This window comes from Juglans regia, chromosome 14 (assembly GCF_001411555.2).
Source record: "Juglans regia cultivar Chandler chromosome 14, Walnut 2.0, whole genome shotgun sequence".
In the NCBI taxonomy this organism is placed as follows: domain Eukaryota; kingdom Viridiplantae; phylum Streptophyta; class Magnoliopsida; order Fagales; family Juglandaceae; genus Juglans; species Juglans regia.
This window is the reverse complement of record NC_049914.1, coordinates 20,007,047-20,079,135: the sequence shown is the minus strand read 5'-3', so window position 1 is coordinate 20,079,135 and position 72,089 is coordinate 20,007,047. Positions and strand designations below refer to the sequence as shown.

Genomic DNA, 72,089 nt, shown 5'->3' with positions numbered 1-72,089 from the left:
TTAAATTTCATCCCAGGTATACGGTCAAGCTGCAAATCATTACATTCGATGTGTACGTATGTTTGAATTGGATTGAGTGGTCGATCGAAATAAATTCGGTCGAATGTATTAATACGGAAAACGTTCAAACATTAAATTTAGTGGTCGACCTGACAACTATTTTCGAACGCATTATATTGATTGTTCAATTGGATTATTATACGTTCGAACGTGCTACTAAGAGAAGACATTTGAACGTGAAATATAGTCTTTGAACGTAGATGTCATGTTTGATCTCCTCAGAAAGCATTCGAATGCTTATTACATTCGAAGAGGGAGTTCATTATGCCCGATTGTTATTCGAACGTCAATTACGGATTGCGTTCGAATGTTCTGTGTAACTTTTCGAATAGTTAGACGGACTATATGTTCTTTCGAACAATAGGAATTTGATTTTACCCAATAATAAAAAACCAAATACACATACAAAATATCTTAAAAAAATATATTACAATTTGTTCAATAAACATAAAAAGTAATCTCAAAAGTGTAAATTAAATAAAGAAAATAGTGCTCATCATACAAATACGGTTGTAAAATATTTATAAATTAAACTAGTTGCTTGAAGTCTTAAATTGTTGCATAAGCATCTGTATTTGAAGCTGCCTCTCTCCTGAACTCCTCTTGTTGATATATTAGAGATAGTATTGTTTCAATTATTTTTATAGGCTTATGTTAGTTTAGTTAGATATTTAAATATCTTTCTTTCCCTCTTGTTTTGTATTGTATATAAGTTGTATTTCTATTTCATGTAAACTTTAGTTAAGTAATACATTTTTGATGCTCTGCATCGTCTTGGCATCTTCTTGGTATCAGTCATAACATGTTATCAGTTTGAACAACACGTTCCCACGCAATGTCTTCTTCTTCTGTATCATCTTCCTCCTCTGATTCTTCTGATTCTTCCAATCCTTATTATCTTCATCATGGAGATAGTCCAGGATCTGTTCTTGTCACTCAAGTTCTCATTGGTGAAAATTACCACACTTGGCGTAGGTCCATGCGACCCTAATTGCCAAGAACAAAGTTGGTTTTGTTGATGGTTCTATTGCTAAACCACTCGACACTTCTCCTCTTTTTCATTCCTAGACCAGATGCAATAACATGATCCTGTCTTGGCTTCTCAATTCTATTTCTAAAAAGATTGCTGCCAATGTGATATATGTCGAATATGCCATGGAAATCTAGTCTGACCTTCAAGATCATTTTCCTCAAGGTAATGGCCCTTGGATTTTCCAATTGCAGAAGTCCATTGCTTCTCTTATACAAAATGACCTCTCTATCTGTGCATATTTCACTGAAATGAAGGGTTTATGGGATGAGTTGATGAACTATAGACCCTTACCTGTCTGCTCATGTGGAGGTCTACATACATTGATGGATATGCACTAGCAAGAATATGTAATGCGTTTCTTGACGGGGTTGAATGACTCATTTTCTCAAGTTCATGGTCAGATTCTTTTAGTTGATCCACTTCCTCCTATCAACAAGGTTTTCTCCCTTGTTCTTCAAAAAGAGCGTCAAAGAGACATTTGATCGGTTCTAGTTTCTCATATTCCATCTGCTACACTTTCATCTACAACAAAACCTGTTCGTCAGACTAAGCCTTCCACTCGCAAAGATAGACCTATTTGCTCCCATTGCTTTGGTCCTGGGCATACTATTGAAAAATGTTTCAAGTTACATGGATATCCTCCTGGATATCGCTCCAAAGAGAAACACTCCACTTCCCCATCCTCAGCTCATCAAGTTGTTGCTGATTCTCCCTCTTCATTTCCACTTACTGGATATCCTCCTGGGTTAACGTTTGAACGTATATGTTGATGGCTCGAACGGACTTTGTCTCTCATTCGAACGGTTCAAGATATAGTTTGAATGGTTTCTACTCAGTTTCTAGATGCAAGCATAGACAAAACTCATGCACAACATAAACATCTACGGGAATATCCACAACACAGACAAACACGGGAATATTCAACTACAATGCATAAACAAAGTTTGTAGATATTAGAATATTTACCTGTTATGCAACTCCAAACAACCCAATAAATTAACCAGAACACAGCTACACCACATTTAGTAAATACAATGAAGTTATTAAGAGAAAATTACAAAAATTAAGAACATAAACAATCCCAACGAAATTTAACAAAAACTATATCTTTATTCACTGTAGGCAGCCCTCTCTCTCTAGTTCTGGTTCTTTCTCTCTCTCTCTAAACAAATGGCTGAAGTGAAAAAAATGAGAAGAGGAAGAGAGGGACTCAGTTTATTTACCCGTGGGCGAGTGTTGGGTCTTTTTTAAGATTCTTTACTTATTAAGTCGACAATGGTCGTTGTAACAGAATATAAGACACAAAATGACATTGTTCAACTTAAAACAATTGTTATTATGACGGCAAATTTCTTCACTTGTGCGTCTAATTTCAGAATTGTGCGTTCGAACGGTTTTCAACTTTATTCGAACGCAAAAATTTTTTTCAGCGCGAACTTTTTCTTACTAACAATTTAACTATTTTATCATTCGAACGGGTGTAAATTACTCACTAATTGCTTGGTGGGAAACGTCACTAGTTTAGAAGGCACCATCACCAAAATTCTCGTTTGAATGGTAAATTATTTACCATTAGGTAAAAATACACAAAAACTGCTTTTAAAATTAGTTACTATGATTTTTTTAAATGTAGCATTATCTGCAGGAACTTTTCAACAAAAAGCTTCAATTCGGGTTTTTTTTTTTAAATGTAAATTTTTAGTTTTTTTAGGTGCTTAAATCACTTTTATAAATTTATTAAACGTACTATTTTTTTAAAAAGAGCTTTTAGATTATTAAAAGTACCTTTCAAGCCTCAGAACTCACTTAAAACCCAAATATGCACACATGTTTCCATCTGGTTAACATTTTAGCATTTTAAGAAAAATTTTGATTTTACATAGTCTAAAACAAAGATCTTGAGTTGAAATCATAACTCTACACTTCATTTAATTAATTCACTATTTTACATATTGGACCCACTTATTAAGGGAGTTCATCCATTTAATTAAGAATTTAACACATTGGATCTAGTTATTAAGAAGAGTCGGTCCACACGTGAAGGAAAATATTAAAATATAAATAATAAAGTCTACCTCTATATATATTACTTAAAGATAATAATGGGATTTTTTGAAATTTATAAAATAAATGAAAAAAGATCTACTTAATGACAAGAAAGAACAAAGTTCAAATGGTTAGATCTGTCTCCCAATCACTCTTGAAAAATATTCATTGGAAGCAAGCATGCGCATCACTTTGGAGGGTAGCACTTTAAGGTTACACAAAACACAAATGAGCAGCCACTGGGGAAATCAAATCAATACTTCTTCTGCAGTTGCATGTTTTTAGAAAATTTAGCTAAAAAAAAATTCTGAAAAAGGAAATAAATTAAGTTTTTTTGTCCACGAACTTTGTCTTTGATAGCAGCTCAATCAAACAGCCCTCTTTCTCTAATTGAAGACTTCACTGATTCTTATGCGCCTAGCTTGCATCATCATATTCTTGAACGAAAATCATGTGGCGGCTTGAATTTTGGTCCATATTTCCTTTCGAGAATTCCAAGATTAGTCTTAATTATCACCCAATGCATGGACTTGAAAAAAAAAATGTCATACCATTTGTCTTTAACATGATTAAAAATTAGGAAGTTCTGATAAGAAATTTAGGTCGAGAAAGACTTTAAAGAATATAATATTAATTATTGTAGATAAATGGTCTCTTCATATCCGTTAGTCTCTAGTTTAGATAGTGATTTAAGATGAAAATTAAAAATTAAATAAAATATTATTAAAATATTATTTTTTAATATTATTATTATTTTAAGATTTAAAAAAATTAAATTATCTATTATATTTTATATAAAATTTTAAAAAATTATAATAATAAAATAAAATAAAATATTTTTACTAATTCTCGTTATGCCTTTGCTCTTGAAACACCAAACAACCATAGCTAGGCAGTTTTTTTTGAGAAAAAGAACTGATCTCATTAAGAAGACTTATAACATCTCCAGAGTTACAATTGATTGAATGCATTCAAGGCATTCTTCAATATCATATACATCCATATAGCTAAAAAGTGCAAACTTTACTAGTTTATGAGCAGCCATGTTGGCCTCTCTAAAAGCATGAGACACTGTCCATTTGCTGCAAGAGCTCATTAGTTGCCGCGCATCTTCGATCACCAATCCCCCCATGCTCCAGTTTGAACCTTGTTTTTGTAGTAGATCTATAACTTGTTTTGAGCCACCTTCTAAAACTATCTGTTTGAGGCCAAGTTCTTTACAGAAAATTACTGTCATCAAGAGGCCACGAGCTTCAGAATCAAAAGAATTTTCTGTAATGCCTCTAGATGCCCTGAGAGCTCCTATCACTTTACCTAGATGATCTCTAATTATAACACCCACCCCCATTCTGCCCGTTTCTATCCTCAGAGCAGAGTCCCAGTTAGACTTGAAAAAACCTTCAGCATGCTTTGACCACTTGGCCACCCTTTGAATTGTTTGCAACTGCTTATCCTGAAGGGTCTTGTTAGCTTCATGGAATAATAATACATCCTCTTTGGCTCTTTGTGAGATTACAGAAGGGTGTTTAAAGCCTTTTCCATGAAGAGCCTCATTTCTCCTTGCCCAGATCCCCTTCATGGTAACTGCAACCTCCTCAATCTCCCTATCATCAAGTTGTTTAAACAGAACTGACCACACATTAATAAACAGGTCACTGTGGTGTGACATTTTCTGGACCTTGATACACCCTTGACTTCACACATCCTTGGCTGCAGAGCAGCCCCAGAGAGCATGGCTTGAAGTCTCGGGTTCCATCCCGCAGATTGGGCAACTGGAGTTTTAAACAATTTTCCTCATTTTTAGGTTAGCCAAAGTGGGGAGGACTTCACTGCATGCCCTCCAGATAAAAAGTCTAACAGCAAGTGTCACCCTCATCTTCCATAATCCCTTCCACATAATCTTGTCCCCAGCACTTCTGGAAGCTTCCCCATCCATATCTGACTCCATTTGTTTCTGATAATGGTAACCACTCTTAATAGAGTACTGACCATTGGTAGAGAACTGCCACACCAGCCTGTCTTCCCTTCCCCCCAAGCTAATAGGGATGGCTTTAATGGCTTCTATCTCTTGAGCTGTGAACATTTCCTGCATAATGTCTTCCTTCCAAAGCTTCAAATTTGGATCAATTAAATCGCTTACTGAATTGCACCATACATCAATGTCTCTAGCGGAAGAGATCTTAAATGCTGGAAGGGTTGGGATTCACCTATCCTCCCAAATATTAATGTTCTTTCCATTCCCCACCCTCCATAATAAGCCTGTTTTCAGCAATGACATCCCTGCATGAATGCTTCTCTATGCGTAAGATGGTCCATAACCCAGTTTTGCCTCCAAAAGACCCACTTGAGGGAAATATTTCTGTTTAAAAACTCTTGTGATCAGGGAGGTAGGATCTTGCAACATTCTCCAGCTTTGATTGGACATCATTGCCAAGTTGAAGCTTCGAAAATCCCTGAAACCCAGGCCCCTATCTCCTTTGCAGAACTGAGTTGTTCCCATGTAGTCCATTGAATCTTTGAAGTGCCTTCATTATACCCCCACCAAAATTTCTTGAGCAGTTGGTTAAGTTTTCTAGTAATGGAAAAAGGCAGTAAGAAAACTCCCATAGTATAAATTGGTATGGCTTAGAGAACTACCTTAAGAAGTATCTCTTTTCGTGCTGCTGAGAGATGCTTTGTCTTCCAATTGACTACTCTAGCCCATGTTCTATCTATGAGAGAGTGGAATGCTGCTATTTTTGCTCTCCCAACCATGGCAGGCATCCCCAGGTATTTTTCTAAAATCCTAGTAGAATTAATCCCAGCTAATTGTAGAACCTGGTTTTGCACCCCTTGTTGTGTGTTCTTGCTGAAAAAAATTGAAGATTTGCCTTTGTTAAGAACTTGTCCCGAAGCCTATTCATAGAGATCCAGAATCTTAAGCACTCGAGTTAGTTCCTCAGGTGTGGCTTGGCAGAAGAGGAGGTTGTCATCTGCAAAGAACAGATGGCTCACCTTTGTGGGGCCTCTCCCAATAGGGACACTAGTAAGATCACCATTATCCTCAGCTTTATTTAATGAAGCAGATAGAGATTCAGTACACAAAATAAAATATAGGGAGAGAGGGGATCTCCCTGTCGAAGACCCTAGTTGGATAGAAGGATCACTGAGGTTCACCATTAACTAGGATTGAGTAGGAAACTGAGCTTAGGCAATTTTGGACCAGGGTGATCCAATGTTGGGGAAATCCGATCTTTTTCATCACTTTTTCAACAAACATCCATTCAATCCTATCGTAGGCTTTGCTCATGTCTAACTTAAGTGCCATGAAGCCTTTTTTTCCTTTCATCCTTGAATTCATAGAATGTAGGACCTCATAAGCAACTAAGGTATTGTCTGAGATAAGTCTCCTAGGAACAAATGCGCTTTGGTTTACTGAGATAAGGTCAGGAAGAACACCTTTCAGTCTGTTTGCCAAAGTTTCAGACACTATCTTGTACAGGACGTTACAAAGGCTTATGGGCTTGAAATCAGATACCCTTTTAGGATTTTTGACCTTAGGAATCAGGGAGATAAAAGTATCATTCACCTCATTAAGAGGGCCCCCATGGTTCAGGACGTAGAGCACAAATTTACAAATCTCCCCCCCCCCCCCTCCCACCTCCTAGTATTTTTGATAAAATTGTGCAGGGAACCCATCAGATCCAGGTGAGCCCAGGGGGTTCATTTGAAAAACTATAGTTCTTACCTCCTCGGCAATAAATTCCTTCATAAGTCTCGTGGACATCTCAGTAGTTATTCTTGGATAGAGTGACTGTAAGCAATCCTCAATATTAGTAGGCAAAGAAGTAGTGAAAAGTCTAGAAAAAAAACCTATTAGCACAGCTCCAATTTCGTTCTACTCATGAGTTACTCTCCCATCAACATCCTCAATACACTCAATGGAGTTAGCTTTTCTCCTTTGGCTAGCCTGCATATGAAAATATTGTGTATTTTTGTCTCCATTTCTTAGTCAATGTTGTTTTGCACGCTATCTCCACTTCATATCAGTTTCAGCTAGTGACTCCTCCACTCTCCTTGGAAGTTTCTACAGTTGGGGCATGTGGGTTCCATCACCATAATCTTGCAAGTGGCTAATGGTCGCCAAATCTCATGATATGTCCCTTTGGTCTAGCTGAGCATGTTTTGTCTTCCATGATGTCAGGCCCTGTTGACAGTGTTCAAGTTTTGATCTTAATAAACCTGCCCTTGTGTCTCCCCCAACCACCTCGCTCCATGCATCCCTCACAATCCCACCATATTCCTCCTTCAAATCCCATACAGCTTCATATCTAAAGACCTTATTTCTCCTTCCTCTGCCATACTTTACATGTTGTAAGCACACATGTAGCGGAGAATGATTCGATTTAACAGCAGCCATTACATTACAGACAGCATCACTAAAAATGTCATTCCATGTTTTATTAGCCATTGCTTTATCAAGTTTCTCCTTTGTGAAGCCTTTACCCCACCTATTATTCAACCAGGAGAATTTCTGCCCTTGAGAATGTATGTCACAGAGTCCACAATGTTCAATAACTCCTTTAAAATTTTCAATCTATTTGTAAGGTTTGCTAGCAGCCCCCATCTTCTCCTTTTGGTGAAGAATTTCATTGAAATCTGCTGCACACAGCCAAGCTATAGGGGAATTGGGTTTAAGAAACTTGAGAAGCTCCCAGCTACTACTTCTTTTCACAGTGTCTGGATGGCCATAGAAGCCAGTAAATTGCCAAATAGGTCTGCCTCCACCTTCTTCAATTAGGGCATTGATGTGCCATCTAGAATAGCTCATGATACTGACCTTCCATCCTTCCTATCAAAGCATTGCAATTCCACTACTTGAACCCACATTATCTACCGCCAAACAATTATCAAATTTCAAAGATTTTCGCACCCCCTCTATATTGTTACTGTTGCACTTAGTTTCCACAAGGAAAATTAAGTTTGGGCCCTTATCCTTAGTCATTTTCCTAAGAAAAAAAAGAGGTAATACTAAATACAATCATGAAATTACGCGAGGCTTGTTTATTCATTTTTAAAAAATAGTAAAATTTGTTATTAAAAAAATTAATTTTGATATAAATTTAATATTTTTATATATATATTTTTTAAAATTATAAGATATTCCTATAAATATCATTTTTCTATATTTTATATCTGGCCGGCTGCCTCCCACTTTTGATTCACTGATGTAGCTAGGCATATTTTATATATATATATATGGTCGTACGTAGTTGTCGTTGGAAGCTGCTGACTAGTCTTGAATTTATAAGTCTGTATTTTTCAGCCGAGTGGGACCCTAAATTATAAATGTCAATCTCTCTGCTAATAGGATGTCATACTTTAAAGCAACTTTTATTATATATCTACCAACCTTTGAGTTCCTCTATATGCATACGACAATCTTGCCGACGCCGACGTTGCCATCGTCCAATATCGGGCTCCAATACCTATTCAAAATATCAAACACGCCACAATTTCGTCGATAATTAGTATGCAAAATGAATATCTTAATTTATTTATGAATATTCTTATTTTCAAGAGATCTATGTCCGGATAATAGTGTAATCAAAAGCTAAGAAAAATTAAAATTGGAAAACATTTTTTCTTGTAAATATATAAACTGCACTTAATTAGTTGATGATCCATTAATAATCTATATATTCATAAAAACTGAATAATTTTATCTGGGAAACAATATATTAAGAAATGATGAGTGGATCTCTCTAGAATTAACTATATATATTCTGAAAACATTATTAATTTATAGCCTTCACATTTATATATGCTTTACATTTCATTATTTTGATACAGCCTTTTTGTGTGGATCCTGGCCAGGATGATTCGAGTATATACGTAAAATTGAGAAAATGTACTGATCAGATGAATATATTTTATTGAAAAATTGTTGATTTTCTGATGTCTGGTTGGCATCTTGAAAATGATGATCAAGAAAAGAATTTCTAGTGCTTGGTTGCATTAAAAATCATGACTGTAATTATATATATTACTTATATTATATATATATATATTTATTTAAATTTAGAGAAATGTTTGATTTAGAAAGAGATTTTACAAATAAAATTTACAAATTGATGATGCTTGTTTTGACGTGCACGTTATATCTATTTTATACCAAAAAAAAATTTATAATTTCATGTATCACAATAAACCACCTTAATTTGTGAGTTTTTTTAATTTCTTTTTTTTGGTGAGATTTATCTTTGAACCTAACACTACTTGGAGGGGTATTCTTCTCCCAGCCCATGGGTTGGGCCCGTGCAAGGCATTGAGGCCCATCCCATTCTAGATCTCATATTCCTACGGCTCTAGGGTCGTTAAAGGAGCTCGGCCCACGAAGTGTGCCAGCAAAAGAAAGATGTTTCCTGCAAAAAACCAAATTGTGGGGAAGACAGACAGGACACACCAACCTTGACATCCCGACACCTAGCATTAAGGGATCCTTTTCAGCAAGCGAACGGGGAGTATGGACAGTCCTCCATTCTCTTACGATGTGCTTGGAAAGTGGCAACATGACCAATCATTCACCGTTGAGGTGCCCCTCTGGGAGCCACACTGCATTAATGGCGTCACCCCAAATCCCACACCGCATTAAAGGCCTTGACTGGGGTTATTGTGGAGGGATAACATGAGCCCCTTGACACGAGGTACGAAATGTCCCCCAAAAATCTCATATAAAAGCCACGTCCCAGGTATGAAGAATTGTCTCTGAACTTTGTTATTCTCTAGCCATTTCTCTATATATGAGAGATTGACTTAAGCATCAGAGGTTTCCCAAACCACCTTAAGCCCATCGTCGTCCTTGTGTTTGCAGGTGAAGATAGCAACCTGAGTTGCTAGAACCTTGTCCAAGCATACGAAACACGGTGTTAATAGTGACGCCATCCATGAGATATCCTATAGAAGTTACGTGTCCTTTGTATGCCAGCGATGACCCGTCCTCAGACAACTCTAGGGCCATAAGTTTTATCAAAAGACATGGAAGCACATTTTGCAAAAATAGAACAATTGTTGTACATGCTGGCCGCACAAGTGGAAACACTTCAAAAGGAGAACGAAGCCCTACGGGAAGACACTAAGCCCAGTCACAACAAACAGGGTGAATTGCGAGGCATATGAGGGATGGATGTCGATGACAAAGAAAAGAAGAAGATGTAGCATGAGTTGCGCGACCTCATGGGCAAGTACGAGGAGATGGCTAAAAAAGTGGAAGCCTCACTTGGTAGACTAGATGCTCAACAGCATGAATCTGCCTTACATTGCAGAAGTGATGGCCATGCCACTACTACCAAAATTCAGGGTTCCCCAGATAGACCTGTACGACGTATCCAAGGACCTCCTGGAACATCTAGACACTTTTAAGGCCCATATGACTCTACACGGATTTTCCAGAGAAATTGCTTGTAGGCCTTCCTTTTGATCTTGAAAGGTGCAATGCAGCATGGTGTGCGTCGCTGGCACCAAAATCAATATTCAGCTTCAAGGACCTGGCTCGCCTCTTCATCAAGCAGTTCATGGCCAGTAGGAAGAGAAGATGCTAGGCGGCTTACCTCTTAACCATCAAGCAGTAAGAGGATGAGAGGCTGAAAGCATACCTGGCCAGATTCAACAAAGAGTGTATCTCCACTGATGACCAAGACAAGAAGATTACCCTCTCCACCCTCTTGGGCGGCATATGGCTACGAAACCTATTTATGGTGGAGTTGGCCAAGAACACTCCCACCACACTGCGAGAATTTATGGACTAGGTGGACGGGTTCATAAATGGTGAAGACACGCTCTGAGCGTTGACATCACCAAGAAAGACAGAACTGGAACTGGCTGACCGTTTCAAAAACCCCAAACCTTAAACTCTCTTTTGCAGTTTGAATGCCAAATAAGCATTTCGGACACCATCGTCACTACCACTGTCCACCACCACTTCTACTCAACAGGTACACAACATACATGCTTTTAATGGATTGATTTGGAGTTGTTTGTGTCGATTATTTGTACAAAATAGAGATTATTTTTAGATTTATGTTTTTCACCAATGGACACCATAGGTGGCTGGAAAACACAAGGCCAATATGCCTTTGTGCTCATCCTAGCCTTATATGTCTGTTATTTGTGAAAGAATGAAATGAATCCACAAATTCCTTTAATGGCCATATCCAAAGATTGTTTGAATGCATTTTAAAGTGATTGAACCAAAGAAAGCCATGCATGTCACCATTTGAACATTTGCTCAAACAGTACGTTTGACCACATATGATTCATAATCAAATAACGACTAGTTGCCCTTTCAAATGTGTAGCGAATATTCGTTCAAATGGTTTATGATTCGATTGAATGGTGTACACATAAAAAAATTTGTTATTATTTTAATAAGGAAATTTTTTACAAGTTCCTTTATTATATTTTATAACAAATTTTCTTAGTATTATTTTTGAAAGTTTAGGCTCAAAATGGCTTATAGGGGAAGGAAGCTTGGTAGGTTAGGGCAACCCTTTAGCAAAGAAGTCTGAGATAGGACTATATTACTGGAGCGACAAGTGAAGCTCTCAAACTTTCAAAATCTTCGCTGGGAGGATCATATGCCCTGACAGCTGTCTTCATAAAGCGTGGTTGGGAACCAATCATTAGCCAAAAGGGCTAGGGGATGAAGATCATTGCATACATTGACATTGTATCTGAGTTCTATAGAGAGTTTGGGGGTGCCAGTCGAGATGATGAGGCATACATGATCTTGGTCTGGGGTGTAAAAGTTACATTTTCATTGGACGCAGTCGTCGATTTTCTTGGTATCTCTCAATTGCCCACTGCATATTCTAATGTGGGCCCAAGGAGTCTACACCTGTGGGTGATGGGGGAGACGGTTGAGGACGAGGGCACTAGTTTAGATGGACTCGATGACCTCACTTATTATGAGGTTTGACAGTTAGTTGTGAGTCCAGATGTTTGGTCCAGGGTGTATAAGTTACATTTTCAGTGGATGCAGTCGTCGATTTTCTTGGTATCTCTCAATTGCCCACTACATATTCTAATGTAGGTCCAAGGAGTCTACACCTGTGGGTGAACGGTTGAGGATGAGGGCACTAATTTAGATGGACTCGATGACCTCACTTATCATGAGGTTCGACAGTTAGTTGTGAATCCAGATGCTCCTCCCTATGATGGAACCAAAAGCATCAAACATGCTAATTTATCTAGCTTTTACAAGATCATGAACATAATTATCGCAAACAACATTGATCGTCGACAGCAAAAGACTGAGATTGGCATGGATTGCGCACAGTGTATGATACGCGTTGCTCGTGGGGAGCCTATCAACCTAGTGAGTTATATATTTGCTAGAATTCAATTAGTTGCTCCCTATATTATGACATATATATTTCAATTTGGGGTCCTGATCACAAAATTTCTATTAGCGAGGGGTTCAAGCATATCATGGTGAGCATGTTCGAGAGTTGATTGGGCTGATTAACTCCTCGTCCTAGTCAGGCAGCATGGGTCTCTCAAATTTTGGCCTCATGCTCCTACGACGAAGAAGGTCGAGATTCAGGGAGATGCACACTCAAGAGATCCTAGTGTATTGGGTGAGGCCCCTATACATGGGGCATCATGCATTGCTATTCATAACCAAATTGCAGATATAGTGCATGCAGATATCCGCACACAAGCAATAGAGGTGATTGATGCAGTAGGTATGGAGATCCGAAAGGCCATCTCTAACTTATGTACAGAGACAACTAGCATTGCCACGACTCCGTTAATGATTTGTACTAGCCTGCCATAGATGGAGACACGCCTAGCTGCAGTAGAGGAGGTGGTAAAAGAATTGGGACAATAGTGTATATCTTTGTAGTTTTTGAGTTTTTTGTATGGACACAATGTTTTGTAAAATTAATTTAATTATGAATCATCTTTTTATTTTTTAAACTAATTATTGATCTTTATTCTATATATTCCTTAACTGCTATTTTTAGTATAAATTAAATATTTATAGATAATTAATTAAGATATTTTTTTGGCATGAAAATAAATAAAAATTATGGTCATGTTCGAACGCACTGTAAAAGCCTTCGAACGGAACTTCCTCTACCGCCAAAGATCTTTTCATCGATTCCGCCATATTTGTAGTTTGAACTATAGATTTTTTTCGTTCAAACTGGTATTAGTACATATTGAACGAGTACAATTCATGTTCGAAAATTTATGTTATTTGGAACAACTTATTCTGTATCATAACCAATCTATAGTCTTAAAAAAAAAAACCAATCAATCGAATGAAATATAAATAGTTTGAACCAAAACTCCTTTTTCGTTCGAACACAAAAATAAAGTGTTTGAAGGCTTAGTCAATTTTCTGCTAAATTTATTAACTTATCTCGCTAGTTTTACGTTCGACCATAACTGATAGCCGAAATGGTTATTTCTTTTATGATCGAACCGCTTATTTCATGCCTAAATATCATATTCAAATGTAATATTGATTGTTCAAACGGTAAAGGATTGTTGTCAGTATTTAGGGACGAGTTTTAATTTTCTTCCCTAAAACTCATTTTTTGGAATGATTCTTTTTTCACCCAAAACAAAATCGTCCCAAAAAACCGATTTAGTTGCAGTGTATACTAATCAACCAAACATAACCTGCATAATACAAAAAATCACCATATCAATGGGGTAAAGCTTGATGCAAAAATTAGTGGGTGATTTAAAAGAGTCTACATGGGGCATCTTTTCCATCATTTTCCCATGGAGTAGTCTGAGAACAAAGAAACCCATACAGTGAGTTGAGCCTATGTGATGGATAAGGTTGAGTGGATAGAAAGGAGTAGGTCGAAACCAATCAAAACGCTAAGCACTAGAATTTACTCATATGCTTCCTATCGGTCAGAGAAAAATTATCTAACAAATGAAATCACAATTAGGCACCCAAAGTGTGCTCTGCCAACTGATTAAGAAAGAAATTGATTTGCCACGGTTTGAGGCCCATCCCAAATTCAAGGCCCAAGCTCTTTGAAAATGCCCAACCCATTTATACAAAATGATGCCATTTTGATACCCCCTTCACACAAAAGCCCTAATTCCCCTTCCCATTTTGATGCCATTTTAAGGTCTAACTGACAATTTTAGAAAAGTGAAGGGGAAATACTTTGCAATCTATATAACTCAAAGAAACAATTAATCCGATACATGAATTATATTTTTCTTCATATTTTTTCTTTTTAATATTTGGTACGTATATGGACTGATGTTCTAATGGACATTAGTTACGTGCACTACGAATAGTCGGATCAAGGGCAGACTCTTAGGCCTCGTTTGTTTTCAGAAAACATCTCATCTCATCTCATCTAATCATTACAACTATCCTAACTTTCAATACAAAATAGAATAAATAATTCAATTTTTTAACAATATTTTAATAATATTTTATTCAACTTTTTAATTTTAATTTCATCTCATCTCATTTCATATTTGAAAACAAACGAGCCCTTAATGTCTTTCTAAGCCCATTTAGGCATGTACATGCATAAGCTAAGGTTTATTAAACATCTACGAAGCCCAATATTAATAATTATGATAATAATAACAATAAAAAAAAAAGTACCATATATTCACCAGCTCTTCAATAAATGACATGGGCTAGATTTGTAGTGCACTTAACAGCCCATCAACATTTACTTCAAGGGCTACACGCCTAACCAAATAACTGCCATTATTTCCTCTTGATTTAAAAATCAAACGTAGCCCAAAGGCCGATCATCTACCGTCTATATTAAAAGAATTTCATTCTTAGCATATTTCAAATTAGGGTGATGCTGGGTTGCTATCCAAATGTACTCTCAAAAATGCCCCTGGTGCATTTTGATTTTTTTTTTTTTTTGCTTATTAATATTTAAAAAAAAATACACAAATTCATTAGAGATAACTTTTTTAAACGTTTAAAAAAATGTTCACCTACCATACTCTTCCAAAAAGATGATTGTCTTGCATGCTATATAGTTCCATCCAAAAATAATAATGAAAGTAAATGGTGACTTCAACAGTTCAATAAGTGAACAAAAAAGAAAATTTTCATTAATAGTTTATAATAAGCAATTATTGCTCAACTTCCAACATGACTTTTTATAAAATAAAAAACACCGAATTTTTCAAGAATAAGAAGTCATAGAGTAATGTTTATATTATTATATATATGTATATATGTCATAAGTTAAAATAATATTTAAGATGAAGATGATCTAGATTTTAAATTATTAAACTTAATTAATCTGTTGGGTATTACAACTCCTCTTTACCAAAATTCCGTCATTGGAAGTTAAAATAAGGAGGCTAAAATAGCATTATGAATTGGTTGTTTAAATAAGTGTGGCTAATTACTTTCTCGTATCTCGCTCTCTAACTCCCAGGATGCATCCTCTATGTGTGATTTCTCCACAAGACCTTGACTATTAGATTTTATTTCATTTATGAGTTGCTGCTACTTGAATTCTAGTTTTTTCACTGGAACTTCTCTATTGGTCAAGTTCTCTCAGATTTCTATTCAATGATATGTGTCGTGGACATACTTCCTCAACATGGATACATGGAATACATTATGAACAGACTCCGGTCAATTGGTCGTAAGGCCATTTGCTAGGCTACTTTCTCCACTTTTTCCAATATTTCGTATAGCCCTATGAACCTTGGGCTAAGCTTTCCCCTTATTCCAAACCGCATGAAGCCTTTCATTGGTGCTATTTTTACAAAGACTCTTTTCTCAGATGTCAAATTCTAGATCCCGATGTCTATTATTTGCATAGCGTTTTTGGTGGGTTTGGGCATCCTTCAACCATTCTTTGATCAGTTGAACCTTCTCCCTTTTTTGTTGGATGAATTCTAATCTAAGAATGCTTCGCTTGCCTACTTTGACCCAATAGATAGGTGTGTGGCACCTTTTCCCTTACAAAGCCTGGTATTGAGCCATGCCTATGGTTGAATGGAAACAATTATTGTAGGCAAACTCCACCAATGGTAGGTGATCCAATTCCCTTCTAGATCTAGGACGTAAGCTCTTAACATATCTTCCAATATTTGGATGGTTCATTCATATTGATCATCTATTTGTGGTGAAATGTTGTACTAAAATCTAGCCTAGTCCCCATGGCCTCCTGCAAGCTTTTCCAGAATTTTGAGGTGAAACGTGATCCCTGTCGGGTATAATGAATACTAGAACTCCATGTAGATGAACAATTTCATGGATATACAGCTCCACCAGATTTTCCATTAAACTTCCAACCTTAATTGGTAAGAAGTGGGCTGATTTGGTTAATCAATCTACTACTATCCGAATGACGTCTTGTTCTGTTTGTGCCCTAAGTAACCTTGTTACGAAATCCATGATAATTCATACCACTTCTATTTTGGGAATTTCAACGGTTGCAAGTGTCCTGTGGGTTTCTGGTGCTCTGCTTTAATTCGTTTGCAAGTCAAACACTTTGCTACAAATTGTTCATCTTTTCATATTATTTCACCAAAAGTGCAGTTTTAAGGCTTAGTACATTTTTGTACTTCCGGGATTTACCAAATAAATGGGTCGATGGGCTTTGTGCAGGATAGTCTTCTTGATCTCTTCATCATTATGGATGCAAAGCCTCCCATAGAGTTCCCTCTTTATTTGAACTAGCTGAGAGTCCCTCCCTTTGGCCTCCTTGATGAGATTAGCAAAGGTTGGTTGGACTGTTAGGCTTGCCACATTTGCATGTTCATTTGAGATAACCTTCAAGCTTAGTTGTAACACCCCCAAATAAAAATAAAAATAATAATAATAAAAAAAAACCCTTAGGTCTTGACCTTAGTAGTCATGATCCTAGTTAATTAGGAGTTAGGCTATTTGTGAATAAAATCATTTTGGGGACTTGAGTTGGCAAAAAGGGTCATATACTTTGGGTTTAGTAGAATTATTAGAAGATCTTTTTGGTGCTTTATTAATTTTGAGAATATATGCAAGAGGCCAATGGAAGAGTGACACATGGCATATTAGAAGTTTGCCACATTAATGGGCTAAGTAATTTGGGTTAATTACTAAATGGTTTTAGGAAGGCCCATGAGATTGGTTTATTACAGGCTCAAGCTTTTGAGCATAAAGGCCTAGAAGAAACACTAAGGCCTTAGGCCCAAATTGAGAAATATAAGGCTTTAGGCCCCACTTGATTGATACAAGACTATGGGCCTAACTTATTGGACATGAGAAATTAGGCCCAACATGGTAAGCATAAGGTCATTGAGCTCAAATTAGTAAGATTTAAGACTTTGGCCCAACTGAGAAAAGACCCAAAGATTAGAACCCAACCAAGTGCGCTATTGAGCCCAAGGTTAGGCCCAATTAATCTAGACATAAGATCCATGGATAAGCTCACTCCTAGGCCCACAACCAAGGCTTGTTCATATGGCCGATTAAAAGCCCAACCCATGAAGCCCAAACTTTGTATTTTATTTCATTCTTCCAAATGAGACCCACATCTACCTTACCATTGGTTTTTATTCTTCCACAACTCAACCACATGTCCCTAGGGTTCCCAATTTAACCTTGGTTAAGTTTTTACCTTGGGTTAAGGATCACTATTCATCTCACACATGAATGTAACCTAAGCATCATGAAGCATAGTTTTCTTGAAACCCTTTCTTCACATTTTTAAATCTGAAATTTTTATTTGATGCACTTGTTTTGCATCACTCTTAGACAACTCTTGAAAGTTAGGTTTAACCCAACCCATGTCATATGAACCAAATGCATGTCATGCAACCATTTTCCCACAAATCGACATGCATCACCATGCAACACTTCAACAAAACCAGCCCCAAACCCAAGCCTCTTCCATAATTTTCAAAGAGTTTTCTGCATCTCTCAACCATCATTACATCCTAAAAAATAAGACTTAAAAAGGAGTCAATAACCATCCCAAATATGTAGCCAAAAACCTAGCTATTCACCTAGGAAGTGAGTTAGCTTCAAACCCCGAGTACCCTTGATTCTTCAAGGAATTTATGCACCTCTTTACCTCACCTCCACACGCCACCACCCTTATAACTTTTTTCCTTGGAAGTGCTTCAAAGGACTCAAGTGCAAGCTTACCCAATTACCTCCCCATGGCAGCCAAACCGATTGGCAATTGAAGAGGCACATATTGAGTCACACGGCTAGACCACCACCCAAACCACCCTCTTGCATTTTCTACCTATGCATGATCACTTAGAAGCCACTCATGCCTCCTTTTCTCACCTGAAAAAGCCATCAAAATATGGTCATAATAACCTTAAACCAGACCAAGAGAAAGGGACAAGAGTTGATGCAAAAATCTGGATAGATTTGGGAAATCAAAACCATCGGCTATGGCCTTGCCCCTTTGTGTTTTGTTTTATTTTTCTGCACCAATGCATCCCACTACACCTATGGTATTCTTCTACCTCATTTCCAAGGTTTAATCAAATACCTTAGGATACTATTGAACTAAACCAAGTGATGACACCATTGGCATTTTTCACACAACACTTCACCGCCCATCTCCACTAATCAACTCCCCTTTCCTCAAGCCATTGTCATGCCCCTCACCCCTCTCACCCCGCTATTGAATCCTATAAATACCTCTCTCCACTCATCACTTCTTCACACAACTCTCTCTAGCTTTCCTTGGGTGTTCTTGAGAGCAAAGCATTCAAAGTGTGAGGAAGGTGAGAAACTGAGTGAGTTGAGAGTTTGATGTTAAAGTGAGTTGTTCTTGGAGCTCAAAGGCTACGATTTTTGTAAGTGTTCTTGCCTTAACTCTTGTTTGGTTTTAGATTAACATGTTAGGCTTTGTTTTATGGCATGAAAATATGGAATTGATTGAATTACATGAGGTTTAAACAGAAGTGATGAAATTCAGCCAAATTTGAAGCTTTGCATGAATATATTATTTTGTTATGAATGTTTAGTCATGACATGTATTGATATATTACGTTAAGAGTAGTTAACATCTTGGGGGATTGATTGAAAGTTTAAATTTCAGGAAAATAACATGACATGATAGGTTTAAGAAATCAATATCTTGTGTTGATCATCATGCATGTTTTCAAGTTTCACTTTATTAAAGTTTATTTTATGAAATCTTGGTTAGATTTTCCTAAGCTTGACTATTGAGAATTTTTTAAAAGCCTTGTGATTGGGATAAGAAAAAAAATGCATGATTCATTGAGGTTTTAAACCTCTCTTTGACAAGGAAAAGATAGAAACATCATGCATGTGCTTGGTTTGATGGTTTTGTGGTAATTTGGTTTTAATCAATGCATAAGTGTTGGGATGAATTCGTGAGAACTGAATCTAAGTTATAATCATATCCCTAAGTCCATATTCATGGTTGCCTCTAGATGTAATTTGAGTACATATGCATCCATAGAGGTTATAGACTTGAGATCACAAGTAGACCCACATTGATGCATGCCACGCGTTGGTTGATTTCGGCATAGTTGTGAACTAATTTTTTTTAATTCTAAGGTCATATATGGATTTAGAACACAAAAAATATTAGATTTGTAAGATTTGGTGAATTTTGGGGCCCAATTGCAAATAGTGAAAATTTAGGGCCTAACTAACAATCATGGAAAAGTGAAGGAAAAATTTTGTAAATACTGAATTTTTTGAACCCTTTGATTATGAACATGTTCCTAGTTATGCAATTCCTAACTTAGAATACTTCTATTTACAGCCGCATCAATTTCCTAACATCTGGAAAGTTCGTAAGTTAGCTTCTAACTCACTTTTAGATAAATTATTTATGATTTATATATAAATGCCACATTCATGATATAAATTTTATTTTGAGCATGAAGTATCATGTTAAATGATACATTGAGTATCTAATTACTTACTTACATGATATGTGAATTTCTTACCATTTTAGCATATTGCATATAATTGTCTTTTTTACATAAAGCATACTTCACAAGCACATGTCATGAAAAATATTTTCAAGCATGGCATGAAAACGAAATCTTGTCACAACCTGAAAGGCTAGAATGGAGAATTATCCTAGTAGAACTCTTTTGTGCACTCTTGAGTGAAATCCCTGGGTTGACAAAGAACCGTCAACGAACTTAGAATAAATTCTTTTCATAGAATATTAGAGCGAAGTCATTTATGGCACCTAACGCTGGTGAGTGCATACATTATGATATTATGTTATGATGAAATGTTATGTTACCAATGCATTGAGAACGAGTATGCAGAAAACGTAGTTTTAACACGATTTATACTACGGTCACCGGCAGGTACTCACAGTGCATAATGGGAATTGTATGATACCATACGTAACGTTATTGTTAATGATGAAAAATTATGATTTTGAAAAGATGGAGTGAAAAATATTCTCTGTAAGAAAATCTATATTAAAGTTTTTCTGAAAAATGTTTAGCAATCTCGTTGGGAGACAAATACGAAGATTTTGTTTGCATCGAATGAATCTCATGTTTATCACTAATCATGTATATTTTATCTGTGTAAGTTGGTTGTTTAACTTACTGAGATTTCAAGTAAATCTACCATTTGGACCCACTACCATTTCTCGAAATAGTAGAAGTTATGACAGGGCCAGCCTACGATGAGCAGGATGAACCGCTGGACTTGATTTTGATGGTCATGGCTTTGATTCTATATACCATAGAGTGGATGCAAGAACTCTGATTATGTAATTTCAATATTATGTGATTCTATCTCCCACGTTATGTTATGAGAACCTCTTAAGTGAGGAAGTACTTATTTATGGTTAATTAATATATCTAGGATGTTTAGTTTATTCTAACATCAATTATTTTTATTTTTATCATCCTTATTTCCACTGTGATGATTGCATACTGCTAGTTGCATGCTAGGATGCATTGCATATTAACTGCCATGAATGAGGATATGTAACCTTGTGTTGTGTGACGCCCCCAACCTCCGCTTGGGATGTAATGGAGACGTAGAGCGTCGAGACATGCAACACAAGATTATATACTCACATACATGATAGTTAGTATGCAATGCATCCTATAAATGTAGCCAGCAGTATACAATAATCATAGCAAAAATTAAGGGTGAAAATGAACTTATGCCAAAATAACTAAATCATCCCAATAATATTGATTAAACCATAAGTTTTAAATCATCTGGTAGCTTAATCTTAGTATAAAATATCAAGTTCCCAAAAAGAAATCTAAACCAAGTGATTCATGTGTCTTATGGCACGAAGGGTTAGGTCTAGAAATAACAAATAACAAAATAAGATCAAGTTTCATGTCGACGTCTGGTTCCTCCTCAATCCTCTTGATCCACTGGTCCATTGGGTCCATCTACATCTACAACTACAACTTCTATCATTTCAAGTGAAATGATAGTGAGTCCGCAAAAGATGAGGTTTACTTGAAATCTCAGTAAGTTAGACAACTAACGTGCACACAAATAGACTATGCATGAAGAATGATAAACATAAAATGCATGCAAATGCAGAAAAATTGTGGATGTGCTTATTACACAAAGAATAAGGTTCCATTGTCTCAAATGAGCTATGCTAGTGATATAGAGGCTGTAGGAGGCCATCACTGAAGCTGCCTAGGCATTGAGAGAACTAAGGACCAAATATATTTGCAGAGCCGTTGGGAATAATAAAGTAAATTCAAGAGGAAGAACATTAATCAGCGTGCAACTAAATCAATGATTTAATCATTGTTTGGGCCAATTAGATGGGAGGTGTAAACTCGCAGGAATAAAATATTTTCATAAATTCTTCTGTGATAGATTAAAGCATGGGCTCTCAAGATTTACATATGCACCTTATTTTTACATTCCAACTAACGTGCAGGCTTTCACTGTTTTATCAAATACTAATAGATTGAGCGGGTACCAAAAAGAGAGACATACAGACATAAAATATGATCTTTATCTTAAAATCTCGATGAAAAAAGATTGAATTTTATTCTATTATGTTTATGATCTAAACATAGAGATAAATCTTAAATGATTTGTTGGTAGGTTGAAAATGAATTCATATTAGGCAAAGAGGGTAAAGAAGCAACCTTTTGATGAGAAAACAAAACTATATGGCTTGGTTAAGATCTTGCACAGTTTTGTTTTGTAAATAACTTAAACTACCCAGAAAAAATATGATGTGAATTTTGGTGCCGTAGCTAACGGAGTAGCTGTTTGAAAAACAAAATCAGGATCAGAGTGAGTGTCTGATCAAATGTAAAGCTAATGAATCCATATGTAGAGAATATCTTTAGGACCTGGGAATGAGCCATGTAGGCCCGTCAATAGAGCTCTTGGAAATGCACCTTTAAACACCACAGATATTATAAAAAAAATGGTCAAGCCGTGTGAGAGCACGGCAATGCTTATAAGCCGGAAGATGTTGGGGTTCAGTGACTCCGGTCTCAGTTTTCTTTGCTTGAGAAAACTTCTGTAGAGCTCCGGTTCTGGCGGAAGTGAGGCTACAGGTGGACTTGGGTCTGAGGCAACATTTTTATTTTAAATATGGCTCATGATTAAAAAATGTGGTTGATGACTCTAATTGCATTTTATTCCTTGTGAGCGGTTCTGCTTGCAAAAATTCCAATCATTATTATTAGTTCTGTGCTCTTTTGAAGTTTGAGATGGCTTCTTGCATCTTTTAGTGGTCATAACCAAATTTATGTTCACGTGCAGATGAGAGCAGAGCCCAAAAGCTACCAAGAAAAGCATGTTGGGGGGCTTGAATATCCGAGGCGTGCAGATGTAAAACTGCCTCTGATTTTCTATGTAACTCTGAAATTTCGGCTTGTAATTGGTGCCGTAATGTTTGCAGCACCAACTTTGTTTCAAGGAAAGATCATGGTAGTAGTTTGTTTCAAGTTACATAAGTGTTGTGGGTAGTTAAACTTCCATCACATTGGAAATTATTAGTTACTTTGTTTGATAGTGCACCAGAACTCAACTTGCTGTGAAGTCAGAGAACATCCACCACCCTATTGGTTCTGGTTTATCTAATGCATTTACTAATGGAGGATCACTATTGCACCCAAGTATGCATGCTGCCGTTCAAATGTCTGCTCATTCTAGTAGGATTGATGTCCCACCAAATATGCTATCAGCACAGAGCTTAAATGTGGATATTCAGGTAGTTCCTCTTACATGTTTGATTCAGATGGAAATGCCCCAGAAGTGCGTCCAACAATTGGGGATGCATCTGTTGCTTCTTTCACCAGCGTAGAGTCCAACTCACAACCCCTGGCTGAATCAATTCTGGATGCAGACACCAGTTCTTTTGGACTTTTACTCCAGATTCCTTGAATTTTCAGTCTCTTGGACTAGACAGAGGACTTTTCTCAGAGTCTGGTCTTCTCTCTCTCTCTCTCTCTCTATATATATATATGCTCAAGATTGCTGTTCCAGTCAATGAGGCCGCTGGAACTCAGCTTGTTATTGTGGAGTAAATGGTTAATAAAATCATCTGAAAAGGAATCAACAATTAGCCAAAAACATAAAAATTAAAAAAACACACGATAGTCTGCTGGGTGTAAGTGCTGATTGGGTAATGAGTTCAGTCGATGATGTCAACTCATAGTTGGCCATTACTTGTGTGCATGATTTTTTTAAGTAGCTTTAATAAAGTTGCATGGGGGGTTCTTGTTTAGTATTAGAACATGTGTGCATGTGCCTCTGTAGTTCAATAGTATTGATGTTATAGATCTATAAATGTCAGATATTTCTGGAGAGTTACCCTCAGGCTATATTTGGGTACCAAAAATTCCTCAACACTTTTCAAGTATTCTCGTACTTTTGAAAATACTTCACATGCCAAACAACTTAAAACACTCTTAATGGGACCCACAAACCCACTTCAATCTCTACTCATAACTATTCACAAACATTCTATAATACTTATCACTATTACATATAAATAAAAAATAAAATCACTATAATATTTATCACTATTAAATATAAATAAAATAAAATCACTATAATATATAAATAAAAAATAAAATCACTATAATATATAAATAAAAAATATTTATCACTATTATATATAAATAAAAAATAAAATCGCTATAATATATAAATAAAAAATAAAATCACTATAATATATAAATAAAAAATAAAATCACTATAATATATAAATAAAAAATAAAATCACTATAATATATAAATAAAAAATAAAATCACTATAATATTTATAACTATTAAATATAAATAAAAAATAAAATCATTATAATATATGAATAAAAAATAAAATCACTATAATATATAAATAAAAAATAAAATCACTATAATATATAAATAAAAAATAAAATCACTATAATATATAAATAAAAAATAAAATAACTATAATATATAAATAAAAAATAAAATCACTATAATATATAAATAAAAAATATTTATCACTATTATATATAAATAAAAAATAAAATCGCTATAATATATAAATAAAAATATCACTATAATATATAAATAAAAAATAAAATCACTATAATATATAAATAAAAAATAAAATCACTATAATATATAATAAATAAAAAATAAAATTACTATAATATTTATCACTATTAAATATAAATAAAAAATAAAATCATTATAATATTTATCTCTATTATATATAAATAAAAAATAAAATCACTAAAATATATAAATAAAAAATAAAATCACTATTATATATAAATAAAAAATAAAATACTATAATATTTATCACTATTATATATAAATAAAAAATAACATTACTATAATATTTATCACTATATATATATATATATAAATAAAATCATTATAATATTTATCACTATTATATATAAATTAAAAATAAAATCATTATAATATTTATCATTATTATATATAAAAGTAAAATAAAATCACTACAATATTTATTAATATTAAAAAATCACTATAATAAAATCATTATAATATTTATTATTAAAAATCAAATCACTATAATATTTATGGAACCCACACATTTTTCAACTACCTACTTAATAGTCAACAACTCAACATACTTCACACATCCAAACAACTCAAAATACTCTCAATGGGACCCACAAATTCACTTCAATCTCTACTCATAACTATTCACAAACATTCTCAACACTTCTCAACACCCAAACGTATCCTTAGTCACCCTTCCTGGGAACAGATTCTGAAAACTTGCTTGATTCTCGCGAAAGAGGAGAACAAGGTTAGATTGTTGCCACATATTTCATGTTTGAGTCATTTTGAAAAGATGGAAACGAATAGAAGGTTGGACACTATATCAAAGGCTTGAGCTATGGAAGACTTTGGGAGTGAGTAGTTTTTTAGGAAAAAGAAAATATTTTTTAGGTACTTTTAACAGTTTTTCAAAGCATATTGGTATTTTCTCAAATGTTAAATGACTCGTCGACTCTCTATGACGATGCGGTTTGTTTCTTCAGGTCAAACAGCGATCTCAAGAAAAGAAGCGTTTGTACATGTCATTTTGTAAGTGGAGCAACCAGATTTTAAACTCCTCGAAAGCATTGATTAGTGTGTAGAACAGTAGAAGTTCATGCTTACTTTTTTACCGTGTATTGATAAGATTCGACACTGCGTGCTTTTTCGGTTTAGTTTGCTAGGAAAAGACCTCTCCCCCAAAAGGGGAAATTAATAGAAATAAACGTAAATGGGCTTTGGGTGACTGACAATTTGTTGAGGTGATCTTACGGCAGTCTTTGTCGAAGAAACGAATACTGGTACTTCCGCATGTGATGTCAATGTAGTACGTGCGGAGGAATTAAACAATGCTTTTCCATAGAATGAGGTTGTAAACGTTGACAAAGATATTTAGAGGCAACTGAAGATCAAAAACTCCTTCCAAAAAACTAAAGACTTTGTTTTATCAGATAAGATGAGATGGATTTAAATTAAAGTTAAAAGTATTATTAAAATATATTTTTTATTTTAGAATTTAAAAAAATTCAATTTTTTATTTTATTTTATATAAAAATTTTAAAAAATTATAATAATTAGATAAGATGAGTTAAGAGTTGTGAAAATAGTCGTGACCTAAAAAGAGATGCTTTGTAAGTTAAGGTTTTGTTTGGTTACACAGTTCAGATAAGATGAAATGAGATGTTTTATTGAAAAAAGAATAAAATATTGTTAGAATATAATTTTTTTAATATTATTTTTATTTTAAAACTTGAAAAAATTGAATTCATTATTTTATATTGTGGAGTTTGAAAAAATTGTAATGATAAAATGAAATAAGATGATTTTGTATATTCAAACTAGTCTAAATCGAGAAATCACGAGGGAACCAAAAAAATAAAAAAGAAAAGAAGAAAAGAACAAGAACGTGTACCTTGCCTGCTGCGTTGGTCAACAGGCTTGCACAAGCCTTGCAAGAAAGGATAGCCTGCTTTGGGCCACAAAAGAAAAATGAGATGCATTCCAATCAAGCATTCAAAATTGCAGAAACCAAATCCTACAAAGCTCCACAATTGGACCATTCCTACGCACTTTTTTAATAAGGGAACCATTCCTACGCACGTTTAGTCATATTATCTGTATGTAAATAATTTGAAGCTGTTTCAGGTTACTGCGGGCGCCTACTGAGGTCCAGTTCTAAGCGCGTGGTCTAAATCAGCAATTAAATCATTCACATCCTCGATCCCCACTGATATTCTGACCAGATCTTCTGTCAACCCTCTGGCCTCACGTACTGCAGCAGGAATGCTTGCGTGAGACATGAAGCAGGGCATGCTTATGAGGGACTTCACACTCCCTACCAATGTAAAACACAAACACTTACAAAACAAAACCATCTTCTAATAAACTGCACAGACATTAGTTTATGGGTAAAAAGTAAACCAAACAATGATTTCCACCCAAAAGTGTTCCTCTACAATATATTTTCTTGATGAGTTTACAACCAGATATCTTACAAAGTTATGAAGCAGTAATTGGATTTGGGATCATAGTCAGAGAGTTTATTCATACATACAGTGAAGAAACATGTTTTGCATGAGATATATCACAACCTATCAACATTATGTGTAACATTCATTCTGGTTGAGTGAGCCTTAGAGAGTGTTGAATGAGATTCTACATTGCCTTGAAATGAGCTCTTATGATTCCATCGAGCTCCACTTGCAACATTAACTAATACTCTGTCCATACGTGACTTGAGCTTTCATTGCATTGTTATAAATAGTATCAGAACCATTATAGCAAGTGTGGACTGAGCCGTGCTACACCTATAACAGAATGGCTTGACAAGGACGTCGGAGATTTAAAGGGGGAGTGTAATATCTCAGATTGACTGTGTATAGGGGGCTGGTGAATGGGACCCATATCGCTTGGGAGAGAAGTTCTTATGATTTATAATGATATCAAGGAGCTCCAATTATAATATTGACTGATACATTTGGAGCATGGGCTCAGATGTTGCTTGGTCTTTTTTAGACTGTTACATTATGTATCACTTGTTAACCCAGCTCAAGCTACTTCCAAGCCACAAATGATAAGAGCTATATTATACTATTTTCTATACATAAAGATTAATTAAAGAGCTCAAGGTGTGAAACTCAAGTATACTGGGGGAGTGTATAGGAGGAACACCTAGTTTAAGGGAAGAGGAATAAGAATCCAGAACGGCCATGGACTACTATAATGCAAAACGGAATCAGATTGCTATTTTAATTCAGTTCTAACCCTATGATTTAACTTCCAAATTAAAAGTTCAGGTAAATCCCACCTCCCACCCCCCCGGTGAAATACCTTCCCATTTGCAACCATCCTATGAATTTTAAATTTCAGCGATCAATCACCTCATTTGAAGAATTTGTTTCAATGTCCTCCATTAAAATCAAATGTTAATTTGAATTGAAAATTTCTAATTTCCCCATGAATTTCATCTGCAATTTTTGTTAACCATCTGATACCTTGGAGAAACCAATCACTTAAGATTTAAAATTTTCCTTTTTCATCATCTGTTATCTTTTTTATTTTTCCTTCTTTTAATGATCTTTAGTCAGGAAAGATGATTACCAAAACTGACAGTTATGCTGAAGTACTTGGTAGTCTCAACAATATGCTTTGAGAGTGCCAGTGAGCCCGTTAAAAAGCTAAGCACAGACCCTGCACCCTTTGCCTGCAATAGGTTAACATATAAATGTTTGCCAGAGTTATATTGTGTATGACAGCATCAATCTATAATTCCATCTGATGACAGTACCTGGGAATTATGTAAATCGTATCCAGGATGATTAGTAAGAGCAGCGTAGTAAACTTTCTTCACTCGATGATGGGATGAAAGAAATTCAGCAATCTTCTGTGCATTCTCCTGCCAAAGATGTGAAAACATCTCTTTAGAGTAAGAAAACACAGAGCAGAAGAAGATGAAAGGCAGCACTAAAAGAAACCATTTGCTCTTCAAGAACGATTAGCATAAAATTTAGCATTCGGAATTAATATTGCATTTTATAAATTCTATATTTTTTGCCACATATTCCCTCGGTCCCATAATGTTTGTCCATATTTGCAACTTTTGTTGCCTCATACTGTTTGTTCAGGTCTAAAAATTATAGCATAAAACTCTTTAAAAATTTTCCATTTCACATTACAAATCACCAACATGAACACAAATGAAATCTTGAAATGCAAATAGAAACCATTCCCCCATACATCCTTATTCTTTTAACAATTAATTTGGAAAATTGTATCGAGAATTTGAGATGATCAAGTATTCATCGAATTTTTTTTCTTAAGCGGGTAAATTTGGAAAATTCGACAAACAACATGGGACAGAGGTAATATATGACAAAATTAACTAATTCTAGGATCTATTCCAATGTGGCAACAAACAAATCAATAAGAAAAACAATTTACTCAAGGAATACTGAGTCCCTATTTGGGTCATATCCTGATTTTAAGTCAATAAAGATTATGTCCAAACCCCAATTAACACAAGAAAAATGAAACAAAATGTCAATATCATTGGATGTCTATTGAAAGAAAAATATGAAGGTAATTAAAGAAGGTTTGAAGAAGCACCTGTTGCTTCTCAACTCGTAAAGCCATTGTCTTAATTCCTCGTAAGCAGATCCAACAGTCAAATGGAGCTAGCCCAGAGCCTTCTGCATTTTGTAGGAAATACAAGTCTTTTGCCAAGCTGGAAAATATGAGAACAGTGGGTGAAATTATAGAATGAGATGCAATAAGAAATAGATTCATAACAAGAAAAATATGACAAATGTGGAAAAATCAGAAGATCCAACTGATTTATCAGGTTGAAAACAAGGTCACCGGTACTAGAGCATAGAGCATGTGTGACAACCGGAGCCAGAGCATGTGAGTGGCGAATTACAATTTAAACCTAGAGTACATCAAAACTCCAGAATGCACCAGTGCTAACATATGCAAAAAATAAATGTACAGTTCTTAATAATTTAAGAAGCAGGTACGTATAATGTACTACTAATAATTCTAAGTTTTTAATACTGTAATAAGCTATTTGGGGATGGAATATACCACTGACTCCCACTAAATTGTCAAACTTGCAAATTAAGAAGACAAATCACCCTCAATTCTCATATCGCATACAGTTTGCCCCTTGCGGTTTGGATTGCTAATCCTCAGTTAAAAAATTACACACGCGCACATGTGTGCACCTGTAACACAAGCTTAAATAGGACCACAGACAGTCACATACAAATTACGTAATCATATATAGGACTACAGACAGGAATCTAGAACTCTCCCTTATGTATGAAATACCAACCAAACAATATACAAGCAAACAAGTGTGTCCGATGTTAGACAATACTATTCATAGAGAAGTCAAACAACCATATGGAACTTGCATCAAACCAACATCATGAAGAGCTTCTACAAATTTTGACCTATAAGATTATCCTCTTAAGGTTTTCAGTCCAGTAAATACACCAAAGCATGCTATTTTAGTCAGCAACAAGGTCAACACTTGTTTCCAAATGGGTTCATAGTTTTCAAATACTGAATGAGAGATGGAACTTTGAAAGTACCAAAACAAAAGTAATCTTATATATTCCATATGAAAGAACGGAGCAAGAGACACAACCTTTCCCCTCTCACAGCAAGCACGCCGGCCATGAGATCACTATGTCCAGCAATAAATTTTGTAGCTGAGTGCATAACGATGTCTAGGAAGAGAAGGACCGAGATTATAACAAAGAAATACTGGAATTGGCAAACACCAAATTTACATCTATAACATATTGCTAACCTGCTCCGAGTGTCAAGGGTTGTGACAATATTGGGGACATCATACTATTATCCACCAACAGAAGAGCATCATATTTATGAGTCATCTCTGCTATTTTCTGAAAAGGGATGAATATAGCAAAGACAAAAAGAAAGTCACTTATTTTGATTATAGCTTTATTTTTATTTTTTTATCGGTAAACAAGATTTTATTGATCAAGAGAATAGACAAAAGCCCAAGTATACGAAACATATACAAGAGCAATAGCTAGGCGTGCTTAGTTTAGAGATACAAGGAATTCATGCAATGATAAGCCATGAAAATCAATTACAATCTACCAATGGAGTAAAGTATTGAAAAATAGACTTCTAAGCTCTTCTGTTTACCGCGCTTGTTCTTCAAAACCTCTTTGGTTCCTCTCCCTCCAAATACACCACCATAAACATATTGGAACCATTTTTCAAATAGATGCGATCTGAGAGTTACCCTAAATGGCTTTCCAAGAAGCTAGAAGAGAAGGTCCACTACCCGTCTCGGCATCACCCAAGCTAATCCCACCCAACAAAAACTTCATTCCAAAATGTCCTGCCAATCTCACAATGAAGTAGTAGATTGTCAACCAACTCTCCACTCTTTTTACACATACAACACCAATCCAGACTATGATTCGATGTTTCCTTAGATTGTCTAGAGTGAGGATCCTCCCCATGGAAGCCATCCATACAAAAAACTTTGCCTCTAGGGGCGCCTTGATTTTGTAATAGGTTTCAATGGCTTGAACAGCCATTATTTTCTTGTATCGCTGGACCTCATGCTTAGGTGTTGCTTTTGTATATGTCTCATGTACTTGGACAATGCCTATCTATATCATCAATAAAATCCTTGTTTACTGATAAAAAATAATTTTATGAACAGAAAGAATAATAGAGAATAATGGACCAACAGTAATCGTTATTTTGTTAGATGATAAACAAGCTATGTTTATTATCCAACAAAATAAAATGACACAGAGATGCATCCAGTGTCCACCATCAGCAACATTCCTTACCTTTCAAACCTTGATTCTGAATTCTTAGATTCTAGCCTGAAAATGTGGAAATATAATGACAGAACTATAAAACAGAATTGCACGACATGGAATAACTAATTCAGAGATACATTTTATGTTTCATCACCTCAAAATTTAGTCTGAATGTCTTTTTAAATATCCTTTTTTTTTTATGTCGGGGAACCTCTCCAAGGCAGGGCCCTTCGGAACCACCCTTACAGAGTAAACCCTAGTCCTGTACACCACACTCAAAAGTTTCCCTACACGGAACTGGTTAAATCGCTAGTTGTTCACTAGGGAATGTGGCCCCAAAGGATTGTTTGCACCCATGAGGTGTTGAACCTTGGACCTTGAAGGGAGTGATACCCCAAGAACAAGGTCTTCACTTGGGCCAACCCCTTGGGATTTACTTTTTAAATATCCCAAAATGATTAATCATGTCCTGCATGAATACTTCAGTTTACATCTTAAAATTTGAATTTTTGGGGTGAACTTACAACAAACATAATGCTTATATTTTGTTTTGTTTTTATTGGCACCGGGTGTCCAGGAACAACATCCCGACTAATCCTAGGGGTGCACAGGCCCTCGGCAAGGTGTTTTCCACAAATGCACCTCGGGAAAATCCCCCAGTCCGATGCCCCCAGAGATTGTTTGCACCCTAGGGGATTTAAACCTTAAACCTGGGAGGAGTATACCCCCAAGCCCAAGGCCCTTACCACTTGAGCCAACCCCTAGGGGTTAAATCCACAAACATGGAATCCCTCAAGAGCCTGGAGAAACTCAAGCCAGGAAGAATGAATGCATCGTGCATCCTTAGTCTTATCATAACAGGTCAATAGCGGTAACTCTGTAGCAAAGAATCCATCCATAGATGATTTCCACCATATAGTCCCTCAATATCTTGACCACCCTCTCAAGCAGTATTACCCGGAAGGCAATTAGTTTTCACATAACTTAGTCATTTCATAATGGGTCAATAGCAGTAACTGTGTAGCAAAGACTTCATCCAAAGATTATTTCCACCAAATAGTACCTCAGTGTCTAGACCACCCTCTCAAGCAGTAGTACCCAGAAGGCCACTTAGTTTCACATAACACAAGCTATTATGCATCATATCTCAGCAGATGAACAGCCAGATAGTAAATTTTTCTCCATTTCTTATGAGCATGCCGCAGCAACAATGAACCAAATATAGTATTCGATAACCTAATTTCACAATTTTAGAACAAGACGTCATACTCTAATATCAGATATTTGTTGCCGAGGGTTGGTTGGACTCTCCAGCCAGACAAGCTTTGTTCGCCGTCCGATGGCAGATGCAACCTCATCCAAATCACTTGTATTTACTCGCCTGTATATTGCAAGCAGTTCAGAGTTAAATATTACATGTAGTTGAGTCAATGTGAACAAAGGAGAAAGAGAAAGAAATACTAACTTCACTACTATTCCATTTTTTGGAATTACTTTTGACAGCAACCGATCAGAACCACCATACAGGTCATCTCCAGCAACAATTTCCTCACCTAAAATGACACTGTTAGCAATTTATAAAATGATAAATTTCAAATAGTTTAAACAATTGCACTCAGCAGCCAACAGAGGAGTGGCTATTTTTCTTTTTTCATCAAACCAGTGCATATGGGACTTTCATAAACAATATCTGCACGGTGTATGGCAACTATAACTCTAAAGGACACCAGTCCAACTAGTATGATAGCATTGAATAATCCTTTGAGAGTCCAATGCATGCATAAGGAATGTTGCTCATAATAACAGGGAGTGCTGCTTATATTAACTTCACGAAACATAATAAATTAATGATGTTGAGAAGCACCAGTTCCAACAAGATGAGAAACAGCAGCCAAAGCAGCCATTCCACTAGTGAAGCAAAATGCTCGATCTGCTTTATCAAGCTTTGCGAGGAGGCTAAGAATACAGCACATAAAGTTCATCAGGGAGAGAGACAGAGAAAAGAACAGTAGTTATTTTAAAGATTGACAAAGCTGATTCAACTATATTTGTACACCAAGCAAAAGTTTCACCTTTCTAAAGCGTCCCGTGTAGGATTTCCACTCCTGGTATAATCATAGGGGCCATTTTCGGTTGCTGATGGCTGCATAACAGAGTATTGAAGACACAATTCAAGTAACAAATATATTGAGTATGTTAGGCAATTAAGACACCACAAAACATTGATAAATGCATAGGGGTGATGCTCACTTAGCACGCTATGAGATAATGGAAGTTATTGATGAGTGTTAACTTTTTTTTTTATTGATAAACAAAATTTTATTGAGCATAAAATAGACAAAGGCCTGAGTATACGAGACATATACAAGAGCGTTGCCTATGCATGCTAGTTTAGAGATACAAGGAAGTTATGAAAAGAGAATACTGTTATAATACAACACCACTCATTGTTGAGTTCATCTGAAGAGAATACTGTAATGTTTACTGATTTAAACTTCTTCATCTCTAGTTAACAAAGGGGGGATGAGATCTTTAAAAAAAAAATTATCAAATGTTAAAGGGGGAGTACATTTAGCACATGTAGCGCTACTTCTTTTTTTTTTTTTTTTTGGATAAAGGGGGTAGGGGGTTCGAATGTGGTTCTCCCATTTGGAGACCAGTCCTTATGCCATCAGGTCTAGAGAGGGGATGAGATCTTTAAAATTTGGGAAAGGTCTGACAATAGTTGCATTAAGAATCAACAAAATTCTTAAGAACTATCAATGCGAACTTTGACAACATTATGGGTCTTGGATAGAGAGAAGTAGTAGGCTAGCAGCAAAAGGAGAGCTTAAAGGTATTGGCAATGGAGTGATGGGTAAAGTGACAAAGATTGAAAAGCGGAACAATTAAAAGTAACTTTTGAGAACATCGTGCACATCAACCTCTCCTCCCCCTCTTTAAAAATTGAAGCTTATTGAAAGACCAAATTAAATGACAAGGGAAAAGATTACCTCCTTCAAGATGAACTAAACTACAACTTCAAGGGCACACATTAGATACCAATAAAAAAAGTGCACAAGTAGAATTACTGAGGAGACAGCCCAAATTGGACAGGTCCATGGTCATCATGACCTTCCTCTATCTACTTCATGACATCGCCACTTATCCCTTTCCCTGAGTGAAACAGATTAAGTTCCTAGCTTTTGCTTCCTTCATGCGCTAACGGCAAAAAAATTACTCAAGAGGTTGAATACTTTCATTGTCCAAAATAATTCACAAGTCATATTTACCCAAGTTAATGCATAACAACTAAAGGATCCAGTCCAATAGTTTTTATTTTATAATAAAAAAAAATGACTTAAGTTGCACAATGTTTTTTCTATGAGAAGACTTAAGTTGCATAATTAGAGTCATATAATGCATGAAACTTCTTGATGAATAAAACTCATGCCCCTATCTCCTAAATACTATAAACAAACAAGTTCACGAAAGTTAGAGTGAATTTCTCCAGGTCACCTGCTTAAAAGTAGCAGTTTGGTAAATTGGTGTACTGATCGCTTCATAAGGATCAAACTTATTCTCAAAATTCAGCACCATGGTTGAAATACTTGGCTCCACCTGCGTTTCTGCAACAAAACAAAATAACTACAAATAAGGTGAAAACCATATACTTTGATTGAATCAACATTCCGTATATTTAGACAGCATCTATATGAAAATACCATTTAGGCACTCTGCTACACCATCAATCAAAGCCGATGTGCTAACATCCATTTCTCTGTCTATTGAACAAGTCAATTTGAACGACCTCCTAAACAACTGGCTTCCTTTCAAAGTTGGTCTATTGAGCGAAAAGTTCTTCAACAAGTTCCCTGAGATTAAGCTCTGAGAAAACACCAACCAGAATTTGAATCAAATCACCTAAAACCTTCAGTTGGATGATCCAGTTTTAAAAAAATAAATTAAACAGAAAATACTAATAAATTGCATTCTTCCCATGTTTCTAGTTTTTAACGAAAAGAAATCCGACTTTCAAATGATTTCGTATTCACACTTCTTCCACTTTCAAAATGAAAACAATAAAACCTGAGTTCAGCCAATATTTTGCTCCACATTTTCTCCTCAACCAAATAGAACGTTAACCCGGAGTATTTATTGATAAGATCGAGTAGGACTTAACCCTAAAATCCGACGCTTATCAAGGAAAGCGGATGGATCTATAAAATTAAAGAAGTTAAAATTGCCAGTCATGTGTTGCATAAGTTCCCAAAACATAAAAAATGAAGCTCAATCTTTATATAAAATGGACAGATCGCTTCAATTAAGTAAGAATGCTACAATGTACTGTCGTTTGTCAAAAATATTGATTTCTCTGCTTTCCCAATCTCATTGACCAACTGGAAAATAAGGGTAAACGATCGGAATCATAAGGCGCAAACGCTGTTGATCCCCCAACAAAACCAAATAAAATAAGAAAGCGGGGTGAGCAGAATAATATAGAACAAGTGTAAAGAGAAATGTTAGGAATCGTACGTGGTCGTTTAGATCAGTGGTGGCGGACGAAAAGAAAGGCCGTAGAGAAATAGAAGACGTCAAAGCCATGGTTGAAGTGGAAGGAAGGAGTGTTTTGGGGCCTGGTGATATTGGTGGAGGGAGAGTGAGGGGGAGCGAATGCATGTGTCGGGATAGAACTTGTACCTAGACGCCATTTTAAGTTTCGTACATTGGGCTTGGAATCTTGGATCGAGATTTCTTTTTTTTTTTTTTTTTTTTGAAACATAAGTCATTTCCATTCATCTATTCAAGAGGAAAACAAGAGGGAAGAATCCCCATAGTTACAATATCATCATAGATGGAAAGAGCTTCTTTTGCTAATAAGTGAGCCATTGCATTGTCATTTCTCCTAACATGAGAAACCTCCCATTTGGCAAAATTTTGAAGGATCAGTTTTGCCTCACTAACATACATACTTACACTATTACACCCTTCTATATCACTTCTCAGTGCATTGCCATTGGATCGAGATTTCTTATTATATTTTCTTTGAAAGATTATATTTATCGTCTCAATACATCATATACTATATGTTTTATTTTTTTTTATTTTTTTTCAAAATATGTGATATATGGAATCATAAATAATGAGTAGAAAAATTCAATTAATTTAAAAAAAATAAAATCAAAAAAAACAAATATAATATATAATATGTAGAGATAATAAATAGTAAATCTCTATTTTTTTTTTCTTTTTTTTTGCTCCAATGCTTTATTGGTGAACACTTAGCAGCAGTTTAAGGTTAGTTAAGATAAATATATTTGCAGTGGTGAAGTCACTGAAGTGTCTTTAAGGCCTCATTTGTTTTCATAACTTTTTTCAACTCATATCATCTCATATCATTTAATTATTATAATTTTTTTAAATTTTCACACAAAATAAAATAAACAATTCAACTTTTTCAGATCTCAAAACAAAAATAATATTAAAAAAATATATTCTAATAATATTTTATTCAACTTTTAATTTTAATCTCAACTCATCTCATCTCATCTGTGAAAACAAATGAGATTTCTTAAGTGTTGTATAATGTTTAAAAAAAAGGAAAAAAAAAGTAAGTAAATATAAATTTATATAAAAAAATTAATTTTTTTAATAATAGATCTTATTCTTTTTAAAAGATTATATCTAATATTACTACGAGATTAATTGCAACCTAATGGATTTTGTTTGAGTTTAGAGAGAAGTAATTCTTGGGTATTTTTAAAATTTCATCTGATGACATATATAATTAAAAATTATTGAGTATTTATGTTGTATATTTTGTCAAATTAATTAAGAATATTCTTGTTGATGTCGTGTTTTGCGGACCTGAGCAACTTCACACCCTCGGTATATGAGCGATCACTTGCACAGTAACTACTGAGGGGGATCTCAGGATCTGTTGATCCTCCGATGCTTAAATCAGTATGGCGAAGAAGAAGATGATAAACAGTAATGAAGATGAGAGTGTAAGGTGATAGTGATAGATTGACTGATTACCTTATCTGTTGATCGTAGTGTCCTTTTTATAGATACCAACCAGGTCCTCACCATGGTGGGGTACTGCATAGCAAGGAATAATACACTTGTGCTGTTGATTCACCGAGCTGCTCCTGTGCCATCTCCTTGTCAAGTCGTGAAGGGCTCAGGCTTGCTGCTCATTGCTCGGGCCTTGGGTCGCATTGAATGCAGCACGCCTTCTGCTCTGGGCCGCATTGAATGCGGCATGCCTTCTGCCTTGGGCCGCATTAAATGCGACATGCTTTCTGCCCTGTGCAGCATTAAATGCGGTAGGCTTTCTGTCCCGCATCCCTTCCATCTGGTGATGTATGCCATGTCCCTTCCTTCTCAAGCCTTGCCTTCGTCTTCTATCCCTCCGGCCTGGCTCGACCCGGGTCTCTCTTCTATTGTTTGTTTGACTCAGTTCATGTGATATGGCTGGGTCTTGCCTCTGGCCCAATCCGACCCAGACTACATATCAGGGTTGTGATCTGGGCCCATCATTTGGCCTAGTATAAGGGATTTTCTCCATTCACAGTACCCCACGAATTTTCAGCACACTCATGGACTGGAAATTCTAAGAGATTTTTTCCTTTAAACTCTGGTCTGGAAACGTAGAAGACAAATGGGCACTCGCCTGTTCACTGTTGTTGCGAACCGATCTCTCCGTAATCATTAATGTGTGCCTCATTAATTAAAGCTGCTTTCTGACATGCCAACGTTGCCCGGGATTGATTCCTTCTGTGTACACTTGCGGTAGGTAAACATCACGTCGTTCTCCTGCAGCCGAGGCGTCTTCAAATCCTATGTCATCTTTTTGGATACGCAACTGTTTCGTCCCTATTTTTTTTTTCTACCTCGTTCCTTCTTCCTATTCTTTCCTTTCATCTTCGTCTCGCTCTTTTCCTTTGTCTCTTTGAACTCTTAAAATTTTTCCTGATTCTTCCGTCAACTTTACCATGACTAAACGAAGCACGAACAAGGCCCATTTCAATTATTACGCTGGGAAGGGGTGGACGTCAACTATGACTAGTAACGAACTTCAATTATTCTACAGAGAATTCCCTATTCCTACTGAGACTGCTTTGGAACTCCCTCAACCTCATGCTACAATAGTTGACAAGCAGGGTCTGTTGACAAAGGTGGCTCTTTATCCCCCACATATTTTCCATTGGCCTGCGTCTGCCATTCTGCCATCTGGTGCGCGACATCCTGGACTTCCTACAACTTGCTCCAACGCAGCTTAACCCTAATGCTTGGCGCTTGGTCCTGGCCAGTTATGTAGCCTTTCGGATCATTCTGAGTGGCTCAGAGGATTACCCCGACCTAACTACCAGGGAGTTTCTGAGTGTTTACCAAATCAATCGGCTTGATGGGAACTGTCGTAGTTTCCAATCCTATTCTACCGAAAAATGCTTCGCTATTTTGGAGATGTGTTATTCTTCGATAAAGGAATGGCACCAGCGATTCTTTTTTGTTAGGGGCTCTGGATGAGAATGCCCTGAGGGGGAGCACGAATATAACGAGTTTGCAGTTCGATCCGTTTGAGGTAAAGTTCCGACCACCAAATCTCTTACTATTATGCTGTCAGAGATAGACGAATTCCAAATTGCCTCTGTCATATCCTGGGTTATGGCTCATCCCGACCTAGCTGAAACTGATGCGCTACTGAATGACGATTGCATTCGTCGCTATCTTGTTCTCCAGCACCGAGCTCATGTGTTAGGTCGGGACTTCTTATCGAGTTCACCCTCCGGCCATGCAAGGGAGAATGCCGCGATAAAAGAGCTCATTTTCCTCAAGAGAGAAGCGTCGTGTAGCTTCTCCTCCCAAAGGTAACCGCGCCAAGTAGTCCCATACAGAGGAAGGGACTTTCGTTCCCACCTAGTCGGTTCCTACCAGAGAGATCTCGGCCACTTCACCACCCCACCACTAAGCCAAATGCTCCTCTTAAAAAGAAGAAAAAGGGCTCTTAGTAAGTCGTCCCAGAGGGCAGTTCTGACAAAGCCACTCTAGGGAATGGCTCTCACCAAGCTGCTCCTAGGAGTAGTTCTCGCCGACCTCCTTCAGTGGGCAATACCCAACAAACTGCAGAGGGTTCCCACAGAGTCGTTCCTATAAACAACCCCTTGAAGGTAATTCTTCGAGACTTCTAAATTCCTTCCCTTTGTTAAATTCACTTAAATAGAGGATGATGGCATTGAGCCCCTTTTTTTTGTAGGCCCCGCGAGGGGAGAAGGAGCATAAGTGGCTATTGCCTTTCTTTTTACTTCGGCCTTTGAGAACCAGGTGCCTCGGGGTCCCGGGCAGGCGACGGATGTTTTTCCTTCCTTCGAGGAGACTCTCCTTGAGGAGGAAGTCCCCTTGCGCAGGCGAATAGCTCGCTTCGAAGAAATGCTTGCCAAGGTTGAGGCATCCTTTGGGGAGTGTTTCACCAACTCCTCTATTCCACCCCTGGAACTTTCTGGTCCAGCTTCCTCTGGTGGCCCTTTGATTCCCCTTCCAATGGTCTCCACCTCTCCTCCCGTTCTGCCTTTGGAGATAGAAGTTACTCCCACCAGGGGCAAAGGATTAACTTCTTCTGAGATTGCGGAGTCGTGCTCCGCGAAGGTTGTCGAACGGCTCTGGTCCATGGAGCCATGCTCCGAGGGGGCTACAGAACCTGTTCCTCCTGAAGTCCCAGTGTTTTCTCCAATGTTGGAACAGGTGGTCGAGCCAGTTCCCCCACTGATCCAGGAGTTACCTCTTCGACTGGCGTTGCTCAAGTATCTGTTCTTCCTTCTCTGATTTTCTTCCTTTATTCATTATTCATTGTTTTACCTTATGTCGAGCCACTTATTTGTCTCAAGAAAGCCACGCCCCTCAAGCTGAGTCTTCTCCTCTGCAAGAAGATATTGTAGTAGTGGACACGGAGGATGATTCTTCCCATGTTTCTACCTTCCATGCATGTCGAAGCCCTTCTGTCATTGGTGTGTGTCGAGCCAGCTACCTCTTCCGGGCCAGGGGATTCGCAAGGTCCCAGGCTAGGTTATAAGAATGCATGGGCAAAATCTTTTGAAGCATATGCCCAGAAGTTCAGGCCTCTTTTCGCCAATGTGAGTACCTTTCCTATATTGCCGTTTCGATCTTTCATACTTTGCTAATGAATTTTGTTACTGTTGGTTTCACAAGCCGCTAACCAGCTAGCTAATCTGGTTTCCCGAGAGCAAGAGACCCTTGAAGAAGACTTAAGAACTTAGAGGGCGTTGAACAAACTACTGAACTTTCGAGGGGAGAAGTTGATGGGTGACCTTCGCGCTCTAGAGGTGGAGAATGAGTCCTTGAGAGGGGACAACGCGCTCTGGAATCAGAAGATCCGTGACCAGCGGAAAGAAGCCAAGAAGACAGGAAAGTTGCTAAAGGCAGTGGCCATGGAGCTCGAGATTAAGGATAAGGAACTCCAACAGAAGAATGTGGAGATAGACATATTCCGAACTAAGATGTCCTTAATAGTCGAAGCTTTTGAGTCTGCAAAGAGAGACCTTGAGGATCTTCGAGCCCAGTCTGGTTTGAGGCTGGAGCGCGAGCTGGAGTTTGCTCTAGAAGCGTTGAGGCAAACTGAAGACACCGCTAAAGAATTGACGAATGAGAAGAAACGTGCGGCCGAGCTGGAGCGCAAGCTAGAATTCAATTAGGAAGCATTGAGGCAAACTGAGGAGACAATCGAAACGCTAGCGAGTGAAAAGAAGCGCGCTACCCAGATTCGATGTCGCATGTTTCATAAGTACCTGGGGATAATAGCCAAACAAGGAGATGTGATGAAGGCTGCCCATGCCTCAGTTTCTCGCATGAAGTCTTCTTTAGGGGCAGCTCGGGACCATGCATACCAGCTAGAGTCCCAACTCAGAAAGGCTCCCACCCTTCGCAACAAAGCCTGGATCAATGGGTATAATGAGGGTCTTGAGCGTCTTCAGGAAATGCTTCTTCAGAACCCCGAGACTGATCTCCGTACTCTGAATCTTCGAGAGATCTCACTAAACATGAATGCCTACGAGAAAATTCTAACGTGGGGGCTAAAGGACATGCCCTTAGCCTTCCGCGATGCTCCCCCTTAGTTCCCAGTTTCTCCTCATGTCGCTTACATGTATTTGTCCCTTTTGTTTTGTAATTTTGACGATAGCAATGAAATGGTGCCTTTTAATTATATATATATATATATCTTGTTCGCTTCTGTACTGCTTACTGTATTTCCCGGCCTTTCTTCTTTGTTGATCTGTTTAACTCCATTCATTGTTGAAGGAGATTCAATGCTAATACAGTAGCAAGTGAGACCCTTTCGTATAGATGGGTACCAAGCAGGTACCCTGGTAAGGGTAATTGTTGAGTGGTGGTCCTTTGCACCGATCTAAATCCTTATCGAGTCTTCATATTTGTATGGAAGCATGCCAACAGTTTGTGTGCAACCTTTGCTGTTTTTAAGCCTGCATTGGATTTTTGACATAATTTTGATAACTTCATACAAAATAACATACCTTTGGCTTTGTCTGGGCTCGGCTGAATCGAAGATTATGATTTTTCCTCCTTTTTTGCTCGTTGTATCCTGTAGTATTTTACTTGATGAGCCTATGTAAAGGCATTTACAGCACATCAATCTTCGTTGGGTAGCGAGCAGGTGCCTGTGTAGGGGTGCTTGCCGGGTGGCAATTCTTTGCACCAATCTTGACTCTTGTTAAGTCTTTACATTTGTGTGGACGTGCGCTGATAATTCGTGTTCCATTTTCTCTGTTCTCGGACCTGCTTTTGGCTTTTGAAGTAATTTTGATAAATTTCTACAAAATAATATACCTCTGATTTGTCTGGGCTTGGTTGATTCGAAGCTTTTGACCTTTCTTCCTTTTTTACCTGTTTGTATTCTGTAGTCCTTTTACTGTTGAACCCATGCTCAGGTGTTTCACAGCATAAAAACCTCTTTGTTCAAAGTGTTTTATCGCACGACACCGCTTTTACGCACATGGGCATCTAAATCTACTGTTGATTTCATGTTTATCCTGAAACTACTTTTATTGACGTCTCTTCCTTCCCTGTTTGATCTTAATGTTGTTCCACTTCTATCGGCGTCGTCTTGTCTGCTGTTAACTTCTCCATGTGTTGTGCGCAACATGTGGTTGAGGCTTTGCATTTAACCTTCTTATTAATTGCTATATGAACTCCGTGTAATGTGCTGGTTGAGATTTCTCGTATTCTCGAATCTCCTCATTAACTGCTCCACAAACTCCGTGTAATGCACCGGTTGGGATTTCCCGTATTCTCAAATCTCCTCATTAACTGTCCCATGAAATCCGTGCAATACGTCGGTTGGGATTTCCCATATCCTCGAATTTCAAGGGCCTACGCTTTCCCATGAGACACACCTGGACAACCCAGGAGGCCTTAGGGACATATGGTTGCCTAGGGAGGTCCCAGGAGTTATGGTACCCCGGGGACGTCTGGCCATGGCGGTACTGCCGAGCTCTCCATCATGTCTGGTGGAAGTGGAATTCTACTAGACGACTTCTTTAATGGGAATATTGCACTGCTGATCATCTTGTTCTTATCCGAACAAGATTTTTCCTTTCATTTTTGTAGCTTTTGCCGATGTAATATTCTTCTTGTACCTCTGTTTATAACCCTATTCGGAAAATAAAAGGACTTGTTGTTTTTGTATATTTGTTTGCACGACTTTTCGCTTTTATTCCGCTCTTGTTGTCGCAAAATCCTTCTTGTCGCTCTGTTTGTAACCCTGTTCAGGAAATAAGAGGACTCGTTGTTTTTGTAAATCTATTCGTACGACTTTTTATTTTTATTCCACTTTTATTCAATTGAGCTTTTTCAATCCGAGCGCTGCAAGGTCCACCGATGTGAAGTTCTTCCGAGCCGCCATTTTTCCATTCTTCCGACCAAACTTGTATCCCGCGAAGGCCTGGTTTATACATAAAATAATTTTTTGTACCTGTTCATTTGTTTCTACATCCTTGCACGAACCTCGCAAGTCATTTGGACTGCGTTGAGAATAACTGTTAGCAAGTCAGAGCTCGTGGCTTGGTTCCTGTACTTTACACTTCGTGGATTGACACTTATAGGTTGGCAAAGCCCAAGGGCCCTGCTCCATTACCAACGTAGTTCACATATTGCACAAAGCTCGACAAGTCATTTAGACTGCATTGAGAATAACTGTTAGTAGGTCAAGGCTCGTGGCTCGGTTCTTGTGCTTTATACTTCGTGGATTGACACTTATTTGTTGGCAGAGCCCGAGGGCCCTGCTCCCTCACCAACGCATCTCACATATTGCACGAAGATCGGCAAGTCATTTAGACTGCATTGAGAATAGCTGTTAGTAGGTTAGAGTAAGTGGCTCGGTTCCTATGCTTTATACTTCGTGGATTAGCACTTATAGGTTGGCAGAGCCTGAGGGCTCTGCACCCTCACCAACGCATTTCACATATTGCACGGAGCTCGGCAAGTCATTTAGACTGCGTTGAAAATAGTTGTTAGCAGGTCAGATCTCGTTGCTCGGTTCTTGTACTTTTATACTTCGTGGATTGTCACTTATAGGTTGGCAGAGCCCGAGGGCCCTGCTCCCTCACCAACGCATTTCACATATTGCACGAAACTCAACAAATCATTTAGATTGCGTTGAGAATAGTTGTTAACAAGTCAGAGCTCGTGGCTCGGTTTCTATGCTTTATACTTCGTGGATTGACACTTATAGGTTGGTAGAGCCCGAGGGCCCTGCTCCCTTACCAATGTATTTCACATATTGCACAAAACTCGGCAAGTCATTTAAATTGCATTGAGAACAGCTGTTTGCATGTCAAAGCTTGTGGCTCAGTTCCTATGCTTTATACTACATGGATTGGCACTTATAAGTTGGTAGAGCCTAAGGGCTATACTCCCTCACCAACGCATTTCACATATTGCACGAAACTCGGCAAGCCATTTAGGCTGCGTTGGGAATAGCTGTTAGTAGGTTAGAGCTCGTGGCTCGGTTCCTGTGCTTTATACTTTGTGGATTGGTACTTATAGGTTGGCAGAGCCCAAGGGCCCTGCTCCCTCACCAACGCATTTCACATATTGCACGAAGTTCAGCAAGTCATTTAAATTGCGTTGAGAATAGCTGTTAGCAGGTCAGAACTCGTAGCTCAATTCATGTGCTTTATACTTCGTGGATTGACACTTATAGGTTGGCAGAGCCTAAGGGCCCTGCTCCCTCACCAACGCATTTCACATATTGCACGAAGCTTAGTAAGTCATTTCGACTGCGTTGAGAATAGTTGTTAGCAGGTCAGAGCTCGTGGCTCGGTTCCTGTGTTTTATACTTTGTGGATTGACACTTATTGGTTAGTAGAGCCCAAGGGCCCTACTCCTTCACCAACGCATTTCACATATTGCACGAAGCTCGGCAAGTCATTTAGACTACGTGGAGAATAGCTGTTAGCTGGTCAGAACTCGTGGCTCGGTTCCTATGTTTTATACTTTATGGATTGACACTTATAGGGTGGCAGAGCCCGAGGGCCCTGCTCCTTCACCAACACATTTTACATATTGCACAAAACTCGGCAAGTCATTTAGACTACGATAAATAATAGCTTTTAGCAGGTCAGAGCTCCTGACTTGGTTCATGTGCTTTATACTTCGTGGATTAGCACTTATAGGTTGGCAGAGCTTGAGGGCCGGCCATGTTCCCTCACCAACGCATTTCACATATTGCACGAAACTCGCAAAAGTTATTTAGACTGCGTTGAGAATAGCTGTTAGTAGGTCAGAGCTCATTGTTTGGTTCCTGTGCTTTATACTTCGTGGATTGATACTTATCGGTTGGCAGAGCCAGATGGCCCTTGTTCCAACGTCTTGCCCACTTGAAAGTCTTTTGAATTTGAATGGGTTTGGACTTGCTCTTTTATAGACTCTGAAATTAAATATAAAAATCTGCTTAGGAGTATCCCAAAGTAAATAGAAACTCAATTCAAGAATACACATTAAAATCACATCCCCCAACTTGCTTATTACTAGTTCCTAGCAATTTCTATACTAAAGAGATGAAAGAGATGAGAATCACTAAAATAGGTCACCAATTCACATTTTCCAAATTCACATATCAAAAACAAACTAAGGAATTCAATAACCCATTAAGATCAATCCACTTATACCAATTCACAGAGTGTGTGTGTTCTCCAAGCTATAACCATCTTACCACTAACCTTGACACATGCAACATCAAGAACGTCTCAAGCAAAAGGTTCAACTCCATAACTCACGGGTATAATAGTGTTTCGTGTAAAGACTCTCTCTATGAAGTTGACAAGTGGTGTACACACAATCACATAGAGATTTAGGTAATTATGAACAAGCAACAAGCAAGCATTGATCTTATGATATGAACACTAACAAATGAGAATTCAACCATTCTTTCCACAGGCCTACTTGGGATCAAAACGGTCAAAACAAAAAGGTTGTAATGTGGCTTAGGTTAGGCTATATGACAAGTAAAGGAAAAAGATTCAAAAACTTCCAAATACATTCAAAGGAAATCTTATTAAATATATCAGTAGACCACACTTCTCACTTGATGTACTCTTCAACCTTTCAAATCATCAAATAATGCCTCTTTTTCTTTTCTTTTTTCATCATTTTCTTTTTATAATTTGGTGATCAATTACATGTCAGCCTGGTATTTTGCTATTTTCTACCCAATAGTGGTATTTTTGCCTTTGAAACTCACTCATTTGAACACCTTGTAACTCGTGTTCTTCTTTTTTTTTTCTCTTTTTTTATTATTCATTTCAAAAAGAAAAATTCCACATCTAGTACACACTTGGAAGTAACAAAGATAGAAAAAATTAGTGTATAAGCTATACTCCAATGTGGAGAGGCATGCATGTGAGCATATGAAAAGAAAATGTTACATGTGTTTATTGGCTCAAAGTTGGCTACTAGGGGTCTATAATGGAAATGGTTAACTTGAAAGGCTCAAACGTTGATCCTAAGTTGACCTTCGTCATATCCCAAGTATATCCACCTTCTTACCACAAACTATGTAATGATATTCTCAAAAGAAGTGTCCAATTCAACATATCAATGAACGCTAATCACAATTTATTGCATTTGTAGGCTTTCAATAATTTCCAAGACTCACATTAATACTTAAGCAAAAGAGTTCTCTAGCTACATGTGTCAAACCACCATCTTACCACAAAACTTGGATGAGTGCATTAAAGATTCTGTGAATGCCTCAGCAAAAAATGATTATGGTGGGTTTGATGAATTCACGAAGATGATTATGAATGAGAATGAGTACACATGTGAAAAGGATGACGTGTTATGCAAAATTAAAAAAAAAATTGACACATGAAAATATGCCATAGAGTTCCAACAAGGATTTTCAATACTGAATTTGCACAACCACCCCCAACTTAATTGAACCATTGTCCTCAATGTTTAAGAATCAAATTTGAATGAGGAATAACTAAAAAGAGTAGAATACACCTGATGAGTGACGTGGGTAGCTCGCTAAGCACCAAAGATGGTAAACTGAAATGACAAAATGAAACTAACCTGCAAACAAAAACAAAGAAAACAATAGCAAACAAAAAGGAAAAGAAAGAAAATAAAACAAAACAAAAATAAAACAAAACAAATAAAGAAAAACATACCTGCGTGGTGTGGTCAAGGTTGATAGACCGGATCCACAAGTGGAGTGTCTTCCACTTCTGGAACTTGCCTATCAATTAATACTTTAAGGCGTTGACCATTTACTTTAAAAATCCGACCATCCTTAAAATCTTCTATTTCTACCACCCTATTTGCAAAAAATTATTCACTACAAGAGGGCCGGTCCACCTAGACCTAAATTTTCCTGGGTGCTTATAGAGTCTAGAATCATATAAGAACACTAGGTCATTAGGCTTAAACGTCTTCCTACCAATATTTTTATCATGAAATGCTTTCGTTTTAGCCTTATAGATTTTAGAGTTCTCATAAGCAGTATTTCTCAGCTCCTCCAACTTAGTCAACTGAAATTTCCTATGCTTACTAGCATTCAATTTCGAAGAAATACTAATAGGAAAAGTATCACCTTAGTCGAGAAATGCATGCTTAAGACCTGAGAGCAGTGGCTTCAATTCCAATTTGGGACTATCCATGCATGAAGGAATCTACTTTTCCTTTTTCTTAGACAGCTCTTCTAATTTCGATTGCCAAATATGTGGGCCATAATCCTGAGGTTCATTAAAAATAGCACAAACATCAATAACATCAGATGAATCATTCATAGTATCAAACTCAGAATTAATAAGAAAATATTTAAGAGAAACAGAATCATGAGTTGTGTGAACTCCCTTGTCTATGCGTGTGTCAATCATGTATGTTTGGTGGCACTTATCATCTTCCTTGGACTGATTATTGATGTGGAAAATGTTGACCTCCATGGTAATGTTTCCAAAAGATAGTTTCATTAGCCCATTTCTGCAGTTTATAATTACATTAGCCGTAGTAAGGAAATGTCTACCTAATATGAGAGGAATCTTAGATTCAGAGTCAATAACCGACTGAGTATCCAAAATTAAAAAATCAACAAGGTAGTAAAACTTATCAATTTGGATCAAAACATCATCAACTATCCCTATTGGTTTCTTAACTAAACGGTCATCCAATTGAAGCACAACAGGAGTAGGATTAATTTCACCAAAACCAAGCTGCAAATAAATGGAATAAGGCATCAAATTTACATTAACTCCTAAATCTAGCAACACTTGCCCAAACTCATGATTCCTAATATTATATCCAATGGTGGGACAACCAGGATCCTTGTACTTAGGAGGAATTCGCTGCTCAATTAGAGCACTAACTTGCTATGTTAGAAATGATGTCTTCTTAACATGGTGCTTCCTCTTAACTGTATACAAAATTTTGAGAACTTTGCATAAGTAGGAACTTATTTAATAACATGCAAAAGATGAAGATTGATCTTTACCTGCCTGAGATTCTCCAAGATTTCATTGCTAGAATCCAAAGTTTGTATAGCAAATTTTAAAGCTTAAGGAAATGATACCTTAACTAGGCTCTTGATTACCTCAGCTTCTTTGGGCAACTCAGCACTATCCTTGCTTTGTTCCTCATCAACATCTTATGGCTTATCAGTTATTGGGATGTGTGAGGACTTATCACTTTGTGTCACAATGGCATTGACTTTCTTCAAATTTCCTTGAGCCATATGTTGACCTTGGGGTATGGATTGAGCTTGAGAAGGGAACTTGCCACACTCATTCACACTCAAGGAGCTCATCAACTTGGATACTTGGCTTTTTATCTCCTTATTTTCTTCAACAACCTGCGTAATCAAATATTCAAACTTTTGGTTAGTCTTACCATGTGCCTCAATAAAAGCATGCAAAGTGTCTTCTAAAGGATTCTTAGAAGATGAAGGTGCATGATATGGTGCAGGGTATGATCTGGGGAGTTGTGCAGGTGGCTGGTTTTCAGACTTCTAGCTAAAATTGGGGTGATTGCGCCATCCCAGATTATAGGTATAGGAATAAGGTGTAAAAGGTTTCTTGTACATACCTAAGGCATTACATTGTTCCTCATACATCCCTCTCATCTCAGCAAATGTGAGACACTCTTGGGTGAGGTGATCTACCCCGCCACACACAAAATATGGTTCAAAAGACTCTGCATGATTAGCCACGTGTATTGGCTTTAAGTCCTTAGTCTTTAACACATCTAGCTCCCTAGTGAGCATCTCAACCTTAGCCTTTAGGCTATCCTCTTCCCTAAGATGGTAAATTCCACCACCATTAGGGTTTCCTGCAGGTCGTGACTTATTTGTGCTTTCGGTAGCACTAGGTCTAGTCCAAGTGTGAGCTTTTTCAGCAAGCTCATTAAGGTATTCTATGGCCTCATCAGGATCTTTATGTAAAAACTCACCATTACACATCATCTCCACAAATTGGTGCTCTCTAGGTGTAAGTTCCTCATAAAAATAGCTCACTAAGCGCCAATTCTCATACCCATGGTGAGGACACATACTCAACAACTCTTTAAATCTCTCCCAAGACTAATACAAAGTCTCATTGTCCTTTTGTACAAAGGTGGAGATTTGCCTTTCGAATGCATTGGTCTTATGTTGGGGAAAATATTTATTAAAGAAGACTTGAGTCATCTCACTCCATGACCCAATAGATCGGGGTCTCAGTGAGTATATCCCACTCTTAGCTCTATCCTTCAAAGAGAAAGGAAAGAACTTAAATCTCACAACGTCATCAGTTGCATTTTGACTATGCGACAACTACTTCCTCAAACTCTCTAATATGCACATATGGATTTTCATTTTTTAAGCCATGAAAAGTAGGGAGTAACTGTATCATCCTTGTTTTAAAATCCAGTTGGCGAGTATTAGCTGGAAACATGATGCATGATGGTGTGGTTGTGCATGTAGAGTGGAGGTAATCATGAAGAGTTTTAATGGGTTGATCCTCGTGTTCACTCATTTCTTTGGGACTAGATGGATTGTCAAAGAAATGATTTAAAAAGCTTGATTCTGACTCTTCCACAGGCCTACAAGCAAATCTACCCAAGGTGTCTCTATATCTGTGCATGCAAGGTAACAAAATACTAAAAACTAAAAATACTATGAAAGGTAAGGAAAAAAAAATAATGCAACAAGCTAAAAGAGGGAACAAAGTTATCGCCTTTACAAATTGCTGAAATAAAAACCTATCTAGCAATTCTTCTATCGTTTCCCAGGCAACGACGCCAAAATTTAATTATGCCCCAAGAATAATGCGGTAGTTGTAGTACAGCTTTGGGGTGTCGATTCTACAGAGAGACAAATTAAAAGAATTGTAGAAAGAACAAAGAAACTAAAGAAATAGATTAAATTATTAATGAAAAAATAAAGATTAATTTTAAATGCAAATTAAAGTGAAAAAAAGTGACTAACGGAAAAAGTACTCAAGTTTGACAAACTATAAAGCGTCGGGAATCCCTTGTACAAACATGATATTTTAATTATTCTTAACTCATTGAATAACTCAATTGGGAACTCAATTTCTAATATTCTCAATTGGAAGGTATAGATTTATAAACCAAGATCAAACCAAATGTAACCCTTTGAAAAATCATTCACCACTTTTAAAATACATAAATTATTATCACTATTACGAAAATTCAACGACGACAATATACTCAGGAAGCGATATTGCAGCAAAGAATTAAATCAATATAGAAAAATAATTGATCCAAATATAACCAAAGAGTCAAACCATTCAATAGAAAAAATATGACTGAATCCATAAACAGAATAAATTCTATGATTATTTGGAGAAGAAAATATTAGCGATGAATTGAGAATGATAAAACAAAAGAATTTTAGTAATTGAAAATCAAATACATAAATCAAGAATAAATTAAAAATACCATATAATGTGCAAGTTCATCTCTAACTCTACTTGAGAATTTTGTTACCTATAAATATAATGGACAACAAAAATCTCAAGAGAAAAATAAAGTAAACGGTGGCCATGAAAATTAATTTTAGATCTTCCTCCTTCAAACTGAGCCGTCTCCCCTCTTCTCAACTCTCCAATTTCGTACTAATGATGTGCTTAAATATGGTAGGAAAGAAACCTTAATGTCATCATATTTCTGCACATAAAAATTGCTTAAATTTTAGGACTCAACCTGGTAGCCACATATACACTTCAAGAGTTCAAATTTGGAAATCCTTATGAGAGATAACTTTGTAGCCCTTTAAGATAGCTTTCCAACATATCAAGAATTGCATTAATCCGATATCTGAACGAAAAGTTATGATTAAAATAATAAAGTATATCCATTCTATCTCCTAGAACATTTTGGATTCTGATCCGAATTACTCTCAAACCCCATCATTATCCTTATTTGAAGAGTCCTACACTCGTTGAAAGTTCTTAGGTTGTTCCAACATCTTACCCACTTGAAAGTCTTTTAAATTTGAATGGGTTTGAACTTGCTCTTTTATAGACTCTGAAATTAAATATAAAAATAAATAAATAAATAAATAGAAACTCAATTCAAGAATACACATTAATTCTAATGATTTCTATTAACATTTTAGTATTTTAGTCCAATAATAGAGTTTTTAGAGTGCATTTTCGTACACTCATCAAATGATCACAAATGTGCTAGAAGTAGCGGCCCAGCAACGTAATAGTGCAAAATGCACTATGGCCGTGGGTCTCAAAATGCTAGATTTTGAACAGAGACAAATGAAAATTTGAGATTACAAGGGAAATGGCTTAGGAATGTCGGTGAAGGTAATGGTGGTGGTGATTGGCCGTGTGTGGCGGCGTAGAGGGCGGTTGAAGTCCGAAAAATCCAAAACGGAAATGGAGATAGATGGGCTTCACTGGTGGCGGATCGGGGCTGAGGATGGGTGGGTTAGGTAGCTGGGGTGTCGCCGATGATGTGGTGAAGAGGTGTTGGCCAATGGGTGGGTTAGGTAGATCGAGTTCAAAGAGTGCTGCGGCTTGATGCCGTGCGTGGAGGCTGACGACGGCACAAGAGGAGCTGGAAACTAGGACGTATGGTCGTCAGCTGGAGGGGAAGAAAATGGGAGGGGCGGTGACAGAAATGGGTGTCGCATGGCGGCATGGTGGAAGACGACGCACAGACAGGGAAGAGAGAGGGAAATTGCGTGCAGAAGAAGAGAGAGAGAGGAGAAAAGAAATGAAGAGAAAAAGAAAAGAAAAAGTGGAAAAAGAAAAAATGAGGGAAAGAAATGAGGTACAATCCTCACATCTTGGGTTACAAAAGTAATCCAACTAAAAAGATTTCAAAACAGCAGCTTAAATAAAATAATTTAAATGTAGTGACTAAATAAAAATAAAATAATTAAATCCACAGCCCTGCTCCCTCACCAACGCATTTTACATATTGCATGAAGCTCGGCAAGTCATTTCAACTGCGTTGAGAATAGTTGTTAGTAGGTCAGAACTCGTGGCTCGGTTCCTGTGTTTTATACTTTGTGGATTGTCACTTATAAGTTGGCGGAGCCTGAAGGCCTTACTCCCTCACCAACGCATTTCACATATTGCACAAAACTCAGCAAGTCATTTAGACTACGTTGATAATAGCTATTAGCAGGTTAGAGCTCGTGGCTTGGTTCCTGTGCTACTTTGTGGATTGACACTTATAGGTTCGCAGAGCTCAAGAGTCCTGCTCCCTCACCAATGCATTTCACATATTGCACGAAACTCGGCAAGTCCTTTAGACTGCGTTGAGAATAGTTGTTAGCAGGTCAAAGCTCGTGGCTCGGTTCCTATGCTTTATACTTCGTGGCCGATCTAGAGACCGGGCTTATCTGATTTAGGCTATTTATAGGAGACACAATAATGCAACACTCAAAATTAGTACATAAAATTTCAATTAATCATAATCTTACATTGTTCGAGCCTGACTTGGATTTTACGTACAAAATACTTCCTTAGGTGTTTGACATTCCATGGATGCGGCAACTCGTGTCCTTCATGGTCCTTAAGTCGATACGAACCAGGTCTTCTGGTTGCTGTTACCAGATACGGTCCTTCCCACTTGGATCCTAGTTTGCCTTCATTCTGAGTACTAATCCCTGTTTGTTTCAAAACCATGTCCCCCACTTTGAAATTGCGGGGCCGGACTCGTTTGTTAAAATTCTACTCAACTCTCCACTTGTTGGCTACCATTCGGCTTACAGCTTCCTCCCTCCTTTCTTCCAAAAATTCCAAGTTCTATCTCAATTGTTCGTCGTTACGATCTAGATCATAATGTTGCACTCGATATGTGGGTATTGCCACTTCAATCGGTATCATGACTTTTGTTCCATAGACGAGGGAGAAGGGAGTTTCTCCTGTTGGGGTTCTTACTGACGTTCGGTATGCCCAAAACGTACTCGAAAGTTCTTCAGTCCATTCCCCCTTCTGGTCTCCCAATTTCTTCTTCAAAATGTTAAGTAATGTTTTGTTGGTCACTTCTACTTTCCCGTTGAATTGGGGATGTCCCGGCAAAGAGTACTTAGTCTTGATTCTGAGCTCCGAGCACCATTCTTGATAATGAGAACAGTCAAACTGTCTCCCATTGTCCCATTGTCCCGTCAGATTATAGATTTCTGAGGAAGTTTGTAATTGCCCGAGCCGTAATCGTTGCTAGAGCCTCCGCTTTCACCCATTTTGTGAAATAGTCTACTGCCACCACCACAAACTTTACTCCTCCTTTGCCAGTAGGGAGGGGGCTGATGAGATCTAATCCCCATTGCGTGAAGGGCCATGAGGCAGTGATAGAAGTGAGTTTTTTTTTTTTTTTTTGGGGGGGGGAATGAGGAATAGGAGCGTTCTCTTGGCATTTGAGACACTTTCGGGCGAATTCATCGACATCCCTGTGAGCTTTAGGCCAATAGTATCCTGCTCGAGTAGTTCACGCTGCTAATGCCCTTCCACTCGCATGATTTCCACAAACTCCTTCTTGTATTCCTGCCAGCACATACTGAGCTTGTTCAGAGGAGATACATCTTAATAGAGGCTTGGCGTAGCCTCTTTTGTATAGAACTCCCTTTACCAAAGTGAACCGAGCCGCTCGGTGCTAATTTTTCGGGCCTCTTCCCTATCTTCCGGAAGGATTCCCCCTTGAAGAAATTTTAAAATGTCCGTGGCCCATTCTGGGGGTTGTAGGTCCTCAATAATTGACACCCGAATTCCTACTGCTGCCACATCAATAGTTCGAATTACAACGTGATCTAGGAGTGGGAATTCTTCTTGCCCTGAGGCAGCTTTGGCTAGCTGATCTGCTTCTTGGTTCTCTTCTCTCGGAATTTGATGGATGGTAGAGTACTAGAAGAGATCTCGCTTTTCTCCTACTCATTGGAGATATTTTTTCAGATTTTCTCCTTTTGTAAGGAATTGTTCGGTTACCTGCCCCACCACTATCTGAGAGTCAACTTTTACTTCAACTTCAGTTTCACCCAAAGATCTGGCAATCGTTAGACCTAACAAGAGTGTTTCATACTCGGCTTCGTTATTGGTGGCTTTGAATCCAAGCTTGAGGATGTAATCAAGTTTTTCACCTGAGTCTGTTATTATACAGACTCTTACTCCTCCCCCAAAGGATGAGCTGTCGACGTAGACCTGCCACGGCTTGCCCTAAGGCATAAGGACCATTTCTTTTGGAAAATTCGAGAACTCGGGTACAAAATCTGCTAACACCTGGCCCTTTATTGCGGTGTGTGGAAGATACTCGATCTCAAACTCACTTAACTTGATCGCCTAGTTAGTCATCTGACTAGAAGTATCTAGTTTCTGCAATATTTTTCTCAAGGGAATATCAGTTTGGACTTTTATTGGGTGAGCTTGAAAGTAGGTCTTAACTGTCTGGCAATGATCACCAATGCGAATGCTAACATTTCCGTTTGGGGGTACCTAGCTTTTACCCCTCGAAAGGCTCTGCTTACATAATAAAATGGGCATTGAACTCAATCTTCTACTCGGGTCAACACGGAGGACACCGCATTGGGCGATACAGCCAGGTAGACAGTTAGGTCTTCTCCTGGCGTGGTTTGGCTGAGCAAAGGTGAATGAGCCAAGTATTCCTTCAACTTGCTGAAGGCCCTTCCGCAATCTTCATCCCATTCTTGTACATTTCGCAGGACCTTGAAGAAAGGACGGCACCGGTCGGTTGACTTTGCAATGAAACGGCCCAGGGCAGCTATCTTCCCTATCAGTTTCTGGACTTCATTGATAGTTTGGGGTGGAGGCATGTCCACGATCACCTTAATTTTTCCGAGATTAGCTTCAATCCCTCCCTCGGAGACCATGAAACCCAAGAATTTTCCTGATTCGACTTCAAATGCACATTTTTGTGGGTTGTGCTTCATCTTGTATTTTCCCATTACTGCGAAAGCTTCTTGGAGGTCATCAAGATGTTGCTCGGACTCCTTGCTCTTAACCAGAAGATTGTCTACATAGACTTCCATGTTTTTTTCGATCTGGTTTTTGAACATTCGGTTGACCAAACACTGGTATGTTGCTCCTACATTTTTTAGGCCGAATGACATTGCTTTGTAGCAATAAAGTCCTCTATCGGTGATAAATGCCATTTTTTTCCTTCTCATCGGGGCTCATCCTAATCTGATTGTAGCTGGAGTATGCATCTATGAGCTGAGCAAGGTGTGTCCGGTCGTCGAGTCCACTCTTAGATCTATCCTTGGAACGGAAAACTATCTTTAGGACAGGCTTTGTTTAAGTCGGTGAAGTCAACACACATTCTCCATTTCCCACTTGCCTTCTTGACCAGTACAACGTTGGAGAGCCATTTGGGATAGTGAACTTCTCGAATGAACCCCGCAGTTAGAAGGGGTTCCACTTCTTCAGCAATGGCCGCTTATTTATCCGTACTGAAACTATGGCGCTTTTGCTTGACTCTTTTGGCCTCGGGGTTTACACCAAGGTGGTGTTCTATTACCGATCCATTGATACCAGGCATTTCTTCATGGCACTAGGCGAAGACATCACGATGTTCCACAAGTAGTTGCTTCCACAAGTAGTTGCTTCATAGACTGGCTTAGCTCGGCAGACATTTTAGATCTCATACGCACAATCCGCTTTGGTTTTTTAGGATCCATTGGTATCAAAAGTAGTGGCTCGTTGGGTTACCCCTAGCTCAGTGCCTCTTCATCCCTAACTTCACGGTCTAGTTCAGTTACAGGTGGAGGTGGAGGCATGGCCGCCCCATTGAGTTCCGCCTGCCTCAATGCCTTTTCATCCCCTACCTCTTGGTCTGGTTTGGTCTGAGCCAGAAGTGGAGGTGTGGCCACTTCCATGCGGCCTTGCTCAAGAGTTTGTATAGCTATTGCTTTCGACTTCATCTCCCTGGTGTAGCAATCTCTTGCGGTTTGCTCTTCGCCATGCATTTCTCCTACTCCCGATGGAGTCGGAAATTTTACCTTCAGGTGATATGTGGAAGTCACAGTTTTCATTTGGTTCAAGGATGGGCATCCGAGTATCACATTGTACGAAGAAGGGGCCTTCACTACCAAGAAGCCTATCATAAGAGATGTTGTTTTGGGAGCGGTTCCTACCAATACAGACAGAGCGATTGCCTCGATCGGTTGGATGGTGTCCCCTGTGAAGCCTTTGAAGGGCATAGGTGCTGGCCGCAACCTATCGGGAGTGATCCCCATCTTAACGAATGCTTCCTAAAAGAGGATATCGGTGGAACTGTCATTGTCGATTAATACTCTTTTGGTCTAATAGTTAGCAATTTGCGTTGTTACTACAAGTGCATCGTCATGAGGGTGCCATAAACCCACTCCATCTTCTTCGCTGAATGTCACAAGATATTCTCAAGATGAATCTCTGTTGTTACGGGATGGTCATTGGGCAGAGAATACTTCTTCGTACCTGACCCTCCTTGCATAGGCTTTTCATGCCGAGGAAGTCCTTCTCCCATCGTATCCTCCAGCTATGGTGCTAATTTCACCTATGGAGGGTTATTTTCTTCTCGAATTTCCTTGACACGGGTTCTCTTCACGGGGGTTTGCAGTTCTTCTTTTGTCTGGGCTTTTATTGTTCCTCCTAGCAGGGTTTTGGTCTTTGTAGGTCGGGCTGTAACTCCTGCGAATTGGACCCTGATTCCTACGAATGGGGCTTCGGTCCTGGTTTCTCCAAGAGTAAGGACGGTAGTCCTGTCATGGTTCATCCCTCTTGTCTTTATATTGGTTGGCACAAATCTCTAGGCCTTCAAATCTTCTCCACTTCCTATAGCAATTTTGCGTGTAATGTCCACTACTCCTATGGAAGGAACAATATTTGGGGTGCGACAAACTTTGTCTTTGCTCTTCATGTTTTCTTAGGTCCTCCTCAACTTCTACCATTAAATTAGAGTGTATACGAGGGCTAGGTTTTCCTTTGTCCTTGGTTTTGTAAATCCTTTTCTTGTGGGCCCCTTGGTTCGACCCCTGGTGACAGTCTGCCGTTTTCTTATCCGCCCTTTCCAAGTCACTCTTTCTGGGGGCAGTTAACACTTGGAGTGTATCCTCTCCATTTATGTAACCGTCTGCTCGGTCCATGAATTCCCTTAGGGTTGATGGGGTCTTTATGGCGATCTTTGTCATAAAGGGGTTACGAGGCCAGACCCCCCCTAACAATGCGGCCAGAGTGATCTTTTTGTCTTGGTCATTCGTCGTCATCCATTCTTTGTTGAGCCGGGAAAGGTATGACTTAAGGGTCTCATCATCCCTCTACTTAACAATCAATAGATAGGCCGCTGGCCTTCTCCTCATTCGGCTGGCCATGAACTATGTTAAGAACTGATGTGCCAGCTTGTTGAAACTATCTACGGTTCCAGACCGCAGAGAACTAAACCACACTCGTGCTGCCTCTTTCAGGGTGAGGGGGAGGCCCTACATGCTATCTCATTGGGGAAGCCGTGGAGAGTCATATGGGCTTTAAAGGTCTCCAAGTGGTCCAACGACTCCTTCGACCCATCGTATGCTTCCATCTGAGGAACTTTAAACTTTGGAGGTATAGGTACAGCCAAAATCCCAGTACTGTATGGTAGTTCAACGTTGGTGAGTAGCTAGTCCATTGTGGAAGGTAGGCCTATTTGCTTTGCTACTTCCATTTGGATTTGCAAATTTACTCTGCATTGTTCCTCATCTGCTATGGTTGCATTAGGCTGAGGATGGTCCCCAGAGTGATGACTCCGTTGGTCTGCCTCGAGTTCTTCGTCATTCCTTCGTAAGGCAATGTTCTCTTGTCGGAGGGTCTCCATGTCTGCCATGAGTTTCTGTATTGCTTTATTTTGCTAATTGAATCTTGCTTCCATTGCTTCAGATTGCATCTTTGCATGCTGCCGGCATACGAAGGACACGCTAGTTATGGGATAATAAAGATCCCACAGATGGCGCCACTGTTGTTGTTGTGTTTCGCTAGCCTGGGCAACTTCATACCCTTGGTATACGAGCGATCACCAGCATAGTAACTACTGGGGGGGGAGGGACCTTGGGGTATGTTGATCCTCTGATGCTTAAGTCAGTATGGTGAAGAAGAAGATGATAAACAGTAATGAAGATGAGAGTGTAAGGTGATAGTGATAGATTGACTGATTACCTTGTAAGTTGCTGGTAGTGTCCTATTTATAGTTACCGACCAGGTCCCCACTATAGTGGGGTGTTGCATAGCAGGGGATAATACACTTGTGTTGTTGATTCACCGAACTGCTCATGTGCCGTCTTCTTATCTAGTTGTGAAGGGCTTAGGTTTGCTGCATGTTGCTTGGGCCTTCTGCCCTGGGCCGCATTAAATGCGGCATGCTTTCTATCCTGCGTTCCATCTGATGATGTATGCCATGCCCCTTCCTTCTCAAGCCTTGCCTTCGTCTTCTATTATGTTGGCCTAGCTCGACCTAGGTCTCTCTCCTGCCCAAACGCTGATCCAGGTTGTTTGTTTGACTCAATCCATGTGATATGGCTGGGCCTTGCCTTTGGCCCAGTCCGACCCAGACCACATATATGGGTTGTGATCTGGGCCCATCCTTTGGCCTAGTATAAGGGATTTTCTCCATTCACAGTTCTATAATTGAGAGTGAAGGATAGTAAGAAAGTAAATATGTTTACAAATTGGAGTGAAATATGTATTATCTACGTTGTTGACATCATGCAATTTGATTAGTATGAAAAATCTAAAATTAATTTTTTGTCAATCAAGTCATGTTATATCAGCATTGTGAATATGATTTTTCATTTATTTTGGACCTCAACCCGTTTTGAAGAATATGAAATTATTTGATAGATAAGCTTGACTTAGAGCACTGACATTGGTCTAGTCAAATGCCAGTGAACTCTAACGTTAGATTTAGATAGTGAGTTGAGATAATATGAGTTAAGATAAAAGTTGAAAGTTGAATAAAATATTATTAGAATATTATTTTTTGATCTTATTATTATTTTGAGATTTGAAAAAAATGAATTGTTTATTGTATTTTATATGAGAATTTGCGAAAGTTGTAATTATGAGATGAGATGAGTTAAGATCAACTCTCAATCCAAACAAAGTCTAAATTTTACATTTTTTGAGTTAAAATCCCTATATTGGATTACCCAAGGGGATATTTTCTCAATTTTGAGCTACAGTATAGTGAATTTCTCTCCCTTATCATACTTGGCGAGACATTGTAGAAACCAAACCTTTATTTTATTCTTTCCATCCAACTGCCCCTCTCTCTTTCCCTCACATTTCTCTTCCTTACATTTTGCAATTTCTAGGATTTTCAGTGCTTTCTTCTATCATCGTCGCTTCAAACACGCTTTATAGAATAGAGAAATCGTAGCCAATAGCCTTGAATCTTAATTCTCACAGGTTTGTCATTTGTTCCTCCCAAAAATTCCTTCTTCTTTTGGAAAATATTTGTGATTTTGCGCCTTTTGTTTGCCTTGAGTTGTAACATCTCACTGGAAGGCCCAAACCACATGACTTATACTTTAAAAGGACTAGTCAATGATATAAATGGAGCCTCATTAGAATCTTATAAAGAGCAATAATTTTTCCTTTTCAAACAATGTGATATCTCATTCATCACTTATCCTTATTTTTATCATACGAGGTATCACAAATAGAGTTACAACCAACTTACATCCAGGTAGTATTGTGAAATATAAGATTCTTAATCATCTAGTGCACCACTGCAAGCCAGACTGTGCTAAGCATTAGAGGTGTCTGGATTTACGAGGCGTATGTAGATTGTTCCCACCTTGGTTCAGTAACTAGGCCAGCATCCAGTTTGCAGATTTTCCCTTTTTTTTTTTTTTCTTTCTTTTCTTTGTTGATATGTAGTTGTTGCAAGTATAATCAATAACGTTTTAAAAGGTCTTGCAGAGCATGATTGTTGCAGCTTAGATGTCAATCCAAAGCATATGAAGTTGGACATTTACCATTTCTGTCTCTAATGGGTACAAATGCATGGCTAGTTTTCGATTGTCCCGTTACCTCTATGATGATTTGTTTGACATATATATATTTATCAAATCAAATAATAGTAATTCTATATATAATCGTAAAGTGCATAAATACTGCGTAATTATTTTGAAAAAGAGTGAGATTTATTATTAAATTTTTTTTAATATTTTTTATATGGATCCCATATTTTATTAACTTTTTTTAAAACGATTACACGACGGTTATATAATTCATGATTACAAATATATTTTCTCATCAAGTAATGATGATGCTCATATTATGAGATTTTGTAGTCCTTTTTTTTGAGTGGCCAAAATACTGCACATGAAGAAACACCTCAACAACCATGGCTCCATGGGGATATCTCCATGAGATCTCTTTCATGATTCCCATGTTTTGTTTGGAAATAATAACTTTAAATAAAAATTAAATTATTAATTAATATATAAAAGATATTGTATAATATTAAAAAAAATATTAAAATATATAATATTATATTATATTATTATTTTAATTTTAAGATAATTAATCTAATATAAATTAGATTAGTCAAAATTTTGGCTATATATTACCAATGCTCTTACAAGCTTTTTAGTTTTCTAGGTAATATACTAGTCGGAAATGAGCATTTATTGGAATGTGGAACCTTTTTATCTGTGTTGATCAAAAAGTAATTGCATCTGTTCTTGGACCTCTCACTCATTAAAAGAACTTTTACATTTAATAAATTAGAAAATTTTGATATCCTCTTATAATACTTTTCTTCAATTAATATAAAAATCATAAAAAATAAATAAACCATTAACTGTTTAGTATTTAGTGCTATAAGAAAATAAATAAAATTATAAAGCTTATTTTCGCATTTTACATTTACTAATAAATGCATTTAAAGGTAGACGATGCCAGTGGGTGCATTCAGTATCAGCGCGCGAGGGACAGGCACTGGTTTGTCTCTGAAGTGTGTAGAAGGGGGGAAGGAACTTGAAGAAAAGGAAGGTAAACGAGTTAAAAAGTGGTTTTCATGGCTTCTGGGTTACAGATCCAAGGGGACGAGTCCGTGCTCTTGCGCGTAACACATTCCAACCTCAAGTCCTTCTCCGCCGACATTCGCTTCTCGCTTCAGGTAAGCAACCCGCCTACCAACCTTCCCTGCCAATTATCCGAACAAATTTCATATTTTTTTGTTGCCCGATTACACCTTCCCTTCCTCTTTGATCTTAGATGACAGTGGAATCCGTGAAAGAAAAGCTATGGAGAAAATGTGGCACTTCCGTCAATTCTATGGGCCTTCAGCTCTACGACGATACCAACACCAAGATTTCGGATTTGACCGACAATTCGAGGCCGTTCGGATTCTATTCTCCGCTTGATGGGTAAGACGAATTCACTTTCCTTAATTACGCACACATATATAGTTTGGGTTGCTTTTATAGTTGTTGAAAGTGGCTAGCTTGATGAAAACTGTTGAAAGTATAAGGCACCATTAACTAATGGTTCAAATTTTGCTTGTGGAAAACTTCAAATTCACCTAACATCATAATTGCACGTCTCTGTTGGATCTTGTGCCTTCTGGCTGGTGCAAAGTGCACTCTAACCCCCTTACATGAATGTTGCTTCAGGTACCGGTTACATGTTATAGATCTTGACCCTTCATCGGTAACCTCTGGTGGTTGGCTGGAAGACACTTCATTGGTGGAGAAATACTCCATTTCAGAAGAAGCTTATGAGAAACGTGATGGTAAAGTTTCCACAAAATGCGTTGTTTTTAATTATTAGTGTTATTAAAGGAGTAGTGCTATATGAAGGCCTTTACACCATATACCATCCATGTGACATAATTTGATTTTGAAGATAAGTTTTAAAATTTGAATCTTACAAATCAAATTATGCCATGTGGATGGTGTGTGTTGTAAAGGGCTAAGGCCTTCAAATAGAATTATTCAAGCTGTGAAAGCTCACATGGTTAAAATTTTTGTAGTAAAATATTTGACATGACAATTATGACTGAAGTCGTTGGTGAGGAAATTAGTTCCTGGCTTCACAAATTTTAGTTAACTAGACATTACAACACAGGCATGCAAGATGTGTATCAATTTTTGGGGTTGTTGGGGACTGGAGTTAGACTCGCAAGATGCTATGGTACTTGGTGCATACGAGCTTCATTGGCCAAAATTGGAATGGGAATTGAACAGTGGCAACAGTACAAGTGACATTATGCACAAACTAGTTCAACATAAGGAAGCATTTTGATGTGTATGAACTACTTCCCAAGGGAAAATTAATTTGAGCTGATTTGTGGTCCCATATAAATCTCTAGTTGCTTAACTCAGAACAACAGGCATATTAAGTGCATGCCATGGTGAGAAGGGGTTTCCATGCATTTATTTGTTTTTATTCATGGTCTAGGATGTTGTGAAAGGCCTATTTTTGGTTGTGTGATAAGAAATTTCCCTTTTCTTCTTTGGATCTTAGTCTTTTTATATTATTATTATTATTATTATTATTATTATTATTTTTGTTTACCATACAAGTGCATCCTAACATATCAGGGGCATTTGACAATATTTTTTGAGTCCAGAATAGTGAGAAAGTGCCTCAAGTTTGATAAAGAAAGCCTGCGATTATGTGTATAACACACACACACACACACACACACACACACTTTCTCAATATATATAAATGTATACAGGCACGTGTATAGATTGTGCGCGTGTGACCATGACTGTATGAAAGTTGAAAACACATAATAGATTTGATTAACTGTTCATGCATATTTTATGCTGTTCAATTACTTTGGTGTGTTTCAGGAACTTTTAGAAAATTTAAGGGAAAATTGACCTCCCAAAATCCATCAACTCCCGGGAACAAGGTAAGCTCCATGGTTTTATTCCTTTTTGAATTAACAAATTAGTTTTTTTCTATGTAAGCAATGTGCAATTGTTGCTTCAGTTAACTTGGAGTTTATTTATAGATACCTGACAACCACATGGAAAATCTATGTGCCAATATCAAGGTTAGGTGATTCTTTTTTGGTGTATGTGTATGCGTATTTTTTTTTTTTTGGGACCTTGTTTCCCCTTTCAACTAGTTATTCTGTTGATGACAAAAATTTAGTGCATTAACTGGAACTTGTATCAGCTGAAGTGATGTTGCATGTTAATGAGGTAAAGCTTTATGGATGAGAAAACCAATAAGCAGTGAATAATTCCCATTCTGGAAAATTCATCTTGGGAGACACTCCAAAAGAAATAAGCTACAAATCAAACATGATGAGCGGATTAATTTATAAATCGGATTAATTTATAAATTGTTTCAAGAACAAAGTGGAGTACATTATGCATGAATGGTCGATGCAATGATTAACTTATGTCTTCTCATTTATCCTTTTCTGAATTTTATAATTAAGCTAGGAGATAGATGTGAAGTTGAACCAGGGGAGAAACGAGGTACTGTAAAATTTGTGGGTCTGGCAGAAAACCTGGCACCTGGTAACTGGGTTGGAGTTCAATATGATGAACCATTGGGAAAACATGATGGCATGTAAGTTGGCGCTTTAGTTATCAATTTTTTTTTTTATGGTTTCTTGTAGATAATATTTTTCAATTTTTTATGTTTGGTTTCATTTATTTAATATTATTGATGATTTCCTGCAGCAACATACTCTTAAATATATGTTTTACGTTTATCAGAAGTGCATGCCAGCCCACAATTTAAAAGGTCTTTGAAGTCATTAAAGAAACAAATTAGATGTAGGATCGCTAGAACTTATTTAGAAAAACTAGATTCAATTCATATATACCATGGAAATGCTTGTGGAGTTATCCGCGGAAAAAACTAAACATGAATTTTATAGTACCATTCTATTTTTCTGAAAAAGGACTTATTTTGATTAGAGATTAGTTCTCAAGGTAAGACTGTGGTCCTACCTGTAAACCAACTCTCAAGGTGAAATAGGCAAAAGAAAAATGAATAAACCAGAGCAAAAATGGCTCCTTTCTGACAATTGTCTCTGGCTGTCTGCTACTTGGGCTTCATTCTTATATGACTACTCATCACTCATTTTGGAGTCATTTCAAGTTTTGAACTGTATTCATTTTGTGTTGGGACTTGACTTCTTGCGCTCAAGTGAATTCTTGCTGCTGCTTGCTTGCCTTTTAGATTGTAAACTTTAATTACCTTCCTCTTGTAATAGATTGTCATGCTATGTTGTCCACATTCATTAGAATCTCTTCAACATGTTTCAGGGTGAAAGGAGTACGATACTTTGATTGCCCTCCGCTTCATGGTGCAATGGTTAGGCCAGACAAAGTAAAGGTGTGTATTCAACTATGCTCTGGCCATCCTTTAGCTCTTGTAATGCTGATTATTATCCTTTAAAATATGGAGGTATTTTACTGTTGGCCTGATCCACACTGTAGAAGCATACTTGGTTTACCTCAATGAATGAGAATCAATGCCCTCATGTAAGTTCAGCCACTTTCATGATTAAAAATGATGGTTTTCAGGCTTGTATTGAGCCTTGCCCAGGTTTCACGAAGTGCTATTGCCGGTTTAACATTTGTGGACCCTCAATCTAGGAAATTACGTTTGTTGCACACATTGGAATTACTATTAGTAATTACAACATCTTTCAAAGCATTTCCACATTGGGATTTAATGTACTATGGCTAGATATTTTGTTCTGAGGACCAAAGGAGTTTGATTGATTGGAATGAGAGAAATTTATTCACTGAATCTCAATGTTCTGTAAATGCAAGTAATTGGTGCTTGTCCACTGATAACCAATTAAAAGTCTGGAACCTCGCAAACATGCCATCTCTATTTTAGCCCAAACAGTCAAAAAATATTGCTTTATGGAATGTACCTCACAGTGATGCAAAAGAAGCTCAATTGTTTCCTTTTCCCCATTCCTTTTTACACATACAACACCTATCCATCATTATAATGTACCTTTTTCTAAGATTTCGAAAGTGATGCCTTTTAAAAGTACAGATCCAAATGTACCTGCTACATATGATCTATTGATCTGATATATTATTTGCGCTCTTATTATTCTGTTCTATAATTCGACTTATTCAATTAGGTAGCCATAAAAATGTAGTTAATTACACATGCAATATGGTGAACACTAATAAAAATTTGAATGCAAAGTTTGCATCTGAAAAACTCATGGTGCGGACATGTAGACCCCGTTCAAAGACTTCTGCTCAAAAGCCTCAATAATTTAGATGTTGATACAAATCTTAAATCTTGTTTCAGGTTGGCAACTACCCCGAAAGAGATCCCTTTGAAGTGGACGAAATATAGGCAGGTCATGAAGAGACTACTCCGTGCTTCGTGTTTTTATGTAATGCTTATAACCTTCTGGATGTATTGAGACAGCAACTTCTTTACTTGGATCTGTTACAATTAAGACACTTTTGGCTTGAGGGATTGATTTCAACTCTTAAGCGGTATTGAGATAAGGAAGGAATGGAACTCTTGGCTTGAGTGTTCTAGCAGCAGTCTGGATGTATTTTTGTGTGGAGGACATGCTATAATTTTTCAGGGTCGCCAAAAAGGTCGGGGCAGGGAGTGAAACATGCTGCAGTTCCCAAGTATGATGAACGATTGCTCTCTAGAATCGGCTGATTTTCTTCTGAGTGAAAAATAATGATGAATGATTTCTATTTTCTAACTATACAAAGGAGCTGTGTTGCGAACATCTTGTTCTGTTCAAGTTCTTGGTTTCTCTTCCCATTCTCTTACTCCAACCTGTTTGTAAAGAAAGGAGACATGTCACGGTAAAAGTGGAGGAGGCCCTTCATGCACCTATACCATATGCGTTTCAGATTTGCAAAAACAACTTAACCTGAAGCATCTCCAATGTAAATAAGGGAGCTCTGTGATTTCTTCCGTGTGAATAGCTCTTCAAAATAAAACAACTGAAAGTAGTGATCACAGAGAAACTTAAAATTGTAAAAATGTCAGCTTGAAATCTTGTTGCATTAAATGCGTTTTAAGTTGTCTTCTAAGTTCTAACTCCAGAGTCCAGCCGAAGAGAGGTGTACTCGATACTCTGTTTCATTCTTCGAAACATAAATAGCCAAAAAAAAAGAAAAGTGCAAGCAAATACCATCTGAGCGGAAGCTTATTTACAGAAAAAACATAATCAAAGAATAAATACAGAAATAGTCTTCTCGCTAATTTTATTCACAACTCTAACACGCTCACTTACAATATCCCCTAGATAGAAAATCAGAGATTCCAGCTTTGTTAAGGGTATCTGCCTCGATTAACCAAACAGAGAGAGAGAGAGAGAGAGAGAGAGAGAGAGAACTCCAGATATATACTCTTTCGGAGACCTGCTACTTCTTTTTAGTGGATGCAGAAACTTTGTTGTTTTGATATTTGGTGCCGTTTCTCTTAGCTTTGGATGTAGAGGCCCCTGTAAATGGAGGATGACTTGAGAATATAATTTTTTATTTTTTTTTCATTTTGGATAAGTTAAACAAATAATATAAAGTTGGATGTTAGCATCGGAGTGTATGAGGCTTGTGCAACGCCCCGTATTTTTTTTTTAGTGTATTTTTTTTAATTGAATGATTATTTGTTATTAATTTAAAAATTGAATCTCTTGTATTAAATTTTTAGATTTTAGTGGGTCTATTTTTATGATTTTTATTAATTTGTGAAAATTAAATTTGACATGTTTCATTAATATTAATAATTGTTATGCATTTAAATTAGTTTGTGGGTTTTAAAATTTTTGTATTGTTGGATTTAATTATTTTATTTTACTTAGTCACTGTGTTTAAATTTATTTTTGTTTAAAACTGTTGTGTTGAAATAATTTTTTCGTTAGAATTTTTTGTGATCAAAGTTATGAGGATTGGATCTCATTTTTTTTTCCCTTCATTTTCTCTCTCCTCTTTTATTTTTCTTCTTTTCCTTTCTTTCTTTTTCTTTTTTTTTTCTTCCTGCTTCCTGCTTCCTGCTTCCCGCGCGCCGCAAGCCCCCCTCCCTCTCTCCGTCCGTTTCTCTTCTCCCCCAGCCCGCCTTGCGCCTTCGTCCGGCGACACCGCCCAGCCCATGGCCTTCCCCACCCTCCGGCGACCACCTCCCTCCAATCTCAGCCCCTCTCGCGTCGCCGTTTGCTCGCACGCGCAACACTATACCGCGGTGTTCCTTGTGCTCATGCGCCGCCGTCGCGCCACCATCTCTTCGCCACTTCATCATCAACCTCTTAGCAACCTAATGCACCTATCCTTAGCTCTGATCTGTCACCGATGAAGCCCATCTATCTCCATCTCCGATTTGTGCTTTTTGGCCTTCAACCGCCGCCCACGCCGCCACCCACGGTCAACCACCACCACCACTAGTTTCACCGACATCCCTAGGCCCTACCCTATCATTCTCGGGTCTTCGTTTACACCCGTTCAAAAGTGGGTTTTTGAGACCCACGGCCATAGTGCATTTCGCACTGTTTTGTTGCTGCGTTGCCATTTCTAGCACCTCCGTGATCTTTCAAAAATTATATTATAGCATTGTAAGTATTTTCCAAAGAACTTTTGAGATTTAAATGTATTTTTGCGCTAATTCATATTTACTGTGAATTTGTTGGTTGTGCCGGACTAAGTCCGAGGAGTAAGGGGGTCGATTGGATTGGATGATGAAATTGTTTGTGTGAGATTGGTTTATGCTTTGAAATTTGTTGGCTGTTTCGGGTTTAAATATTGGTGTTTTGAGTTTGACGTTGATCATGGTGGATATTGGTGATTTTTTTAGGAAGTGGTGATATACTTTGGGATTATGAGGGTTTTAAGTTTTGAGAAATTAAGATAGATTATTTTAGAAGCTTAGGCTTAAATATGGAAATCCGTGATTGGTTGAAAACTTACGGAAATTGTGTGATTATTTTTTATAGGTGACGATTTATAGTCGATGCGACATTTTTGAGGAAATTTCTGAAAAGCTAAGTTGTCCAGGTAAGCGGGGTTCATATACTAGTTTTGCATAAATGAAATAAAATGAGGTTGACTTTGAAAATAAACGTGTTTGTTTTTGAAAAGAAATGATCTGAAAACAACCTCAGATGTTTATTCTGCATACGCATAAATCCAATATAAGAGAAAGTGTTTTCTGTCATGACTAGTGTAGACATGAGCTGGTTTTGTGTACTTTGTTTTTGAACTATGTAAAAGAGCGAATAAGAAATTCTAAAAGTTTTGTTATGAACAAATGAGAATATTTTGTTTATGTTTATCTCGAACATGTGAAATGATCTGAAGCTTTTCAGTGTTTTGTTTAGACATGATGTATCATCTGAAAATCTTGGCATAAAGTTCTGATTCTGTATATGTTTGTAATCGGATTTTCGATGAAATTCGTTCTGTTTCTGTTAAGGCCCAGCCACGGGTATAATGGTGGTTTATAACCCTACCATGGGGGTGAAACATGGTATACGGCTCAGCCACAGGTATAATGGTGGTTTATAACCCTACCACGGGGGTGAAATATGGAAAATGGCCCAGCCACGGGTATAATGGTGGTTTATAACCCTACCAAGGGGGTGAAACATGGAAAATGGCCCAGCCACGAGTATAATGGTGGTTTATAACCCTACCACGGGGGTTAAACATGGTATTGTCCCGATATGATATTAAACGATGATATGATTATAATGTTTCAGTTTAGAAATGCCAACGGATCTTCTTTTTGGAATAAGTTTATTTTTCTGGAAATTTCGCTCTAATGTTTTTGTACAAAGTTTTGTTTCTGCATTCTGAAAGTAAATTTTTTGTTCTGCTTATCAAATGTTATAAATGCTCATGTTTACATGCTAGTATATGCTCTCTGCTTGCTGAGTTGTTGATAACTCACCCCTTTAATCTTCATAATATTTCAAATGACATTGATGGTTCAGCTGAGGATCAGTATTAGAGTTTATGGAAAAGATTAGTAGTGAATGGTTATTGGGTACCTCGTGGTATTAGTGTTGATGTTAGAAGTTATTTATATTTCTTAAGTTTGCTTCAATGGATTTAGACGGTTTATGGAGACTTATGTTAATGTTTCATTATTTCTAGTTTGTTATTTGAGACATGAAGAAGAGTTGAATTTTATTTGGGTTGTTGGATTGAAAATTGGATAGATGAGTTTATATGGTTTATTTAATTGAAGTATTTACGTTTGATTTGAGGTTTGGAAAAATATATTTTCTTGAATTTGGAAGTACTCTAGTATTGTTAGAGTTGATTATCAGGTTATATGAGTTAACTCTCCGGACTCTCGGGATCGGGGCGTTACAGCTTATGTAAACAAGCAGATATTTTAGTGGATTATATGTTGATCTTAGGTGATAAGAAGGTGATGTACATGTGTAAATTGGTTGGAAGCATGTGCCAGATAAATTTACAATATGTAATAGATAGTTTGTCCTAAGCATGAGTACACAATGTTTAACTCTCAAGGTTAGCTTAACGTTGTGTAATATGCATGGTTAAGATTTCGAGGAAGTGTCAGTTAGGTTGTACATTGAAGGAAAGAATGTATGTATTGGCTAAGGTTAAGATGTGTAACTTGGTTAGTCTAAGTTATGCATCAAAGTTGATGAATCCGTTGGTAGAGAGAATGATGGAGGCGATTGTGTATCTTAACCTTTAAAGTAAATCAAGGAGATTCACTTTGAAGGATAAGAACGTGAAGTAGGAGGCTATGTGTTTGAAATGTGACCTTAAGTGGGTCACAAGTTACGACCCTAAGATTAAGGAAACGTGATAAAGGAAAATATAAAATATGGACTGGGATGAAAGAGTATATATGTTTGGATGAAGGAAGTCCAAGTCGGAAGTAGTTTATATATTTTCTAAATTTAAGTTATGCACTTGAGGAAATGAATAATGTGAGGTTATGAATGCATGTAGGTTGTCATCTGACATGCACATGAATGGATTGCTTGAAATGAGTACTAACTATATCATGAAGTCTAGGTAAGTATTATGTTCATATTCCTATAAGTTTTCTAAATGATATTAAATAAAAAAAAAAAAAAAATTTCTCTTTATGATGCTTCATGAAATGAAAGGATGGTTTAAGAAAGTATGCTAAGTATAAGTATTTAAGGGTATATGTATGTAAAGTCATTTTTTGGTAGCCCCTATTTATGCACCCAAAGCAATAATTGTATGTATACGAATGGATGTAGTAGCTATTGTCCCTATTTTCATGAAATAAAATGTTGAGGTTTATGCTTGATGCTTTGAAATGATTTTTAAACGATGCGATGAACTGTTATTTAAATGATGCTATGAAAAGATATCTAAATGATGCTATGAAATGATGTTTATGATGATGTTTAAGCTTATGCTTTTAAATGATGTTTGTGAAATGAAATGAATCAATGACTAAAAGGAATGAAAAGGAAATGAATGAATGTTTAAAATATTTGAAAATACATAAACAACCATGACTGAATGAATGAATGATGATACTAATGGACTGGGCATATTGCAATGTTGGGTAAGTAGTATTGGTAATGCACCCAGTGCTACCCCCTGACTAAAAGGTATTCCCAACTTGTGGCCACGGGCGGAATTCAGGTCCAAAAGACCGCTAGCCCCAACATACGGGGCGTAATAGTATGTATCGGCCAGAGGAAAAGTGAAAAGAATAAATGAATGCATGTATGCTTTAGTTTATTTATGATTTAGTTTATTTATGAATGAAAGTACAAAGTGTGAGAAATGTTTCATGAAAGGAAAACCTTTTCAAGGAAAAACCTCAACTTGTAATGTTTTAAATGAAATGAATGCTTATGTAAAGTATGTAGGTGAATGTGAATGCATGATTGAAAACCTATGTTATTAGATTTTGGCTGTATAAAGTAATACTTACTGAATATAGTTTTAAAAAGGTTAGTAATTTCCGTCTCATTTTCTAAAATTACACCACAAGGACAGAAGTTACACTAAATCAATCTCAACTATACTTACACTAGGAGAAAAATAGCCTATTGAGCTAATCAATCTCAACCATACTTACACTAGGAGAAAAGTAGCCTACTGAGCTAATCATATGCAAGAACACTTCTCATATCAAAGAAATTCATTTGGGCTAATCATAAGCATGGGCAATATAAACTCAAAACTACCTAATCTTCTATTTTATCTGATTCTAAAAACTTGAAGACTAACTCCTAAAATTATAACAAATACTAGTGATAAAATAAGCTCATACAATTACATGTAACCACAATACATGTACAAAAAAAATATCCAAATAATAATCTAGGTAATTTATAACATAAAATAAAAATGCCGAGCAAATGTGACAAAATGACCTATTTTATAATATTCATATGGCATGAGTATTTGCTGCATAATTTAAAAGATACAAAATTTAGCAAGTACACCAACAATGACCTCCAACCCAATGGTTGGGTTCATGACTCTAGTTGGTGAGGTCTTGGGTTCAAAAAACCTCAAGCCGTTCTATTTTGAAAAAAAAATATATATACAAGCTTTCAAAACTCAACAGGCCGCACCCTCTGGTGCCCAGCTGCAGGTCAGGCTTTGCCTGCTAGGCTCACGACGTAGTTAACTTGAAGCCTTTCTTTTTAAGCAAAAAGAATTTGGGTTTTGTTCAATAACTGCGGGCCAATCTGAAAACTTAAAAAGCCCAACAAAAATAGAATCCAAAACTGTTTTGAAGCC

General features: G+C 37.4%; 4 protein-coding genes and 1 non-coding gene across 6 annotated transcripts; 2 read left to right on the top strand and 3 right to left on the bottom strand.

The window, feature by feature from the left end:
- Nucleotides 1-26,557: 26,557 nt before the first annotated feature.
- Nucleotides 26,558-36,085, bottom strand: LOC109017889 (cystathionine beta-lyase, chloroplastic-like). Its single transcript, XM_035685279.1, has 13 exons — nucleotides 35,918-36,085; nucleotides 35,107-35,269; nucleotides 34,901-35,010; nucleotides 33,475-33,545; nucleotides 33,267-33,358; nucleotides 32,868-32,955; nucleotides 32,672-32,783; nucleotides 30,403-30,499; nucleotides 30,238-30,319; nucleotides 29,193-29,310; nucleotides 28,375-28,482; nucleotides 28,188-28,290; nucleotides 26,558-26,922 (listed from the first exon to the last, which is right to left on the bottom strand). The coding sequence occupies exons 1-13, from the start codon at nucleotides 36,059-36,061 to the stop codon at nucleotides 26,747-26,749; spliced, it is 1,464 nt and encodes a 487-aa protein (XP_035541172.1). The 5' UTR covers nucleotides 36,062-36,085; the 3' UTR covers nucleotides 26,558-26,746.
- A 13,355-nt stretch (nucleotides 36,086-49,440) lies between these two features.
- On the top strand, nucleotides 49,441-49,548 carry LOC118344628. The gene has a single exon (XR_004798408.1). It is a non-coding gene; the product is annotated as a small nucleolar RNA R71 (small nucleolar RNA).
- Nucleotides 49,549-54,000: 4,452 nt separating this feature from the next.
- On the bottom strand, nucleotides 54,001-55,415 carry LOC109019290. The gene is made up of 3 exons (XM_019001560.1): nucleotides 54,927-55,415; nucleotides 54,358-54,585; nucleotides 54,001-54,276 (listed from the first exon to the last, which is right to left on the bottom strand). Exons 1-3 carry the CDS (start codon nucleotides 55,413-55,415, stop codon nucleotides 54,001-54,003), a joined length of 993 nt encoding a protein of 330 aa, XP_018857105.1.
- A 681-nt stretch (nucleotides 55,416-56,096) lies between these two features.
- LOC109019289 lies at nucleotides 56,097-56,621 on the bottom strand. The gene has a single exon (XM_019001559.1). It carries the CDS (start codon nucleotides 56,619-56,621, stop codon nucleotides 56,097-56,099), a length of 525 nt encoding a protein of 174 aa, XP_018857104.1.
- Nucleotides 56,622-61,296: 4,675 nt separating this feature from the next.
- LOC108980602 (tubulin-folding cofactor B-like) lies at nucleotides 61,297-66,103 on the top strand. 2 transcript variants are annotated; one of them, XM_035685519.1, is made up of 8 exons: nucleotides 61,297-61,519; nucleotides 61,618-61,769; nucleotides 62,016-62,134; nucleotides 63,204-63,265; nucleotides 63,368-63,409; nucleotides 63,803-63,936; nucleotides 64,641-64,710; nucleotides 65,656-66,103. In XM_035685519.1, the coding sequence occupies exons 1-8, from the start codon at nucleotides 61,418-61,420 to the stop codon at nucleotides 65,701-65,703; spliced, it is 729 nt and encodes a 242-aa protein (XP_035541412.1). In that variant the 5' UTR covers nucleotides 61,297-61,417; the 3' UTR covers nucleotides 65,704-66,103. The 2 variants fall into 2 exon arrangements, with proteins under 2 accessions (XP_035541412.1, XP_035541413.1); XM_035685520.1 differs by lacking the exon at nucleotides 63,368-63,409.
- The last annotated feature ends 5,986 nt before the right edge of the window (nucleotides 66,104-72,089 follow it).

Bases quoted from the DNA above. Each gene is read 5' to 3' on its own strand.
- LOC108980602 (XM_035685519.1), top strand. From the start codon at position 61,418: ATGGCTTCTGGGTTACAGATCCAAGGGGACGAGTCCGTGCTCTTGCGC. The intron at 61,520-61,617 runs GTAAGCAACCCG...CTTTGATCTTAG, and splicing joins ACATTCGCTTCTCGCTTCAG to ATGACAGTGGAATCCGTGAA. The intron at 64,711-65,655 runs GTGTGTATTCAA...ATCTTGTTTCAG, and splicing joins TTAGGCCAGACAAAGTAAAG to GTTGGCAACTACCCCGAAAG.
- LOC109019290 (XM_019001560.1), bottom strand. From the start codon at position 55,415: ATGGAAGTCTATGTAGACAATCTTCTGGTTAAGAGCAAGGAGTCCGAG. The intron at 54,586-54,926 runs GTAGAAGATTGA...CTTATGCCTTAG, and splicing joins TGTCCTCCGTGTTGACCCGA to GGCAAGCCGTGGCAGGTCTA. The intron at 54,277-54,357 runs GTAACCGAACAA...GATCTCTTCTAG, and splicing joins CTCAGATAGTGGTGGGGCAG to TACTCTACCATCCATCAAAT.
- LOC109019289 (XM_019001559.1), bottom strand. From the start codon at position 56,621: ATGGGGATCACTCCCGATAGGTTGCGGCCAGCACCTATGCCCTTCAAA.
- LOC109017889 (XM_035685279.1), bottom strand. From the start codon at position 36,061: ATGCATTCGCTCCCCCTCACTCTCCCTCCACCAATATCACCAGGCCCC. The intron at 32,956-33,266 runs GTGCTTCTCAAC...GTGTCATTTTAG, and splicing joins TTCTCATCTTGTTGGAACTG to GTGAGGAAATTGTTGCTGGA. The intron at 29,311-30,237 runs GTTGTGTCTCTT...CATATTTTCCAG, and splicing joins CTTGCTGTGAGAGGGGAAAG to CTTGGCAAAAGACTTGTATT.